The sequence below is a fragment of the Bombina bombina genome, chromosome 8, assembly GCF_027579735.1.
Source record: "Bombina bombina isolate aBomBom1 chromosome 8, aBomBom1.pri, whole genome shotgun sequence".
NCBI classification, from domain to species: domain Eukaryota; kingdom Metazoa; phylum Chordata; class Amphibia; order Anura; family Bombinatoridae; genus Bombina; species Bombina bombina.
This window is the reverse complement of record NC_069506.1, coordinates 290,226,918-290,299,006: the sequence shown is the minus strand read 5'-3', so window position 1 is coordinate 290,299,006 and position 72,089 is coordinate 290,226,918.

Below are 72,089 nucleotides of genomic sequence, written 5' to 3'. Positions count from 1 at the left end.
ACCTGGGCCAGCAATAAATATTACATATAACAATACAATTATAAAGTAAAACACTTGCATTGTTTGCAAACTTTAATATCTCTACATGAACTAAGCATCAAAAAGCTTATTTTTCCTTTTTTACATGTGCATGCCGTAAAGGTTTGATACTTTGACGTTTTTCAACACTTTGTTACGTGTTTGAGAGTTCAATGGATATTGGGTGTAATTTTGTGCTTTTTAGCTTCTATTATTTTCTATGGGGCTTGCATTTTTTTCTCTTGTAAGGTGTATCCAGTCCACGGGTTCAACCTTTACTTGTGGGATATTCTCCTTCCCTACAGGAAGTGGCAAAGAGAGCACACAGCAGAGCTGTCCATATAGCTCCCCCTCTAGCTCCACCCCCCAGTCATTCTCTTTGCCGGCTCTAAGCAATCAGAAGGGTAAAGTGAATGTGGTGTTAGAATTGTAGTTTTTATTTTCTACAAGCAAAATTTTGTTATTTTAAATGGTACCGGTGTGTACTATTTACTCTCTAGCAGAAAGGAGATGAAGATTTCTGCAGGGAGGAAGATGATTTTAGCATGTAGTAACTAAAATCCACTGCTGTTCCCACAAAGGACTGAGGAGTACAAGAAAACTTCAGTTGGGGGGAACGGTTTGCAGGTTAGGCTGCAATAAGGTATGTTCAGTCATTTATTTCTAGACAAGACTGTGATAATGCTAGAAAAGACTGATAAGATCCCCATGAGGGAAGGGTAAGCTGTATTCAGAGATTAAGGGCTAGATTTATGAAGCCACTACGGCAGCCTTACGGCAGCAAGTTCTCACTAGAACTTGCTCGCCGTGATTTATCAAGCAGCGGTCACAAGATCGCTGCTTCCCTAAGCTGTTCGCCACCTCTAAACTGGTGAAATTCAATCTCCTCGGTCAAGTCCGACCGAGGAGATTGACAGCTCCTGCCCACGCGTGATTGGCTGTGCGCGGGCAGGGGGCAGGATTGCACGCGAGCGCAAAATTGCGCTCGTGTGCAATGCCAAATACCTGCGGGTAATTTCCACAGGCGAGCTGAGGCATACAGGGGCGCGTATACATGCCCCCTGTACGCCTCAGCTATAATAAATCTAGCCCTAAGTATGGAATTGCTAGCTTTCATAACAGGGCTAATTTATGCTGGTTGACACTACTTAATGGCAAACGATTTTTATTGAAAAATATCGTTTTTTGAGACACTTTGAAGGTTCCTTTGGGTTTCTTTCAGGGGTTGTTAACCACATGGCTATTATTAAAACACTTAGGAGTGTTTCTTTAGGCCTCACAGCACTGGAGTAAGGTGGGAGGGGCCTAATTTTGCGCCTCAGATGCGCAGTTATATTAACTAGAACTTCAGGCTGTTTCACATGGAGGGTCCTGCTACAGTTTGAGGGCCTATAAGAAGCTTTTTTCCCACAAATCTGGCTCCTAAGGGAAGGTAGGGCCACAGCAGAGCTGTGGCAAGGTGCTGAAGTTGTTTTAACCGGTTGGCTTACTATCGATCCGGTTTGGGGTTAATCGTTTTTATTGCTAGTGGTGCAATCTTACTAATGCTTTAGGTACATACTGTAAAAATTTCGAAAAGTTTGCTGCATTTTTCACTGTTTTGGAAAATTGTGTGCCTTTTTATCTCTTAAAGGAACAGTAACGTTTTTTTGCAAAGTGTGTTTTTACTTGATTAAAGTGATTTCTAAGCCTGTTTGTCTTACTACTAGTCTGTTAAACATGTCTGACACCAAGGAAAATCCTTGTTCAATGTGTTTAGAAGCCATGGTGGAACCCCCTCTCAGAATGTGTCCCAATTGTACTGATATGTCTATACACTTTAAAGAACATATTGTTGCACTTAAAAATGTGGCCCAAGATGATTCTCAGACAGAAGGTAATGAGGTTAGCCCGTTAACCTCTCCCCAAGTGTCACAACCAGTTACGCCCGCTCAAGCGACGCCTAGCACCTCTAGTGCGTCTAACTCTTTTACCTTGCAAGACTTGGCGGCAGTTATGGATAATACCCTCTCAGTGTTTTTATCTAAACTGCCCGTGTTACCTGCAAAGTGTGATAGCTCTGTTTTAAGAACAGATTTTGAGCATTCTGACGCTTTAGTAGCCGTATCCGATATACACTCACAACACTCTGAAATGGGGGCGAGGGATGTGCTGTCTGAGGGAGAAATTTCCGATTCGGGAAAGGTTGCTCCTCAGACAGACTCAGATACGTTGGCTTTTAAATTTAAACTAGAACACCTCCGCTTATTGCTCAGGGAGGTATTAGTTACTCTGGATGACTGCGACCCTATGGTGATTCCAGAGAAATTGTGTAAAATGGATAAGTACCTAGAAGTTCTTGTTTACACTGATGTGTTCCCGGTCCCTAAGAGGATTGCGGATATCGTTACTAGGGAGTGGGATAAACCAGGTATTCCCTTCGTTCCCCCTCCTGTTTTTAAGAAAATGTTCCCCATATCTAACCCCATGCGGGACTCGTGGCAGACGGTCCCTACGGTGGAGGGGGCTGTTTCTTCACTTGCTAAACGCACAACTATACCAATCGAAGACAGTTGTGCTTTTAAAGACCCTATGGATAAAACATTAGAGGGTTTACTTAAGAAAATTTTTGTTCAACAAGGTTTTGTTCAACCTATTGCGTGCATTGTTCCTGTAACCACTGCAGCTGCTTTCTGGTTCGAGGCGCTGGAAGATGCGCTCCAGACGGAGACCTCATATGAGGACATTATGGACAGAATTAAGGCTCTTAAAATGGCTAATTCTTTTATCACAGATGCCGCTTTCCAACTAGCTAAGTTAGCGGCAAAAAATTCAGGTTTCGCCATTTTAGCGCGCAGGGCGTTATGGCTAAAGTCCTGGTCGGCCGATGTGTCGTCAAAATCCAAACTATTGAACATCCCTTTCAAAGGAAAGACCCTCTTCGGGCCTGAATTGAAAGAGATTATTTCAGAAATTACCGGGGGAAAAGGCCATGCTCTCCCCCAGGACAAGTCCTTCAAGACGAAGAACAAACAAAATCATTTTCGTTCCATTCAGAATTTCAGGAGTGGTCTCACTTCATCCTCCCCTGCCTGCTGCAAAGCAAGAGGGTAACACTTCACAACCCAGGACAGCCTGGAAACCTTACCAGGGCTGGAACAAGGGTAAACAGGCCAAGAAGCCTGCAGCTGCCTCCAAGACAGCATGATGGGGTAGCCCCAGATCCGGGACCGGATCTAGTAGGGGGCAGACTCTCTCTCTTCGCTCAGGCCTGGGCAAGAGACGTACACGATCCCTGGGCCTTAGAGTTTGTATCCCAGGGATATCTTCTAGAATTCAAGGACTCCCCTCCAAGGGGAAGGTTTCATATTTCTCGTCTGTCTACAGACATGACAAAGAAAGATGCGTTCTTACGCTGTGTAGAAGACCTACATACAATGGGAGTGATCCACCCAGTTCCAATTGCGGAACAAGGGCTGGGTTTTTACTCAAACCTGTTTGTGGTTCACAAAAAAGAAGGAACTTTCAGACCAATCCTGGATCTCAAAATTCTAAACAAGTTCCTCAGAGTCCCATCATTTAAGATGGAGACCATTCGGACAATCTTACCAATGATCCAGGAGGGTCAATATATGACTACCGTGGATCTAAAGGATGCGTATCTACACATTCCTATCCACAAAGATCATCACCAGTTTCTCAGGTTCACCTTTCTGGACAAGCATTATCAGTTTGTGGCTCTTCCTTTCGGGTTGGCCACTGCTCCCAGAATTTTCACAAAGGTGCTAGGGTCCCTCCTGGCGGTGCTAAGACCGCGGGGCATAGCAGTGGCGCCTTATCTAGACCGCATCTTAATTCAGGCGTCGACTTTCCAAAGAGCCAAGTCTCACATGGAAATTGTAGTGGCCTTTCTGAGGTCTCACGGGTGGAAGGTGAACATAAAAAAGAGTTCTCTCTCCCCCCTCACAAGAGTTCCCTTCCTAGGAACCCTAATAGACTCGGTAGAAATGAAAATATTTCTGACAGAGGTCAGAAAGGTAAAACTCTTAACTACATGCCCAGCTCTTCATTCCATTCCTCAGCCATCTGTAGCTCAGTGCATGGAGACAATCGGACTAATGGTAGCGGCAATGGACATAGTCCCTTTTGCACGTATACATCTCAGACCACTGCAACTGTGCATGCTCAAACAGTGGAATGGGGATTATGCAGATTTGTCTCCTCAAATACAGTTGGACCAGGGGACCAGAGATTCTCTTCTCTGGTGGTTGTCTCAGGATCACCTGTCTCAGGGAATGTGTTTCCGCAGACCAGAGTGGATCATCGTAACGACCGATGCCAGTCTGTTGGGCTGGGGTGCAGTCTGGGACTCCCTGAAAGCTCAGGGCTTATGGTCTCGGGAAGAAGCTCTTCTCCCGATAAACATTCTGGAACTGAGGGCGATATTCAACCCGCTTCAGGCAAGGCCTCAGCTAGCTGCGGCCAAATTCATGAGATTTCAGTCGGACAACATCACGACTGTAGCTTACGTCAATCATCAAGGGGGAACAAGGAGTTCCCTAGCAATGATGGAAGTATCGAAAATAATCAGGTGGGCGGAGGATCACTCTTGCCATCTCTCAGCAATTCACATCCCAGGAGTAGACAACTGGGAGGCGGATTTTCTAAGTCATCAGACTTTTCACCCGGGGGAGTGGGAACTCCACCCGGAGGTATTTGCCCAGCTGACTCAGCTATGGGGCACTCCAGAATTGGATCTGATGGCGTCCCGTCAGAACACCAAACTTCCTCTTTATGGGTCCAGGTCCCGGGATCCCCAGGCGGTGCTGATAGATGCTCTAGCAGCGCCTTGGTCCTTCAATCTGTCCTATGTTTTTCCACCGTTTCCTCTCCTCCCACGTCTGGTTGCCAGAATCAAGCAGGAGAGGGCTTTGGTGATTCTAATAGCGCCTGCGTGGCCACGCAGGACCTGGTATGCAGACCTAGTGGACATGTCATCTGTGCCACCATGGACACTACCAATGAGGCAGGACCTTCTAATACAAGGTCGTTTCAAACATCCAAATCTAATTTCTCTGCGTCTGACTGCTTGGAGATTGAACGCCTAATTCTATCAAAGCGTGGTTTCTCTGAGTCGGTTATTGATACCCTGATTCAGGCTAGAAAGCCGGTCACCAGGAAAATCTACTATAAGATTTGGCGAAAATATCTTTTTTGGTGCGAATCCAAGGGTTACTCATGGAGTACGGTTAGGATTCCCAGGATTTTGTCCTTTCTCCAAGATGGATTGGAGAAAGGATTATCAGCTAGTTCCTTAAAGGGACAGATATCTGCTTTGTCTATTCTTTTTCACAAACGTCTGGCAGAGGTACCAGACGTTCAAACATTTAGTCAGGCTTTAGTCAGAATCAAGCCTGTTTATAGACCTGTGGCTCTGCCATGGAGTCTGAATTTAGTTCTTTCAGTTCTGCAAGGGGTTCCATTTGAACCTTTACAATCCATAGATATTAAGCTTTTATCTTGGAAAGTTTTGTTTTTGGTAGCTATATCTTCTGCTCGAAGAGTTTCAGAGTTATCTGCTTTACAGTGTGATTCACCTTACCTGGTGTTCCATGCAGATAAGGTAGTTTTACGTACCAAACCCGGTTTTCTTCCTAAGGTTGTGTCTAATAAGAATATTAACCAGGAAATTGATGTTCCTTCTCTGTGTCCTAATCCTTCGTCGAAGAAGGAACGTCTGTTACACAATCTTGATGTGATTCGTGCTTTAAAGTTCTATTTACAAGCAACTAATGATTTCAGACAAACAACTTCTTTGTTTGTTGTCTGTTCTGGTAAGAGGAGAGATCAGAAGGTGACCGCTACCTCTCTTTCCTTTTGGCTGAAAAGCATCATCCGTTTGGCCTATGAGACTGCTGGCCAGCAGCCTCCTGAAACAATTACTGCTCATTCTACCAGAGCAGTGGCTTCCACATGGGCTTTTAAAAATGCGGCTTCTGTTGAACAGATTTGTAAGGCAGCGACTTGGTCTTCGCTGCATACTTTTTCCAAATTTTACAAATTCGATACTTTTGCTTCTTCGGAGGCTATTTTTGGGAGAAAGGTTTTACAAGCAGTGGTGCCTTCCGTTTAAGGTACCTGTCTTGTTCCCTCGCTTCATCTTTGTCCTAAAGCTTTGATATTGGTATCCCACAAGTAAAGGATGAACCCGTGGACTGGATGCACCTTACAAGAGAAATTAGAATTTATGCTTACCTGATAAATTTCTTTCTCTTGTGGTGTATCCAGTCCACGGCCCGCCCTGGCTATTAAGTCAGGTAGATTTTTTGTTTAAACTACAGTCACCACTGCACCCTATGGTTTCTCCTTTTTCTTCCTAACCTTCGGTTGAATGACTGGGGGGTGGAGCTAGAGGGGGAGCTATATGGACAGCTCTGCTGTGTGCTCTCTTTGCCACTTCCTGTAGGGATGGAGAATATCCCACAAGTAAAGGATGAACCCGTGAACTGGATACACCACAAGAGAAAGAAATTTATCAGGTAAGCATAAATTTTGTTTTTTCAGCAGCTGGTCATGATGGAAAACACGATATCGGAAATTGTTGATATGCATAATGGCTTCCAACAGCTGTTTTTTTTGTTTTGCAACCACAACAAAGCCATTTTACAGCTCAATGAAAACGTACCCTAACTGTGAAAACTAAAATCGTGGAAGTCAATTTTGTGCACTACAAAGTATATTGTTAAAGATGTAGAAAACCATATTTAATAAATAAAAATAAAAAAACTTTACTAATTTATGTCTCATGAGTTAGTATTTTGGTTAAAGGGACATGTTTTGCTTATCTTGAATCTAAAATAGAGTGTTTATTTATCATTTACATTTTGGATGCCGTTGTGATTACTAAACACAGCAGTTGTCCTTATCATACAGTAAGTATTCCTTAAAATCAGTTCTGCAGAAACATAAACTAACTGTTATTTTAAACAGATTGTAACTTTGTACTCAAACATATTTTAATATGTTCAATTTCTTTCATGTGCACTATAGAAAATGTTTAAAATGCCACTTTAAATTGGTGACAGAATTATTTATTATCCAAGCATAAATCTGTAAGGTAATAGAATATTTATAAAACTGATTTTTTTATGAGCAAAGACAATATAAAGGCTAATTGTACTATCAAGACCACAAGCGCAAGAATAGAACGGCAATTAACAAACCAGTTCTTTCTAGTTTTACAGCACATATAAACTGAATATTTGCTCAAGTAAAATTCTTTTTGAGCAATCTTAAAAATGCAGCAGATCTGTTTCAAAAGAAATTATTACGTTAATACAAATTAAATTAAATATGCATAGCATTCATTCTGTTACAATTCAAAGAAACCAGTTGGCTCTTAAGTAAATGTAAAATATGTGCAAATGTTAGCGAATTCACAGAGCCAGGAAATGATGCAAGATAAAGTATACCGAGAATATTAATGCTCACCTGAAATGAATTTGAAGAGATACTGGAAGATAAGACTTAAAAGACATTTATGCAGAATCATTGAATAAAAAGTATAGAGTTTGACAATTTTCATTAACCCCTTGGTTACTTTAAAAAGCTGCAACTCAGAGCATAATGAAGTGCTCCAGGCAACTATGACAACAAAAGTGTTTTTATGTTTTTTCTACTGTTTCAGCAATAATTGATTATATTACAAAACCAGAATCTTGTATTTTAATGTAACTTGGCTTTAATGACCATATAAAGCCCTGAAAACCATCAACGACAGAAAATATAACCATCATGAGAGGGCAGCTTGCAGACAGCTCATAAAGCTTTTGGCCTCTATTCATGAATGCTTACAAGGTTTCGTAGTTGTCCCTCTGTAAGACAAGCCCATACAGAACATTCTTTGCACCTCTCGTCACTCCACTATTTTCTACAGATTCGCTAGTGGGTGTTAACAGGTCTTGGTGTCTCGCTCATGAAACAATAACCGCTAACAATGCTGTAACAATACTGCGAAAAACTAGGGAAATACACTTGTACACACTGTTTATGTAAATATTAGTGTAAAATATGTGCGCATTTGCTTTGTTCTGCTGAAGCTATCTCATTGGATAGAAATATTATTAAGGAGACCTTACAGACCCTGGCGATGGGCTGACCATGGCATTCTGTGGTCGGGATTTTCTTTCTACACTAATGACAAGCATGTAGCATTCATAAGACTCTATAGCTCACCTCACTGTCGTGTCTCACTATTGTAAAGCAGGCATGGCTGTATCTTTTTTGTTTCTTTTTTCACCATATTAGAAGGTAGGGTTTTATCAAGGGAGTTTTTGTTCTGTCTTAAGCTTGTTCTATAATGTTTTATCCTTCCCAGATGAGCTGATTCTATGTGCTGCGAGTTATAACAGTTAAAATAGATTACAATGGTCCTTAACTCGCAATTCTTGGATGTAAAGAGAGGAGGGTACAAATATCTCTGAATTGCCTAATATTTCCATTGCGATGTTGCGGCCTCTTTTTGAACATGTGCTTTCTCTCTCCTATAGCATTTTACATTTCTTTCTAACTTAACCTAAATTAATATAAAAAAACAGACACTAAGGGGCATATTTATCAAAGTGCGAGCGGACATGATACAATTTAGCGCATCATGTCCGCAGCACATTGATAAATGCCGACAGCATATACTGTTGGCATTTATCATAGCACAAGCAGTTCACCAGAACTACTTGTGCAATACTGCCACAGCAGATTCACAGCCAATCGGCCTCTAAAAAGGGGTGTCAATCAACCCGATCATATTCGATCGGGTTTATTTCTGTTCACCGCCTCAGAGCAGGTCGGACAAGTTATGGAGCAGGGATCTTTAGACCGCTGCTTCAGATATTCTGTTTCCGGCGAGCCATTCAGAGCTTGATAATTCGGCCCCTAAGGCCTTAATCACAATCAATTTGCTCCTGAAAATGTATTTTGCTTTGCGACTGATGGCTCATCTCTATTGAGCCGCAAATGGGTTTGTGCGAGGTTGCAAAATGGAAAAAATACTGTTGAAACGCATTAAGTGTATCAACAGTTTCTGATTGCACGTTTTCCACTATAATGCCAAAATAAATTATGCATCCCACAGAAAATAATACAATCCAGAAAGCTCAAAATTACCCCCAGTTTACACTGACTGTGCCAACAGGTAAAACACTGTCAGAAACGGACGATTTAGGGCTCATTTCCATTGAGCCATTAAAAATGGAGCAGTGTTACCGAAGTTGCCGGCAGCTAAAAGTAATTTACGGCTCCATTTTAGTACAAGGTTTCCATAAAAATATTTAGCCCATTGTGTGCAGTCCCCCTTTTCGTGTAGGTGTAAGTAAGCGTTCTGTTACGTTTCCACCCGATGCCGGATTTCTTTAAAATTAATTGGTTACTATGGTAACTCGACCTTACACTACACTTACACACGATCACATATACGGCAGCTCATACAAGTGCGGCACATATATTTTACCCTTTGCTCGCTATTATGATAAAAGCAAACATCTAACGCATGGGCAAAATTTACCTCTCAACCGCCATCCCCCCTCCGCAATAATTAATAAATGATTAACCCCTAATCCTCCACCCCCCCATATTGCAAAGTATCTATTAAAGTCATTAACCCCTAAACTGCCACCCCCCCCACATTGCAACTAACAATAAAATGTATTAACCCCTAAACCGCCATCTCTCCACAATGCAAAGTACCTATTTAAACTATTAACCCCTAATCCGCCTTCCTCCCACAGCGCAAAGTACTTATTTAAACTATTAACCCCTAATCTGCCATCCCCTTACAACGCAATCTACCTATTTAAACTATGAACCCCTAAACCGCCATCCTCCCACCACACAAAGTACCTATTTAAACTAATAACATCTATTCCACCAGCCCCCCACATAGCGAAAAAATAAGTTAAACTATTAACCCCTAATCCTAACAACCCCTAACTTTATATTAAAATTACAATATCCCTATCTTAAAATAAATAAAAACTTACATGTGAAATTTAAACTAAGTTTAAACTAACATTTCACCTAACAATTCAAAAAACTAAATTACACATTAAAAAAAACCTAACACTACTAAAAAAATGTAAGTCTAAAATTACAAAAAATAACATACACTAAATTACGAAAAAATAACAAACAAAATTATCAAAAATAAAAACACCTAATCTAATAGTCCTATAAAAATAACCCCTCCCCCAAATAAAAAAACACTAACTTACAATAAACTACCAATAGCCCTTAAAAGGGCCTTTTGTAGGGCATTGCCCTAAAGAAATCAGCTCTTTTACCTGGAAAATAATACAAAGACCCCCCAACAGTAAAACCCACCACTCAACCAACCCCCCAAAATAAAAAACCTAACTCTAACAAAAACCTAAGCTACCCATTGCCCTGAAAAAGGCATTTGTATGGGCATTGCCCTTAAAAGGGCATAAAGCTCTTTTACATAAAGCCCAAACCCTAATTTAAAAAAAAAAAAACACCCAAAAAGATTTTTTTAAAAACTAACACTAACCCCGAAGATCCACTCACAGTTTCTGAAGTCCGGACATCCATCTTCATTCAGGCGGTGAGGTCTTCATCCTGGCGGCATCTTCTATCTTCATCCTGGCGGCGTCTTCTATCTTCATCCAGGCGGCATCTTCTATCTTCATCCCGGCGGTGTCTTCTATCTTCATCCCGGCTGATTTTTTAGATTAGAGTTGGGGCTTTAGGTAAAAGAGCTGAATGCCCTTTTCAGGGCAATGTAAAAGAGCTGAATGCCCTTTTAAGGGCAATGCCCATACAAATGTCCTTTTCAGGGCAATGGGTAGCTTATGTTTTTGTTACAGTTAGGTTATTTTATTGTATTTTATTCCAGGTAAAAGAGCAATGCCCTACAAAAGGCCATTTTAAGGGCTATTGGTAGTTTATTGTAGGCAAGTTTTTTTTTTGTTTTTTTTGGCGGGGCTTTTTATTTTATAGGGCTATTAGATTAGGTGTATTTGTTTTTATTTTGATCATTTCGTTTGTTATTTTTCATAATGTAGTGCTTGTTATTTATCAGAATTTAGTATTTTTTATTTTTTGTAATTTTAGACTTAATTTTTTTAGTAGTGTTAGTTTTTTTAAATGTGTAATTTAGTTTTTTTAATTGTTAGTTATTTTAATTTTAGTATAATAGTTTAGTATAATAGGTATGTTAGGTTAATTGTTAGTTTAAACAGCTTTTTTAATTTCACAGGTAAGTTTTTATTTATTTTAAGATAGTTATATAGTAATTTTAATTTAAAGTTAGGGGGTGATAGGTTTAGGGGTTAATAGTTTAATTTATTAGTGGCGATGTGGGGTCTGGCAGTTTAGGGATTAATAGGTTTATTTAGTAGTGACAATGTGGGGGGCTGGCGGTTTAGGGGATAATAGGTTTAGTTAGTGGTGGCGGTGGCGGTAAGCGGCGGAATAGGGGTTAATAACTTTATTATAGTGGCGGGGATGTGGGCGGGCAGTAGATTAGGGGTTAAGTTTAATATAGTGTTTGCGATGCGGAGGGTGGAGGTTTAGGGGTTAATAGGTAGTTTATGGGTGTTAGTGTACTTTGTAACAGTTTAGTTATGAGTTTTGTGAAACATTTTTGTTATACAAAATCCATAACTACTGGTCTCAGATGGCGGTATGGATTGTGTCGGTATAGGCTGTAACACAAGCATTTTAGCCTTACCGCACAACCTGTAATACCGGCGCCATGGAAATCCCACGCAAAAATTAAATTTTTTTTGAGTGCAGGATTGACGTTGCGTTACAGGCTAAAATGTTTATGGTATAGCTATACCGACACGACTCATAATGGCTGCGTTGCTGTTTTTACACTGAAATTGAAATTTTTTCAGCGTTAAAACCATAATGCACAGCTCGTAATTTAGCCGATTGTTAATTGCGATGTGGGGGGATGTCGGTTTGGAGGTTTATACATTTTTTTGTTAGTTGCGATGTGGGGGGATGGCGGTTTAGGGGTTAATAACTTTAATAGATACTTTGAGATATTGGTTTTGGCAGATTAGGGGTTAATATATTTATTAGTTTATTGCAGTGGGGGGATGGGGGTTAAGAGGTAGATATTGCGCATGCGTTAGGTGTTTGCTTTTACCATAACAGCGAGCGACGGGTAAAGTATACACGCCGCAGTTGTATGCCACACCATATATGTGATCTAGTGTAAGGTCGGGTTACCATAGTAACCAATTTATTTTCAAGAAATCCGGCATTGAGTGGAAGCGTTAACACAACGCTAACTTACATCTGCACGAAAAGGGCGACTGCAAGCAATGCGCTAAATATTTTATTGGAAAACTGGTACTAAAACGGAGTAGTAAATTACTTTTAGCTGCCGGCAACTTACAACTTAGCTTACAGCTCTATTTTGAACGGCTCAATGGAAACGAGCCCTTAGACGTTGCAATTTAAAATAGCCCAGCATGTCCCTGATATGTGCATACCCTTAAGTGGTTTTAGAAGGTGGAACATACCTGAAAACATGGTAACATCAGCCATATGCTGTATGAAGGGATATGTCACTGTCAGTTTGGCCAAATAATTACATTAAAATATGCATAAAAAGTTCTGATGAAACAAATTAATATGTTTTATTTAAACAACAAATATATTACATCTTTTTTTTTGTTAAAAAAACATACCTAGAGGCAGTCTCAGAAGCTGCTGTTATTGGCTGCACATACGTACCTCATGTGATTGGCTCACCCATGAGCTTTGCAATCAGGATAGCAAGAGAATGAATACAATTCTATCATATTATTAACTATTACATTTCTGTTAAATTGTAGTTTCTTTATAAATCATGATTGTTAAATTTTGGGTTTCATGTCCTTTTAAGCCATAAGATGATAATATATATTTGAATTGCAATAACATGTGGTGCTGTGTATGTGTTAGGAACATATACAGCATTCAAAGGCTGACTTAAACATACTAATATGGAGCAAGGGAAGAAGTAAAATATAACAATGACCTCACTCCCTACACAATATTATCTTGCTCTCAGATCTTGGATGCTGCATAAATATTTATTACATCCAATCCACTGATCTGACACATTGCAAAACCATTGACACAAGTGGAAAATACAATATTAAAATAATAATAATAATTTGTAATAATGATAACTTATTATGACATTATTACAATCATCCATGCATGTCTTTTCAAAATGAAATCATTTTTAAACTGAAAAAAAAAAACAACATCAAGACACATTAAAGTATTATCTATAATGGGAATAATAAATATTTAATGAATTAAGATTATTATTAGGGCTGCATTTTTAGCGATTCAATGGAAAAGAGCCCGGAATTAGGAGCCAAGTTTCTCGAGTGATCACAATGCTATAGTTGTGTTTTGTGACATTTCCTATGTTCCTTCCTAGGGGTCAATTTACTATTGTACGATGTAGCGTATCATGTCCGCCGCACACCGATAAATGCAGACAGCATACGCTGTCAGCATTTATCATTACACCAGCAGTTCTGGGGAACTGCTGGTGCAATACCGCCCCTGCAGATTGGCCGCTAGCAGGGGGTGTCAATCAACCCGATTGTATTTGGTTGAACTGATTGCTGTCCGCCAACTCAGAGGTGGCAGACGAGTTAAGGAGCAGCGGTTTTAGGACCGCTGCTTCTTAACTTCCGCTTCAGGCGCAACTGAAGCGGAGTGGGTCGGAGGCAGCATCGGCTGCTTCATAAATCGACCCCTTAAACTCCAATCCTTTCTATAAGAATTGATAGAAGGGTAAAACAGGATATGTCTTGAGCAGGGTAAACATAAACATTTCAGCCCCTCTCAGTACAAGGTACCGCTGCTATCAAATCCTTTTTTTAAAATCTCTATCCGTTCAGGAGAATGTAACAGCAGCAGATTAGTCCTCAGATTTAGATGTAATAGAATCTGTGTTTGTTTTTAAACTAACAAAAATGTTTGTCTCTGGTCTTGTAATGAAGTTGGGATTACACGTATAATAATATAATGGAATAATCTGGATCTTATTAAAAGGTAAAATGATGACTATTAATTCAGCCCTGATACATTTCTATCATAAGTTAAATTATCATCACATTTTCTGTATTCAATGAATGTTTTATTTTATTTTAGTCAGAAAGCAGAACTCTAAAAAAATTAATTGAATATAAAGTTCAACTTCCCTGTTCCACTAGTGGTTTGAAGTTGTTTCACCTTCAAATTTCTCATTTGACCTATGTATACAAGATGTCTACATAATTACTGTGAGCATGTTTTGGGCTTAATCTATTGGAGTGTATTATTTTAATTTTGTAACTTTCCTTTTTTTTGGTTATTTCTAGAAAAATGCTAAATTGTCAGAATTTTGCTTATTCCTTGGGGCCTATTTAAGAACGTGCGAGCAGACATGATCCGATATTGCTGATCATGTCCGCTGCACATCAATAAATGCAGACAGCATACGCTCTCTGCACTTATTGCACCGGTAGTTCTGGTGAACTGCTGGTGCAATACCACCCCCTGCAGATTTGCAGCCAATCGGTCGCTAGAAGAGGGTGTCAATCAACCTAATCGTTTTGGATCGGGTTGATTTTCGGCGATGTCTGCCGCCTCAGAGCAGGCAGACAGGTTATGGAGCAGCGGTCTGTAGACCACTGCTTCATAACTTGTGTTTCTGGCGAGCCCGAAGGCTCACCAGAAACACGGAGCATCAAGCTCCATATGGAGCTTGATAAATAGGCCCCCTTGTGTCTTCTGACACATGAACAGCTAAATACATTTTTTGGACGAAATTGATGAAAAATGATTGATTGATTAAATCTATTAGTTCATTAGTTTCTGATGTTTGGCACAAAAAACATTGCAGGAAGTGGGAGGAGTTATATTGATTGAGGTTAATCAGCTCCTTTGTAATGGTATACATGGGGTCTGGTCTTTCATGTGTTCTTCATCCCCTGTCCAATCCTGCAATAGTATTATTAATGACTGATGTTAGGAACAGCCAGTCAGGCACTAAATGTTGGATTTCACTTATCCAACCAATCCTTAACCTAGCATAGGGAGGTTGGAGACAAGAGGGTGCTCAGGCTTTTTAATCACTGTAACTAGAGCTATTGGAACATGCAGTTGTGTGACTGCTGTGCCTCTGTGAAGTAGTCATTGACTCAAATTCAATCAGAGAGTTGTATGTTCTGTTAACATTGAAAGATAGGTTCTTATAATAGTATAAATCCAAAAGTGTAGTATTTCTGTTAAAATTAGTTGTCTATATTTGCTGATACCAACGGTAAAAAAAATGTAAATCCAATATTCATGTGAAACGAATGCAGACATGGATGAAACTCCATTTGAATTGGAAGTTTGGAAAAAAATTTTTTTTTGCCTGTGCACATGTCTAGTTATTTGCATCAAAGAAGAAATTGAAATAATTGATGGATACTTGTCACTGTATGGTGACTATTAACAACCTAATTGGTCATTTCAATGAGTGTTTGATGGAAAACATGATTTGATTGGGCGTTATATTTTTGACACCAATGTTAATGTATCTTTGTTTGATGTATCTGTATGCTTAACATTTATTATGGTTATGTTTTTCAAATTCAAAGACATTCCAATCCATTTCTAAACCCCAATATAGTACATTTATTAAACAGTTTTTAAATATTTTGTACAGGTTTTTTCATTGTTAGAATTCTTACGGCTGCTGATCTCAGGGGTCACGATGCAGCTTGTTCTTTAGCGACAGTTGCTGTATGGGATGGACAATCTTTCCTGATTCCATACACAAATAATTAATCAATAGTCAATCTATTAACAGTTTATATCACAATATTGCTTATTAGAGAACATAGATTCACAGTACTCATACATATATTTATTATATGCACTTATATGTTGCATCTACTTTAAACACATACTGTATATCCCTTCAAGAACCTGCCTTTAAGAATTAAGTTAGGACACAAAGGGCAAGATTACAAGTGGCTTGCTAACTTTTATTTTTGTTTGTGTGCTAACTGTGCTAATAGTAATCATTTAATGCGAGCAGGCTAGCGTGCATATTAAAAGTTGAAGGTAATACAGACTTTTGCTCACTAACTTCAGGACTTTGGATATTGCAACCGCTTTAACATCTTCTCCCATACACTTCAAAGTGGCACGCTGTTAAAAAACAAAAAACTATCTCTTAGTTAGCAATATTTTACATTCCAGTGTCCTTCACATAGGAGAAAGTGTTCTTTTTATTTTATAAGATATATTTCTACATATGTATAATTTGGTTTAAATATATATACCTACATACCTATAAAAATATATAGATATACTTTGTATATATATATATATATATATATATATATATATATATATATATATATTTATATAAATATAAAATATATAAATAAAGCCAAGAAGGTGTGTGCACTCCCACCATCAAACATCAACCGCCAGGGTGCTATTGAAAATTGAATAAAAGTCCTTGAAAATAAGCACTCGCTGGTCTTTGGTTATCTGTGAAAACAAATCTTTTAATGAACAGTGACGTTTCGGGACCAACGGCGTCCTTTCTTCTGACAAACAACACATACAAAAAGCAAGCATATATAGGCCTGTAACCCCTCCCCATTTGAAAGCTGCCAATCGTGGAAAGCCGTGCGCAAAAATCATAAGAATGTGAGAATACATAATCAACTTATCGTCAACAATGTCATATCTATTGTGTAAACCTATAGAACATCTTGCGTGTGCCAAGCCGCATCAACGAACATAAGAACTGTGATCAATCGCCGCTAATAATAACCACAACTGGCGAAAAGATGTACCCCTAAACATATGTTAGCAACAACAACAAACACCGCCCCCGTTCATAATTGGCTGATGTAGGCAAACAACGTAATCAATCTACACCCCTCTCCTTGGATAGGGTAGTAAGGAGACGCCCAGATCATCAATAGGTTACTTACAAGCTGTCACCAAAGGATAACCCCGCCTGCTTGCATCGGAACATCCATATGCGGTATATATTGTCAAACACAGACCCACAGAGTGGAAATCGTGCCAATTGTGAAAACCTATTATAGCGCAATTAGTTTATTTAATCGACCACCATGCCGATCTGCCGACATATGCAACTAAGACCCCCCGGGACACCCCGCCCACAAGGAGATACATACCTGATATCATCCAATCAGTCCCATTTGTGTACATAGTGGGGACCCAGCTCACGTATCTCTATGTCACAATAAATGTCAAATAAATATTATCAGAGCCAGGTCATATCAACCTGAAAAAAGGGGATTCATACACAACTACTGCACTCAAAAATAATTTGGCCCCAATTCCCTAATCAATGAGGGATAAGCAAAAATAAAATTCAACAGTGAGAAATATCTGACACCACAATACCAGGGCAGCTCAGTAAGTTCCGTCCATATAAGAATTTATTGCGGGAATCATTAAATTACTACCCACCAGTGCACAACTCAACCACTTATATAATATGTGTATTTAAGGACCACCTTGACAAAATATCTATAGAAATAAAGTGACTAAAAAAATATAAAAACCCAATAATGTGTATAAAACTTATATAAAAACCTTATGTGAAAAAATTGTTATCACTATAAATTTAACGTTCAACAATGAGATTAGAAATAAGTGTCCATGATAGAACAGTATCCACAATAGGTATAGAGATATCGTTGTGAGTGTAGTTAATGTCTAACAAACACTACATGAAAACACCAAATCCGGCAAAGCACACGCAACATGTATCATAAAGTGAAAAAATAAATAATATGTATCCTAGGGTGAAAAAATATAATGATAAAAATACAATATACATTAAAAATAGAGATTAAAAACAATCTGTACCTCAGACTGGGTTCCCTAACAACTTAAATAACTAATTATGGTACTAAAGAACATGATAATCAATCGATCACATTTAAGCGATCCAGAAATCTTGTGTAACAAAAAGGTTGCAAAATTATACATCATAGCTAGCTTTATCACTACTAGCCAAAGATGTCAGAATATTTGTAATGATAATCTGTTATAAGTGTAGATCTAAAGAGGTCTTACACTCTTATTTAAATGAAGTGAAAATGGATGCATGGGCCCTCATTCAATATGTGTTATGTTAACCAATACAAGTGAGAAAATATCCCCCCTAAGTAGTTGGTGAATAGAAATATGGACTCTCACAGAAAACACTGCCAACCAGTGTGTACATTAAGGCTTCTAGGTGTTAAAGTTCCAAGTTCATATATCCACCTAGATTATTTCTGTAAGAGAATCTTGGCTCTATCTCTGCCTCTTTTTAAAGTTGGTACATGATCAATAATCCGGAATCTAAGATCAGTTACTGTGTGCCCAGCTTCCAAAAAATGGCGTGCCACTGGTTGGTCCGACTTTCTTTTTGAGATGGCTGACTGGATACTAGATCTGTGATTAGCCATCCTTGTCCGTGCATCATCGATAGTTTTACCTGTGTAAAATTTCAATAGATAGATGATGTATTAAGTCGTGCATGTCACAAAAAACTTGATTTCATATTTCCTTTTTCTATCCGGATGCTGAAAATGTGTCCGCATCAGGATGCTGTTGCAGGTCACACAGCGTGTACACCTAAAACACTCTTTCTTTTTCTTCAACCAAGTGTGTTGGAAAGTGTCAGGACAAATGTCAGTTTTCATTAGTAAGTCTCTTAAGCTCCTGCCTCTTCTGTATGCTACTCGTGGTGCTTGCCACCCTTCAAAAGGTAGGGTAGGATCGGTTTCAAGCAATTTCCATTCCTCCTTGATCCTTTTCATCAGTAAATGACTGTCTGGTGTGTAGGTCGTGACAAAAGTCAACTGTTGGGTTCTTTCATCGTCATTGTGTGCTCCTGGATTAATTGCTAATTCTCGCATCTCAGACAGATTCCTCTTTGTATATCCTCTTGCTAGAAATCTTTGTGTCATCTCATCCAGTTGTTGTTTACAGGTCTCAGTGTTAGTATTGTTCCTGATGACTCGGTGGAATTGTGCTTTTGGAATATTCTGAACTAGAGTAGGATGGTGGCAGCTCTTTGCGTGTAAAAGTGAGTTGCAATCCGTAACATTTTTAAACAGGGTAGTCCCTAGTCGGTCACCATCTTTAAAGATTCTTAGATCGAGATAATCCACAGAGTAAGTGTTAGATGTATGGGAAAACCGAATAGTACTCTCGATTGAGTTCAGATCATCAATCCAATTCTGCAGGGCTGCAGCACTGTTGCCTCCTAATAAGAAAAAGATCATAATTTTTATAGATTTTCATCTGTAGTGTTTCATATTCTGCCATGTATATATTAGTCAGAGATGGGGCCACATTGGACCCCATCACTGTCCCTGAGATCTGTAGATAAAAAGTTTTTTCGAATCTGAAAAAATTCTCTATGAGACACAACATAAGCAACATGATGAGTACCTCTTCTTGTGGTCCAATGTAAAGCCTGTCTTAGGCAATTAGTTACTGCTGCTATACCTGCTGCATTAGGGATAATGGTATACAAGCTCAATACATCCAAAGTTACTAATAAGTCAGAGGAATGGATGTTCTTAATTGTGGTAATTTTTGTGATGAAGTGAGAAGAATCTTGTATATATGATCTCATCGTTTTGACCATTGGTTGAAGGTAGAAATCAACAAATTGTGCTAGAGATTGTTGCAATGAATCTCTTGCAGAGACGATAGGTCTTCCCAGTGGTCTGTTCGCATCCTTATGAATCTTAGGCAAGGTATACAGAATTGGTGTGACAGGGTGGTTGCATTAGGAAATTGAAATCTTGTGTGGTGATTAGTCCACCTACTTTCCACTCCTCGAGTTTGTTATCAATCATTCTTTTTAGTCGGTGCGTGGTATCACCTGGAAGGGGTAAGTAGGTCTTGCAGTCTGAAAGCTGTTTGCACCACCCTTGTACGCTAGGTGAATGACGATAGATGGATCTATTCTCTCATCTTGTGTAAGATTATCCCGGATCTTCCTTGCTGGTTTCATAGATAATTGGTGGATGAGATAATTAGTAGTGGTGCTGATGGTGGAATTGTTGGATCCTGGGTCGAATGTACCCCTGGTCGTGAATCTGGTGGTGGACTCATTGTCCGTCTTGAAAAATTCTTTCAAATGCAAATTTCTGCCATATTTTTGAATGTCTATAAACATGTTAAATTCATTGAATCTGCTGTTGGTACAAATGTGAGGCCTTTGTTCAACAAGTGTATTTCAGAATTTGAAAGTTGGCGCGAGCTGATGTTAAACGCAATATCCTCTACCGTCTCCGATATGGGGGGCGATGGGCAGTGCCCCCCTCCTCGTGTGTGGCCTGTACCTTGGCCTAAAAACGGGAGGTGTTTGAATATGATGTTAGTGGAGGAAGAGCTGCAAGGGGTGTGTTGTTACAACATGTAGCACCCCAATGTCCCCTATTGCCTCTAGAGCGAGTCATAATACCACTTGACTGAGTTTCTTTGTCTCCTAAGGGGGCTTCGGGATCGGAACTGTCACCTGAGCTTGTGTCAACTGTGTTGATCGCTTTCTTGGTGAACCTCCTATCACGTCTTGGTCGAAACATTCTCCTCTCATCAGGAGTCATCATCCAACGGTAGATGCTCTTAAAAGAGTTTTTTATTTTTTATTTTTGCTTATCCCTCATTGATTAGGGAATGGGGGCCAAATTTTTTTTGGGTGCAGCAGTTGTGTATGAATCCCCTTTTTTCAGATTGATATGACCTGGCTCTGATAATATTTATTTGACATTTATTGTGACGTAGAGATACATGGGCTGGGTCCCCACTATGTACACAAATGGGACGGATTGGATGATATCAGGTATGTGTCTCCTTGTGGGCGGGGTGTCCCAGGTGTCTTATTTGCATATGTCGGCAGATAGGCATGGTGATTGATTAAAGAAACTGATTGCGCTATAATATGTTTTCACAATTGGCACGATTTCCACTCTGTGGGCCTGTGTTTGACAATATTGTGGCAAACCTCGCCACTTATGAACTATGCAGGAATTGTTATTTAGGCTAATGGTTAAAATGTATGTTAAACTGTATGTTACTGTATAAACTCCCTGCTGTTTCAGTTGGGAAACCCCTTGTAGGGGAGACTGTTTTTAAAAAGTGTTTTGTTGTTGACTCCCAAGCTATGTGTCGTCTAGTTCTTGGTGGAAAGGGGTGGTTATTACAATTACCAAGAGTAGTTACTTGCTTGTCTCTGCTTACCCAAAAGATATTACAGATCCTACTACCTCTCTGCTACAATTACCAAGAGTAGTTATTTGCTTGTCTCTGCTTACCAAAAAGATATTACAGATCCTACTGCCTCTCTGCTACAATTACCAAGAGTAGTTACTTGCTTGTCTCTGCCTACCCAAAATATATTACAGATCCTACTGCCTCTCTGCTACAATTGGTGGCAAGCGACGGGATTCAAACCGCACAGCAAGTCGTAGGACATATGATGTATATGAACAGACGGTGAATGGGGACAGATTATACCAGACTAAAGAGAACTGCATTGAAGGAATTACTGGAGGCGAGAGGAATTATTGCCAGCAATAAAACCAAAGCAAGGCTGATTGCAGAGCTCATGGAGGGAGACCGGGTAGCAGGTACGGCCGTACCCATGGCGAACAACAAAACTGAATTCCAAAAAGAGATGCGGACCCGGTTGGCTTTTTTTCCGCTACCCCATTCGGAGGAGCTCCTGACACACACATTAGCAGACGTACAGGAGTACTTGATGGTGACCCGACAAACCACCCCGAGACCCGGAGAGGGGCTACCAGTACACTCCAGTGCTGGTACAGGGAAAGCTAAGATTCCCTACCACGCATTCAAGGATCATACCGACACGGAGGATATCGATGGGTACCTACAGGACTTTGAGCGATTATGCCAACTGCATAATATTAGTACCGCTGACCAAGTTCCCCTACTGGCTGGCAAGTTATCCATGCGGGCCGCCGAAGCCTACCGCACCATACCAGATTAGGACAGCATGGACTACCAGAAGGTAAACCAGGCCATCCTGACTAGGTATGCTATTACCCCGGAGGCATACAGACAGCGGTTCCGAGACCTGAAGAAGCTGGAGAAAGATACCCACACTGAGTGGGCGCATCGGCTAACCAGGGCCGCTAAAGGCTGGTTGCAGGCAGCCCAAGTCACCCAGTTGGAAGACCTTTTACAACTCCTGTTGATGGAGCAATTCTTCCAAGGGATGTCCACTGAATTGCAAAACTGGCTGAGATATCGAAAACCGTGCATGGTACATACCACAGCGACCTTGGCCGATGAATACCAAGATGCTCGGAGAGCTCAACGAACACAGCAACGCTCCAGTATTGGGGTCACCCCAACCCCCACTGCAGCTCCCACACCTCTGCTACCCCATCCTGGAGGGGGAATCTACCCACGCCCTCCCCGATACCAGACTCGATCAGCTATTCGTTGCCATCTTTGTAACCAACAAGGGCACATTCAGAGAGACTGTCCCAGGAACAAGAACCAATCCACCTGGAACAACCAGAACAACTTGTCAAACAACCAGGCAGCTGTACACTGCTACCAGAACGAGCCCCGACTACAGACCCAACCCGCAGTCTTCCACGAGGATCCCTTGGGCATCTTACATGAGGTAAACCCAGTACAGGCTGCTTCGGACAACCTACAAAGCCACCGTCAGGTGGTCTATATAGAGGTCCAAGGGCTGCGTGACTCTGGGGCCACCATAACCTTGCTCCGGCAACATTTAGTTTACACCAATCAACTCACCGGAGACTGTGTAGCTGTCCGGGTGGCCGGGGGAGCCATTTACAAGATTCCCACGGCCAAAGTACACTTGGATTGGGGAGCAGGGTCGGGGAACGTAGAAGTGGGCCTTATGCAAAATTTGCCCACAGACTAAGGGGAGCTGACTTCAGTGTTTGCACCCCGAACCTCCCCACAAGCAGCACTGCCCGTGGTTACCCGACAACAGGCCCACACCAACACACTGGCTGATCACTCTGAGGCTCAGGTAAGCAATCACACCCCTAATGTCTCTTGGGCCCCCCCACTGACCCCTCGTTGCAAGTATATAGGGATAATATAGACCAGAATCAGGCGGGGTTGGAAGGAGAGAGGTACGGTTGGGAGAAGGGGTTACTGTACAGGTATGCAGAGAAGATAGTGGCTGGATCTATTCCCCTGTCCATTCAGCAGTTAATACTACCTCAGAGGTATAGACGAGAACTGCTATGGGTTGCCCACGATATTCCGCTGTCAGGCCACCTAGGAGTTACAATATAAACAGTAGGAAGGAAACAGTCAGGTGGTCCACACTGAGTGAATCGCACTATGAGCAAAGATATTGCACTTGGCGACTGTACCCTAATTCCCCAACAGTTCAAATAAACAAAGTCACTAGGCGTACACCCCTGTGAATACGGGTGAGGTTCAGCACAAACACAAATGTACAAGTCGTGGGAGGCAATGGGAACACTGGCCGTCAGTAGCTAGACGCCAGACTCACCTAAATCCGGTGGTTCCACAGCTCACTGTAAACGATCATCTGTCGGCAGGTTTAGTGCTGGACGGTTAGTGACACAGCCGCTGTACGGCGTGTTGCTGGTTCCAAATCTGTGCGTGTAGGCGAGAACAGCGTCTCGGTCGGCATCCACCTCTGTAACGCCTTAGGTTTGTTACGTCAGAGGGATCCAGGAAATCCAGGTGATCCAAAGTGCAGCAGCGGTAGCGTAGGGAATAGGGCAGTCGCGAAGTGGGACGAGTGGTGCTCTAGTCGGCAGCAAACCAGAAGTCTGGAAATAAGTACGGCAAAGAAGGAGTAGTACTGGATGCTCCGATAAAATTAGCAAAATTTATTATTCATCATTAAAAACGATACATGGAGAGACATGAAGACACAAGAGCAGGCGCAGCACTGGGCTTACGCGTTTCGGCTATAGAGCCTTAGTCATAGCATACAGGTGCTGGGCCTGACAGGTGCATTTAACACCTTAGGTTGATTCTTATTGGTTAAAAAGAAAATTTAAAAGAAAAACAACCCGCCCGCTTTCGGAAGTGTCATATGTGTTACATATAAAAAAGGAAATGCCTAAACAGAGAAATACACATTAAATTACAAAAGAGAAACATAATAACCAAAAAACCAAAAAACGCAAGTGTAAACAAATGGTATTAAATTTGAGAGAGTCAAATAGAGCTGGACATTGATCCATCAAGGCTAGCAGTTAGACAAAGGGAGCACAATTGTATCCTCAGGTGCCGATGCTAGTAATTTGAATATAATAAATGACACAATATGCGTATCCAAAGCTATGTGATAAAATTACTTGAAACATAATTAATAAATTGTCTTGACAGAAAAAAAATGCAGTTATTTTACATATAATAATGACCACAGTAGAGTGTGTGTACACAATAAGTCCTATGTAAACAGTAATTATTAGGTTATAAGTTGTAAGACTGAATGAAATGGGAAAAATTGTAATAACAATAAAAATAATAAAAATAGGGAACACGTTTATATTGCGTATAGAAAATGATCTACAAGTACATAATAGATAGATAAAGAGATTCCAAGGGACTGGTTACCAAATAAACTATCTGTGGGACTACGTCTCACTGTTGAGTGGATATATATGTAGGTGATAAGGCGCCCTGTGTTATGGGAAAAATATATACAGGTCAAGAGGTTAGATTCAGGAGAGATAACAAAAGACTGGTGGTTATTCCCAGTAATTTATTAAATCATACCTGGAGTTAAGTCCTTTAGGTATTCTGGTGTCTAATTTGAACATCCAGAATGCCTCTCTTTTGGCAAGTAGTTGACTAATATTGCCACCTCTGCTAGGCAGGACTACTTTTTCGATGATACACCACCTGAATGAACTAAGATCATTGTCATGTTTGCCATTGAAATGGAGTACCAATGGCGTGGTTGCTTTACCTATATTAAAGGATGATAGGTGTTCTCTGAGTCTTGAGTTCATATCTCTAGAGGTGAGTCCTACATATTGCAGATGGCATTGGGTGCAAGAAATAAGATATATAACATTGCTGGCTGTACAGTTGAGGCAAGACTTAATGTCAAAAGTTTGACCAGTAGTGTAGGACGTAAAATCTTTAGTCACCTGAACAAAGTCACAGGGTTTACAACGTCTACTGCCACACTTGTACATCCCGCAGTGCCTTAACCACGAGCTTTGGTTGTTCTCAGTCTTTTTAAGTTCAGTGGGTGCTAAAATGCCTCCTAGTGTACTACTTTTCCTATAGGAGCATCTCAGACCTTGATCTACTGTAGTTATCAATTTGTCATCGGCAGCCAGTAGAGCAAAGTGTTTTTTTACTATATTGCATATTTTATTGTACTGGGCGCTGAATTGCGTGACAAAGTACACGCCTTGGGAGGACTTGGAGGGGATGCTGATTTGTTTGTCTTGTAATAGAATCTTTCTGTCAGTATGTTCAAGGGACTTTTTGGCCCTTGTAACATCATATAAAGGATAGCCTCTCTCACGCAGTCTTTCTGACAGCATGTCTGCTTCCTTGTTGTAAGTAGATGTATCTGAGCAGTTTCTCTTTAATCTAGTGAATTGTCCTTTTGCGACAGCGAATCTCATTTGTTTAGGATGGCTGCTGTTGCCATGCAACAAGGTGTTCCCTGAGATGGGCTTACGATAGACACTCATGGAGACGCCGTTGTCGTGTGTGCCTGTCAGGGTTAGATCTAAATAGTTAATACATGTGCTGTGTGACTCAAAGGTAAACTTTAAATTTAAATCATTAGAATTTAAAAATTCTAAAAAGGATGGCACATCTGTCTGTTTACCTGACCATACCAGGAGGAGGTCATCAATGTATCTCCTATAAAATTTGATGTCATTTCTGTAAGGATTGTCATCTCCAAAGATGCGGCACAGCTCCCACCAACCTAAATATAGGTTGGCGTACGAGGGAGCAAACTTGGCTCCCATGGCCGTGCCGCATCTCTGGAGATAGAAATCCCCATCAAATTTAAAAAAATTATGAGTCAAGAGAAACTCAATTACTGTGATGACATAGGTCTGGAACTCAGAAGAATAGTTACTGTGGCTCTGAAGGAAATAAGAAATTGCTTGCAGGCCCTTCCTGTGGGGTATGGAAGAGTATAGGGCAACTGCATCTATAGTTAACCACATGTATTTCTCTTTCCATTCAAAAGACTCCAAAATATTAATTATATGCTTGGTGTCACGAACATATGACACCAAGGACAGGACCATGGGCTGTAAAATGGAATCCACCCACTGTGAGAGGTGCTCCAAAAGAGAGTCTATCCCACTCACAATGGGTCGGCCCTGGACATTGTCAATACTTTTGTGAACTTTCGGAAAATGGTGGAAACAGGGAGTTCTGGGATATTGTACATCTAGGTATTGGACGGTCTTGTCATCCAGAAATCCCTGTTCCCTACCATCATCCAAAATGTGTTTCAATTGTGACTTATACAAATTGGTGGGATCTCTGCGTAGTTTTTCATAATCGTTTGTGTTATGTAGTTGGCGTTTGGCCTCTGTAATGTAATCGTTCCTGTTCATTACAACTACTGCCCCGCCTTTATCGGCGGGGCGTATCACTATCTGATTATTGCCCTTAAGTTGGGCTAGTGCATCTTTCTGTTTGAGTGTAAGATTTTGTTTAACTTTTTTGGTTTCTTTTTGAAGCTTAATTAGATCTGTTTCGATCCTGTGCTGGTAAGTCTCCAATATTTGTCCTCTAGACATTATAGGGTAGAATTTGGATTTTTCTATGAGTGTGGTACCCATATTAATTGAACCCATGTCTGTGGATGACTCTATAGCTAGGGACTGTAGAGTGACTATGTCACACATTTCTGAGAAATCACTAATATTATTAGGAGTAGAGGTTATGGGTATAGGTTGTTCGTTTTGCACAGTGTTTGTACTACTGAAATGTTTTTTCAAGGTCAGGCTTCTAATTAGGCGATTTACATCAATGAGTGTTTGAAAAAGGTTAAAGTTGCTCGTGGGTGAGAAGCCTAAGCCTAGGGCTAAAACTGAAACCTGTTGTGATGTTAAATTAACAGATGACAGATTAATAACATTGGTATTCATTTGTATTTGCTCAATGGTTTGTTCCCCCTGCGTGGATATCTGCCCTGACCTACTTTGGTCTGCCCTCCACTGTGTGTTTGATCCAGGGCCTGTGGAAAAACCTGTTCTAGATCATTGGAGGTCAGGCTTGTATTGGTTATGGTCACGGTGGGGGGAGCAGTGGGCATGTGTAAAGTAGTGTGTTGACTAGTCGGATGTTCCTGTGAATGTGACTCCTTTTGTCTTACTATTTGTAAATTCTCTGGGACAGGAGTATATGTATACTTATTCTTTAATATGCCTGTAGGGAGGGATGGTACATTCTGAGCAATAGGAGTAGCAGTAGGCATAGGTTGGGCAGTAGTGGACACAGAGAGTTTGTTGCCTTCATCTGAGGAACATTCATTATCACTGCTTGAGAAAGAAACATTTCTCGAATTTGATCTGTGTCTTCTGCGTCCCCTGCTGCCCCTCCGTGTGCCTGAGGGGAATTGATTTCGTCTATATTCCCCTCTCTGTTTACGATTCCAGATGTATACAGAATTGCTCTGATAGTCAGAGCGATCTCTTAGAAATTTGGAGTGTTTATTCTCCATTATTAAGCTCTTTCCTCTTGCTACCATGCCCCTGAGAATAGAATCAAATTTAGTAAATTGGGGATCAGAGATACGTTTGTCCATTTCTATTTGTAAATCTGTAATGTCTTTTTTAATAGTGTCCAATTGTTTAGATTTGTAACTCCTCAGCATGATCATTAGTCTGGAAGAGCATTCGGAAAGGACCTCATTCCATTCTGTAACAAACTCTTTGTCAGTTGCGTCCACGTCGAAGGAGGGAAATTTGTAAAGTCTCAGGCCTCTAGGTATCATGCCTTCTTGCATATATTTGTCGAAGGCCCACACGTCCCATTGTACCTTACACTCTTTTAGCAGTAAGGTTTCCATTAGTTCGAAAAGGGAACTGAGTGAAAGGACCTCTTTACTGTCAGAAAAGATATGTTCATAATCAGACATATCGTTACTCCTGGCCGTGGCAGGCATAAGTGAGAAAAAGTCTCTGTTGGCATGAGCTGGATTAGTTTTAGACAAACTGTCCTCCATGTTAAAAGGTAATAAGAAATAGAGCCCACAAACTGTCCCAATGTTGTGAGAGATCACCTACTGTATCCTAAAGGTACCTCCAGTAGTACCTGAGAGAGCACAATATAAACAGTAGGAAGGAAACAGTCAGGTGGTCCACACTGAGTGAATCGCACTATGAGCAAAGATATTGCACTTGGCGACTGTACCCTAATTCCCCAACAGTTCAAATAAACAAAGTCACTAAGGTGTTAAATGCACCTGTCAGGCCCAGCACCTGTATGCTATGACTAAGGCTCTATAGCCGAAACGCGTAAGCCCAGTGCTGCGCCTGCTCTTGTGTCTTCATGTCTCTCCATGTATCGTTTTTAATGATGAATAATAAATTTTGCTAATTTTATCGGAGCATCCAGTACTACTCCTTCTTTGCCGTACTTATTTCCAGACTTCTGGTTTGCTGCCGACTAGAGCACCACTCGTCCCACTTCGCGACTGCCCTATTCCCTACGCTACCGCTGCTGCACTTTGGATCACCTGGATTTCCTGGATCCCTCTGACGTAACAAACCTAAGGCGTTACAGAGGTGGATGCCGACCGAGACGCTGTTCTCGCCTACACGCACAGATTTGGAACCAGCAACACGCCGTACAGCGGCTGTGTCACTAACCGTCCAGCACTAAACCTGCCGACAGATGATCGTTTACAGTGAGCTGTGGAACCACCGGATTTAGGTGAGTCTGGCGTCTAGCTACTGACGGCCAGTGTTCCCATTGCCTCCCACGACTTGTACATTTGTGTTTGTGCTGAACCTCACCCGTATTCACAGGGGTGTACGCCTAGTGACTTTGTTTATTTGAACTGTTGGGGAATTAGGGTACAGTCGCCAAGTGCAATATCTTTGCTCATAGTGCGATTCACTCAGTGTGGACCACCTGACTGTTTCCTTCCTACTGTTTATATTGTGCTCTCTCAGGTACTACTGGAGGTACCTTTAGGATACAGTAGGTGATCTCTCACAACATTGGGACAGTTTGTGGGCTCTATTTCTTATTACCTTTTAACATGGAGGACAGTTTGTCTAAAACTAATCCAGCTCATGCCAACAGAGACTTTTTCTCACTTATGCCTGCCACGGCCAGGAGTAACGATATGTCTGATTATGAACATATCTTTTCTGACAGTAAAGAGGTCCTTTCACTCAGTTCCCTTTTCGAACTAATGGAAACCTTACTGCTAAAAGAGTGTAAGGTACAATGGGACGTGTGGGCCTTCGACAAATATATGCAAGAAGGCATGATACCTAGAGGCCTGAGACTTTACAAATTTCCCTCCTTCGACGTGGACGCAACTGACAAAGAGTTTGTTACAGAATGGAATGAGGTCCTTTCCGAATGCTCTTCCAGACTAATGATCATGCTGAGGAGTTACAAATCTAAACAATTGGACACTATTAAAAAAGACATTACAGATTTACAAATAGAAATGGACAAACGTATCTCTGATCCCCAATTTACTAAATTTGATTCTATTCTCAGGGGCATGGTAGCAAGAGGAAAGAGCTTAATAATGGAGAATAAACACTCCAAATTTCTAAGAGATCGCTCTGACTATCAGAGCAATTCTGTATACATCTGGAATCGTAAACAGAGAGGGGAATATAGACGAAATCAATTCCCCTCAGGCACACGGAGGGGCAGCAGGGGACGCAGAAGACACAGATCAAATTCGAGAAATGTTTCTTTCTCAAGCAGTGATAATGAATGTTCCTCAGATGAAGGCAACAAACTCTCTGTGTCCACTACTGCCCAACCTATGCCTACTGCTACTCCTATTGCTCAGAATGTACCATCCCTCCCTACAGGCATATTAAAGAATAAGTATACATATACTCCTGTCCCAGAGAATTTACAAATAGTAAGACAAAAGGAGTCACATTCACAGGAACATCCGACTAGTCAACACACTACTTTACACATGCCCACTGCTCCCCCCACCGTGACCATAACCAATACAAGCCTGACCTCCAATGATCTAGAACAGGTTTTTCCACAGGCCCTGGATCAAACACACAGTGGAGGGCAGACCAAAGTAGGTCAGGGCAGATATCCACGCAGGGGGAACAAACCATTGAGCAAATACAAATGAATACCAATGTTATTAATCTGTCATCTGTTAATTTAACATCACAACAGGTTTCAGTTTTAGCCCTAGGCTTAGGCTTCTCACCCACGAGCAACTTTAACCTTTTTCAAACACTCATTGATGTAAATCGCCTAATTAGAAGCCTGACCTTGAAAAAACATTTCAGTAGTACAAACACTGTGCAAAACGAACAACCTATACCCATAACCTCTACTCCTAATAATATTAGTGATTTCTCAGAAATGTGTGACATAGTCACTCTACAGTCCCTAGCTATAGAGTCATCCACAGACATGGGTTCAATTAATATGGGTACCACACTCATAGAAAAATCCAAATTCTACCCTATAATGTCTAGAGGACAAATATTGGAGACTTACCAGCACAGGATCGAAACAGATCTAATTAAGCTTCAAAAAGAAACCAAAAAAGTTAAACAAAATCTTACACTCAAACAGAAAGATGCACTAGCCCAACTTAAGGGCAATAATCAGATAGTGATACGCCCCGCCGATAAAGGCGGGGCAGTAGTTGTAATGAACAGGAACGATTACATTACAGAGGCCAAACGCCAACTACATAACACAAACGATTATGAAAAACTACGCAGAGATCCCACCAATTTGTATAAGTCACAATTGAAACACATTTTGGATGATGGTAGGGAACAGGGATTTCTGGATGACAAGACCGTCCAATACCTAGATGTACAATATCCCAGAACTCCCTGTTTCCACCATTTTCCGAAAGTTCACAAAAGTATTGACAATGTCCAGGGCCGACCCATTGTGAGTGGGATAGACTCTCTTTTGGAGCACCTCTCACAGTGGGTGGATTCCATTTTACAGCCCATGGTCCTGTCCTTGGTGTCATATGTTCGTGACACCAAGCATATAATTAATATTTTGGAGTCTTTTGAATGGAAAGAGAAATACATGTGGTTAACTATAGATGCAGTTGCCCTATACTCTTCCATACCCCACAGGAAGGGCCTGCAAGCAATTTCTTATTTCCTTCAGAGCCACAGTAACTATTCTTCTGAGTTCCAGACCTATGTCATCACAGTAATTGAGTTTCTCTTGACTCATAATTTTTTTAAATTTGATGGGGATTTCTATCTCCAGAGATGCGGCACGGCCATGGGAGCCAAGTTTGCTCCCTCGTACGCCAACCTATATTTAGGTTGGTGGGAGCTGTGCCGCATCTTTGGAGATGACAATCCTTACAGAAATGACATCAAATTTTATAGGAGATACATTGATGACCTCCTCCTGGTATGGTCAGGTAAACAGACAGATGTGCCATCCTTTTTAGAATTTTTAAATTCTAATGATTTAAATTTAAAGTTTACCTTTGAGTCACACAGCACATGTATTAACTATTTAGATCTAACCCTGACAGGCACACACGACAACGGCGTCTCCATGAGTGTCTATCGTAAGCCCATCTCAGGGAACACCTTGTTGCATGGCAACAGCAGCCATCCTAAACAAATGAGATTCGCTGTCGCAAAAGGACAATTCACTAGATTAAAGAGAAACTGCTCAGATACATCTACTTACAACAAGGAAGCAGACATGCTGTCAGAAAGACTGCGTGAGAGAGGCTATCCTTTATATGATGTTACAAGGGCCAAAAAGTCCCTTGAACATACTGACAGAAAGATTCTATTACAAGACAAACAAATCAGCATCCCCTCCAAGTCCTCCCAAGGCGTGTACTTTGTCACGCAATTCAGCGCCCAGTACAATAAAATATGCAATATAGTAAAAAAACACTTTGCTCTACTGGCTGCCGATGACAAATTGATAACTACAGTAGATCAAGGTCTGAGATGCTCCTATAGGAAAAGTAGTACACTAGGAGGCATTTTAGCACCCACTGAACTTAAAAAGACTGAGAACAACCAAAGCTCGTGGTTAAGGCACTGCGGGATGTACAAGTGTGGCAGTAGACGTTGTAAACCCTGTGACTTTGTTCAGGTGACTAAAGATTTTACGTCCTACACTACTGGTCAAACTTTTGACATTAAGTCTTGCCTCAACTGTACAGCCAGCAATGTTATATATCTTATTTCTTGCACCCAATGCCATCTGCAATATGTAGGACTCACCTCTAGAGATATGAACTCAAGACTCAGAGAACACCTATCATCCTTTAATATAGGTAAAGCAACCACGCCATTGGTACTCCATTTCAATGGCAAACATGACAATGATCTTAGTTCATTCAGGTGGTGTATCATCGAAAAAGTAGTCCTGCCTAGCAGAGGTGGCAATATTAGTCAACTACTTGCCAAAAGAGAGGCATTCTGGATGTTCAAATTAGACACCAGAATACCTAAAGGACTTAACTCCAGGTATGATTTAATAAATTACTGGGAATAACCACCAGTCTTTTGTTATCTCTCCTGAATCTAACCTCTTGACCTGTATATATTTTTCCCATAACACAGGGCGCCTTATCACCTACATATATATCCACTCAACAGTGAGACGTAGTCCCACAGATAGTTTATTTGGTAACCAGTCCCTTGGAATCTCTTTATCTATCTATTATGTACTTGTAGATCATTTTCTATACGCAATATAAACGTGTTCCCTATTTTTATTATTTTTATTGTTATTACAATTTTTCCCATTTCATTCAGTCTTACAACTTATAACCTAATAATTACTGTTTACATAGGACTTATTGTGTACACACACTCTACTGTGGTCATTATTATATGTAAAATAACTGCATTTTTTTTTCTGTCAAGACAATTTATTAATTATGTTTCAAGTAATTTTATCACATAGCTTTGGATACGCATATTGTGTCATTTATTATATTCAAATTACTAGCATCGGCACCTGAGGATACAATTGTGCTCCCTTTGTCTAACTGCTAGCCTTGATGGATCAATGTCCAGCTCTATTTGACTCTCTCAAATTTAATACCATTTGTTTACACTTGCGTTTTTTGGTTTTTTGGTTATTATGTTTCTCTTTTGTAATTTAATGTGTATTTCTCTGTTTAGGCATTTCCTTTTTTATATGTAACACATATGACACTTCCGAAAGCGGGCGGGTTGTTTTTCTTTTAAATTTTCTTTTTAACCAATAAGAATCAACCTAAGGTGTTAAATGCACCTGTCAGGCCCAGCACCTGTATGCTATGACTAAGGCTCTATAGCCGAAACGCGTAAGCCCAGTGCTGCGCCTGCTCTTGTGTCTTCATGTCTCTCCATGTATCGTTTTTAATGATGAATAATAAATTTTGCTAATTTTATCGGAGCATCCAGTACTACTCCTTCTTTGCCGCACCTAGGAGTTAGTCAGACGAAGCACTGCCTAATTTAGAATTTCTGTTGGCCAGGGATCACCAAAGATATTAGGCAGTATTGCCAGACGTGTGACACCTGCCAACGAGTAGGGAAAAGAGGAGACCGATATAAGGCGAAGCTACACTCCTTCCCCATAATAGAGGAGCCTTTTAGTCGAGTGGCGGGGGACCTCATTGGCCCCCTAGCCAAGTCTAGCCCCTCGGGGAAGAGGTATATACTCACGGTCGTGGATTATGCCACCCGATATCCCGAGGCAGTGGCTCTGGCTAATATTCATGCCGAGACCATGGCGGATGCCCTCATCAGAATCTTCTCCCGCATGGGATTTCCCCGGGAGATTATTTCGGACCGGGGCACCCAGTTTACGGCCAAGATTACCCACCAGTTGTGGAGAGCATGTGGGGTGAAACCCATTGTAAATTCCGCTTATCACCCCCAGTCTAATGGGCTCTGTGAACGGATTAATGGAACACTAAAACAAATGCTCCGCACATTCATGGATACCCAGAAGAACTGGGAGCGGTTTCTACCCCATTTGCTTTTCGCCTACCGGGAGGTACCTCAGGAGTCCATGGGGTTCTCTCCCTTTGAATTATTATTCGGAAGGAGGGTACGGGGTCCCCTAGACTTAATCCGAGAGCATTGGGAGGGGGAAGTCACTAGTGACGGTACTCCTATCATACCATACGTGCTGGAGTTTAGGGAGTGCCTGGAGGCCCTGACTCGGACCGTCCGCTCCAACCTTCAGGCGGCTCAAACCCGTCAGCACCGTTGGTATGATAGGGGCGCCAGGGACCGCAGTTTTCAGACTGGGCAGAAGGTGCTAATCTTAAAACCGGTCAAAAATGATAAACTGCAGGCCTCCTGGCAGGGCCCATACAAGGTAGTGGAACAAATCTGTGACACCACCTATGTGATCGGCCCATGTACTGGAGCAGGCGGTAGACGCATGCTCCATGTAAATATGTTGAAGCCGTACCATGAATGCACAGAGGAGGTGAATGCTAAATGCGCCCCTGTCGCAGACGACACAGACAGTTTACCTCTTCCCGACCTCCTAGGAATGAAGAACCGGAACGAAGGTCTGGGAGAGGTACAATTGGGTGAGCGGTTAAGTCCTCGGGAACGAGCTCAAATAGCAGAGCTACTGCAGGAAAAGAAAGACACGTTCTCCAACATGCCTGGATATACCCGACTGGCCACCCATAGGGTAGAAACCCCAGGTCACCTCCCCATGCGTCAACCTCCTTACCGCATACCAGAATCGGTGAGAGAACATATGCGGAAGGAGATTGACGAGATGCTACAGTTAGGAGTGATTGAGCACTCGGTCAGCCCCTGGGCCTCGCCGGTAGTTCTAGTGCCGAAGCGGGACGCCACGACCGCTTCTGCGTAGACTACCGGAATCGATAAAACCGTCTCTGACGCCTACCCTATGCCCCGGATAGATGAGCTCCTAGATAAAATGGCTCGAGGCCAGTACCTCACCACCATAGATCTGTGTAAAGGGTACTGGCAGATCCCACTAGCCGAGGATGGCATTCCCAAATCATCGTTCGTCACCCCGTTTGGCTTGTACCAATTCAAGGTCATGCCATTCGGGATGAAGAACGCTCCGGCTACTTTCCAGCGAATGGTAGATCGGCTACTGGATGGGTCCCAAGAGTACGCATGCGCCTATTTAGACGACATAGCTATATTTAGCAGCTCCTGGGACGAGCATTTGAACCATATAGGGGCGATCCTAGATCGCATTTGGGAGGCAGGATTAACCCTTAAGCCTAGCAAATGTCATATAGGGATGGCAGAGGTGCAGTACCTAGGGCACCGAGTAGGTAGCGGGCAGCAGAAGCCTGAACCGGCCAAGGTAGAGGCCATAGCTAGCCTTTCTAGGTATCACAGGCTATTATAGGAAGTTTGTACCTAATTATAGTAGCCAAACCCCTCACCGACCTCACCCGTAAAAACCTTCCTAAGATTGTTACCTGGAGCCCAGAGTGTGAACAAGCATTCCAAGAACTGAAAAACGCTCTCGTAAATGCCCCTATCCTTGCTGCCCTGGATCCAACTAAATGTTTTCTCATCCATACAGACGCTTCTATGTTTGGATTGGGAGCCGTGCTGAGCCAAGTCGGGGCTGATGGCAGCGAGCATCCTGTGGCCTACCTAAGCAGGAAACTGTTACCCCGAGAAGTTAGCTACGCCACCATCGAAAAGGAATGCCTGGCTGCGGTGTGGGTCCGCAAGAAACTTCAGCCATATCTATATGGACAACAATTTTCCCTGCTCACAGATCACAACCCATTGGTGTGGCTGAACAGGGTATCCGGAGACAATGCCCGGCTGTTGCGCTGGAGTTTGGCGCTGCAGCCGTTTGACTTAACAATCCATTACCGACCTGGGAAGCAAAACGGCAATGCCGATGGGTTGTCCAGACAAACTGAATTTGAACCTTGATCTGTGAACACTCCTCCGGTCCTCCCCAAGCCAATCCGTTGGGATCAGACTGGGTATGCCGGTTTGGTTCTGGGGGAGCATTGTGGCAAACCTCACCACTTATGAACTATGCAGGAATTGTTATTTAGGCTAATGGTTAAGATGTATGTTAAACTGTATGTTACTGTTTAAACTCCCTGCTGTTTCAGTTGGGAAACCCCTTGTAGGGGAGACTGTTTTTAAAAAGTGTTTGGTTTTTTTTTCTGTTGAAGAAAAAGTTGTTGTTGACTCCCAAGCTATGTGTCGTCTAGTTCTTGGTGGAAAGGGGTGGTTATTACAATTACCAAGAGTACTTACTTGCTTGTCTCTGCTTACCCAAAAGATATTACAGATCCTACTACCTCTCTGCTACAATTACCAAGAGTAGTTATTTGCTTGTCTCTGCTTACCAAAAAGATATTACAGATCCTACTGCCTCTCTGCTACAATTAAAAAGAGTAGTTACTTGCTTGTGTCTGCCTACCCAAAATATATTACAGATCCTACTGCCTCTCTGCTACAAATATATACCGATGCAAGCGGGCAGGGTTGTCCTTTGGTGACAGCTTGTAAGTAACCTATTGATGATCTGGGCGTCTCCTTACTACCCTATCCAAGGAGAGGGGTGTAGCTTGATTACGTTGTTTGCCTACATCAGCCAATTATGAACAGGGGTGGTGTTTGTTGTTGTTGCTAACATATGTTTAGGGGTACATCTTTTCGCCAATTGTAGTTATTATTAGCGGCGATTGATCACAGTTCTTATGTTCATTGATGCGGCTTGGCACACGCAAGATGTTCTATAGGTTTACACAATAGATATGACATTGTTGACAATAAGTTGATTATGTATTCTCACATACTTATGATTTTTGCACATGGCTTTCCACGATTGGCAGCTTTCGAATGGGGAGGGGTTACAGGCCTATATATGTTTGCTTTTTGTATGTGTTGTTGCATTTTTGTATATATAAAACCCGCTAGTGAGAATATGGGTGGCAAGGGACAGGGCACCACTTGTATAATTAACTGTGGGGATCCTGGTGCAGGAAGTTTAAATAATTAAATTGATCAAAGAGAGCACTAACAGTAAACCTAATCCTGCAACCTACTATTAAGCCAATCAAATACAAAAGTACAGACACCGTCCCTTTAAGAACAAATCAGAGTATACATCAAACTCAAATTGAGATAAATCAAATTAATATTTATTAGGGCAATAAAAAACAAACAAATTCAAATGAGCCTAATTTAGGGATCCCTGAATAAATGTTACCGGTATAAATGTTGCAACTTAAAATATATCATAATCATATATTGTAGCACAACGTAATCAGCAATCTGTTAAAAGTTCCACCTTGAATAGTGGACAATGTATCCACAACATGTTGCAGTTCATATAAGTGTAACAATACAGGGCTAAGTAAGCCTCTCTTCTTAGTGACAGGGAATTCACAGTATAAATCACTGCAGCATGTACTGTATGTACGTATGCTGTCGGCATTTATTGATGTGCGGCGGACATGATACACTACTTTGTATCATGTCCACTCACACATTGATAAAAATGCCCCTATGTGTAGAACTTTCTAAAAAAATTTATAATAATTTTCTGAAAAGCTCAGTGTATTTAACAACTTCTCAGCACAATATATCATCTCCCTTTAACAAAGTGATCTTTAAAACTTCATTTTGACATTAGTTGGTTTGTAATTTAAGATCTGTACAAATATGCAAGAAAAAAATACTTTCCAGTGGAAAAGACAAATGTCCTTACTTTAATATCGTTGTGTTCAGTTGTAGATTTATATCATACATCTTAGCAGTCAAGCCTCATTGCCTGATAACATCTCCCATAAGACGGCACATAGGGATAATTCAAGAATTTTATAAAGAGCTCAGCATGGAGGTGCTACTGTGAGACCAGAGAAAATCTATATGTACATAAAAATCATTTTTCATTTGTGATAAGATACCTTATTTTCTGCTGCACTCTGCTTGGTTGTGCTGTTTCAGCAAATGAGAACAGATTTTCATAAATTCAGTCATGTACAGGTATATGTAAAAGTTTTGTATTGAATCATTTTAACAAACACTGAAATAATGGCGTTACGGTGGAAACACACTCATATCATTTTAGCATTAAATTACAATACAGCATAACAATAATGTGATTTATGTCTGCAGGCCAGAGACCAGAAAATGGTGTGAGCAAGTTATATTTTTATATTTCCATGTTTCAGTTTAACAGTATTATATGCAAAGTAATCTTACAACTGAGAGAATATATCCATATTAATGGATTCAATTTAGGAATCCTGCAGATCCCACAATTAACCCAATATAGGGCTCAGGATAGATTCCAAGACTTTCATCAATACAAAATATATTTGGAGGAATTTCCTGAGTAGATGAAAATAGCACCATAGTTCTTGGATAGAGGCTGAAAATCAATGTATAATAGAGGGTCAAAAGTACAGCGCAATATTAGCGTTCAGTAGCAAGTGATCAGTTGGTACACAGCTGAGTAGCAAGTGCGCAAGACATAAAGATGTACGGTCAGATTACAAGTGGAGCACAAATGTTTGCGCCCGAGCGATAAGGGGTTTATCAGGGGGGTTTGCGCTCGTCAGCCTTATGGCTGGTATTATGAGTTAAACGTAAATGCGATCCATTTAGTGCAATCAAGATCTACTCTAGAATGATTACAGTGAATTCAGAGCTCTAGTTAACTGTTTCACAAAACATAAAATTTGCACAAAACACATCATAAACAAATTACAAAGTACAGTTACACTCACAATAACAACATCTTAATAAAATTATTCAAAAAATATATATTACACAAAAAAAGTTATAAGGGATCAAAGGTATGAGGTCTCATGTGTTAGATAAATAAGGCTGCAAAGGGATTTAACATAGAGTATGTGTATATCTGTGTACTGTATAAATATTGTATATATACAGTATATATATATATATATATATATATACAGTATATATATATATATATATATATATATATACAGTGTGGTCGGTAGCGCACTCCCACTTGCCTTAAAGAGTAGTACCAGGGTGCAAAATAATGCATATAAAAGATTCAATGATTGCACTCTCTGGATTTAAAACACAGCAACGTTTAATGTGTGACGTTTCAAGGCATTCACCCTGTCTGAGGTAGGTGTGAATGCCCCGAAACGTCACACATTAAAGGTTGCTTTGTCTTAGCCCCTAACGACTGAGGACGTACCAGGTACGTCCTGCAAAAATTGTCAGTTAGTGACAATGGACGTACCTGGTACGTCCTTGGTCTAACTGAGCGCTGGAAGCAATTGCGTTTGCTTCCAGCTGCTCTCAGGGTATTGCAATGATGCCTTAATATTGAGGCATCCTGCAATACCATTTTTAAGCATTTGATGCAGAGAGAGCCACTCTGTGACCCTCTCTGCATCGGCCAGCGATGGTGCCGATCGTTGGTGGGTGGAAGTCATAGCAGGGAGGCGGGTGGGCGGTTCATTGGAGGGACTTTCAGATCCTGTCCCACAGAGCACGCAAGTGATCAGGAGTGCGTGGGGTGTGCTGTGCTCCATTGAGTCCGGGGAGGGAGAGGGTATGAGAAAGTGGGAAATACATTTTTCTAAAGGGATCTGGGGGGGGGGGGGAGAGGAGGGGAGGGGGAGGGAGGGCAGCAGAAAATTGGGTTTTGAGAAAACCGGGCAATAGTTTATGAGCAAACTGGGTACTGGCAGACAGCCTTTCTGCCAGTACTTAAGATGGTGGTGACAATTGTGAGGTGGGGGACGGAACAGAGCTGTTTGAGGGTGGTCAGGAAGGGATCAGGGGGTGGGATATGTCAGGTGGGAGGCTGATCTCAACACTAAAGCTAAAATTAACCCTACAAGATACCTAATTAACCCCTTCACTGATGGGCATAATACAAGTGTGGTTCTCAGCGGCATTTAGCGGCCTTCTAATTACCAAAAAGCAATGCCAAGCCATATATGTCTGCTATTTCTGAACAAAGGGGATCCCAGAGAAGCATTTACAACCTTATGTGCCATTATTGCACTAACTGTTTGTAAATAATTTCAGTGAGAAACCTAAAATTGTGAAAACGTTAACAATTTTTTTTTATTTGATTGCATTTGACGGTGAAATTGAGGCATGAAATATACCAAAATGGGCCTAGATCAATACTTTGGGTTGTCTATTACACTACACTAAAGCTAAAATTAACCATTTTCATGGGTGTCTGAAAAGGGGGCTTTACCCACCCCGGAAACATGTTTGCTTCCTTCTCATGTCCATTTGACTGCTCCTTGCAGTTTCTGATATTGCTCTTAAATCTACATGCAGGAAATGTATCATGGTCTGTGACAAATAGGGGGTCGATCCGATAAAAATCGTCGCCCGCAAAAGTCGGCGACGCCAATATTTGCGTGGGTTTGGTATCCTATATACGGCGTAACCTAGAAGTTACGCGCGTATATTTCTGCCGTCGCCCGTAGTTTTTTGGGCCATAGGCAGGTATACCAAACCTGCGCAGTTTGGTATCCAATATACAGCGTAAGGACTTACGTGGCGAAAATGGAGAAATCTTACTCCATTTTCACCTTGCCACAAAAAGCAGCCATCAGAAGCCTTACGCTGACTATTGGAGCCCCGTAACTCCCTAAACTGGCTGCTAAAATAAACCTAACACCTAACGCATGCGCAATGTCTATCTCCCTGTCAACCGCGATCTGCTAAAATAAACCTAACACCTAACGCATGCGCAATGTCTATCTCCCTGTCAACCGCGATCTGCTAAAATAAACCTAACACCTAATGCATGCGCAATGTCTATCTCCCTGTCAACTGCGATCCCCTGCCGTAATCCATAATAAAGTATTTAACCCCTAAACCGTCGCCATCTACATAAACTAACCCCCTACTGTGAGCCCCTAAAACCGCCACCATCTAACTGATTTATCCCCTAATGTGAACCCCTTACACCGCCGCCATCTATATTAAAAATATTAACCCCTAATTTAATCTACCTACCCCGCCGCCAGCTATATTATCTATATTAACCCTAAGTATATTATAGTTAATATAGGCCTAGATTTGGAATTTGGCGTTAGCCGTGAAAACCAGCGTTAGAGGCTCCTAACGCTGGTTTTAGGCTACCGCCGGTATTTGCAGTCACTCAAAATAGGGTCTAACGCTCACTTTTCATCCGCGACTTTTCCATACCGCAGATCCCCTTACGTAAATTGCGTATCCTATCTTTTCAATGGGATCTTTCTAACTCCGGTATTTAGAGTCGTTTCTGAAGTGAGCGTTAGACATCTAACGACAAAACTCCAGCCGCAGGAAAAAAGTCAGTAGTTAAGAGCTTTCTGGGCTAACGCCGGTTTATAAAGCTCTTAACTACTGTACTCTAAAGTACACTAACACCCATAAACTACCTATGTACCCCTAAACCGAGGTCCCCCCACATCGCCGACACTCTAATAAATTTTTTTAACCCCTAATCTGCCGACCGCCACCTACGTTATCCTTATGTACCCCTAATCTGCTGCCCCTAACACCGCCGACCCCTATATTATATTTATTAACCCCTAATCTGCCCCCCTAAACGTCACCTCCACCTGCCTACACTTATTAACCCCTAATCTGCCGACCGCAAAGCGCCGCCACCTACGTTATCCTTATGTACCCCTAATCTGCTGCCCCTAACACCGCCGACCCCTATATTATATTTATTAACCCCTAATCTGCCCCCTCAACGTCGCCTCCACCTGCCTACACTTATTTACCCCTAATCTGCCGACCGGACCTGAGCGCTACTATAATAAAGTTATTAACCCCTAATCCGCCTCACTAACCCTATAATAAATAGTATTAACCCCTAATCTGCCCTCCCTAACATCGCCGACACCTAACTTCAATTATTAACCCCTAATCTGCCGACTGGAGCTCACCGCTATTCTAATAAATGTATTAACCCCTAAAGCTAAGTCTAACCCTAACCCTAACACCCCCCTAAATTAAATATAATTTACATCTAACGAAATTAATTATCTCTTATTAAATAAATTATTCCTATTTAAAGCTAAATACTTACCTGTAAAATAAATCCTAATATAGCTACAATATAAATTATAATTATATTGTAGCTATTTTAGGATTAATATTTATTTGACAGGCAACTTTGTAATTATTTTAACCAGGTACAATAGCTATTAAATAGTTAAGAACTATTTAATAGCTACCTAGTTAAAATAATTACAAAATTACCTGTAAAATAAATCCTAACCTAAGTTACAATTAAACCTAACACTATACTATCATTAAATTAATTAAATACAATACCTACAATTACCTACGATCAGCCAATCGGATTGAACTTGAATCTGATTGGCAGATTCAATCAGCCAATCAGATTTTTCTACCTTAATTCCGATTGGCTGATAGAATCCTATCAGCCAATCGGAATTCGGCGGACGCCATCTTGGATGACGTCATTTAAAGGAACCTCATTCGTCGGGAAGTCGTAGTGCCGGAAGGATGCTCCGCGGTGGAGGAGCGAAGTAAGAAGATTGAAGATGGCTATTTGCTTGAAGACATCGCCGATGGAAGAAGACTCTCTGCCGCTTGCTTCAAGACATCGCCCGGATGGAAGAAGACTCTCTGCCGCTTGCTGGTGCACATCGCCTGGATCGGTTCGGCCCGGCTGGGTGAATACAAGGTAGGGAGATCTTCAAGGGGGTAGTGTTAGGTTTATTTAAGGTGGGTTTGGGTTAGATTAGGGGTATGTGGGTGGTGGGTTGTAATGTTGGGGGGTAGTATTGTGGGTTTTTTTGCAGGCAAAAGAGCAGTTTTCTTTGGGGCATGCCCCCACAAAAGGCCCTTTTAAGGGCTGGTAAGGTAAAAGAGCTTTGGACTTTTTTTAATTTAGAATAGGGTAGGGAATTTTTTTATTTTGGGGGGCTTTATTATTTTATTAGGGGGCTTAGAATAGGTGTAATTAGCTTAAAAATCTTGTAATCTTTTTTTTTATTTTTTGTAATTTAGTGGGGTTTTTTTTTGTAATTTAGTTTAGTTTATTTAATTGTATTTTTAGATAGATATTTGTAGTTTATTTAATTTATTGATAGTGTAGGTGTATTTGTAACTTAGGTTAGGATTTATTTTACAGGTAATTGGGTAATTATTTTAACTAGGTAGCTATTAAATAGGTAATAACTATTTAATAGCTATTATACCTAGTTAAAATAATTAACTATTTACCTGTAAAATAAATATAAACCCTAACATAGCTATAATGTAATTATTAATTATATTGTAGCTATCTTAGGGTTTATATTATAGGTAAGTATTTAGATTTAAATAGGAATATTTTAATTAATAATATTAATATTAGATTTATTTTAATAAGAGTTTAGTTAGGATGTTAGAGTTAGATAGGGTTATTATACTTAATATATATATAATTATAATAACGATATTAACTATATGAACCCTAATATAATTAGGGTTAATATAGTTAATATATATAATATAATAACTATATTAACTATATTAACCCTAATATAATTAGGGTTAATATAGTTAATATAGCTGGCGGCGGTGTAGGGGGATTAGATTAGGGGTTAATACATTTATTATAGGTGGCCGCGGTGTAGGGGGATGTAGATTGTAGGCAAAAGAGCAGTTTACTTTGTGACAAAGCCCCGCCAAAAGCCCTTTTAAGGGCTGGCAAAAGAGCTGTTACTTTGGGGCAATGCCACGCAAAAAGCCCTTTTCAGGGCTATTTGTAGGGTTAGACTTAGGTTTAGTGGTAGGGATAGTTTAGTATTTCAGGGGTTAAATAATTTAATATAGCTGGCGGCGGGGTAGGGGGATTAGATTAGGGGTTAATAATTTTAAAATAGCGGCGGGGTAGGGGCTCACTTTAGGGGGTAGGTAAGGTAGATGGCGGCGGTGTTAGGGGCTCACTTTAGGGGGTAGGTAAGGTAGATGGCGGCGGTGTTAGGGGCTCACTTTAGGGGGTAGGTAAGGTAGATGGCGGCGGTGTTAGGGGCTCACTTTAGGGGGTTATAGATTTAATATAGCTGGCGGCGGTTTAGGGGTTAATAACTTTATTAGGTAGCGGCGGGCTCCGGGAGTGGCGGTTTAGGGGTTAATACATATTTTATTGTTAGGCTAGTGAGGGGGGATAGCGGATAGAGGGTTAGACGTGTCGGGCTATGTTAGGGAGGCGTGTTAGACTTGTCGGGCTATGTTAGGGAGGCGTGTTAGACAGTGCGGGTGATTTAGACTTTAGTCAGGTTTTGTAGGCGCCGGCAGTTTCTAACGTGTCGCAAGTCACTGGCGACGCCAGAAATTTGTACTTGCGCAGATTTCTGGACATCGCTGGTTTGTCAGACTTACGGCACGTTAGCATCTGACGGCGACATATATGGGATAGCTCGAGTTGCGAGCTGAAACTGCGGGCGACGCCGGTTCCCTCGCTTGTGCCGCAAACTACGATCTATATCGGATCGCGCCCCAGGTTCTTAAACAAATATTACTACCTTATCCTTATTTCTTGCACCTGTGTGTAGTGATATAAAAGTGCTTATATCTCAGGCTCAGTGTGCAGCTAAAGGAAGATGATGCTCATTCTCTGAATTTGAAAGCAGATCTACAAAAGAAACTTTTATTTTCCATTAAACTTCCTTGCTGTCTCTATGGCTGATGTATGAATATGTTCCTTATCTAACACAGTTAAATAGGTCTCATAATCTTTATGTTTGCACAAGCCACCTGCTCTGTATCATTTTAATCTTGTTTCTTACTGCTTTGAGCTTTGATGTAACTTGCAGTTGTACAGAGCTGTGAGTCCCTTTTGAGTATAAATTATTATTTTTTGAGTTTATGGTTATTTGTCAGCTTCCAGTCTTGTGGTTTCCCTGTATGCCTGATAACTTATGGTCTTACTATGACTTAGGGCTCTGCTGTCTTTAGACTCCACTGCTCAGTGTCTCCCAAAACATTTCATACATAATTATATCTGCCCAGGGACAGTGATAAATAGAAGGTTATGGAGAGAGCTCAAACACACAGCCCTTCATATCACAGACAACAGATATCATTGAAATCTTCACGTTTGTCCTTCACTAAAACAAAGTGAGAAACTCAATGACACAGGTGTAATAGGGATTAGGGGGAGCTATATATACAGCAAGGGAAGGCGTTTACCCACAGTGAAGGAGGTATCACATAGACACAAATTGCTCAGCCTTGTATGTGCAGTGTATAGCTGTATGTGCAGTGTATAGCTGTATGTGCAGTGTATAGCTGTGTGTGCAGTGTATAGCTGTATGTGCAGTACATATCTGTATGTTCAGTGTATAGCTGTATGTGCAGTACATATCTGTATGTTCAGTGTATAGCTGTATGTGCAGTACATATCTGTATGTGCAGTGTATAGCTGTATATGCAGTACATATCTGTATGTTCAGTGTATAGCTGTATGTGCAGTACATATCTGTATGTGCAGTATATAGCTGTATGTGCAGTGTATAGCTGTATGTGCAGTGTATAGCTGTATGTGCAGTACATATCTGTATGTGCAGTGTATAGCTGTATGTGCAGTGTATAGCTGTATGTGCAGTGTATAGCTGTATGTGCAGTACATATCTGTATGTGCAGTGTATAGCTGTATATGCAGTACATATCTGTATGTTCAGTGTATAGCTGTATGTGCAGTACATATCTGTATGTGCAGTATATAGCTGTATGTGTAGTGTATAGCTGTATGTGCAGTGTATAGCTGTATGTGCAGTGTATAGCTGTATATGCAGTACATATCTGTATGTGCAGTATATAGCTGTATGCGCAGTGTATAGCTGTATGTGCAGTGTATAGCTGTATGTTTAGTGTATAGCTGTATATGCAGTACATATCTGTATGTGCAGTGTATAGCTGTATGTGCAGTACATATCTGTATGTGCAGTGTATAGCTGTATGTGCAGTACATATCTGTATGTGCAGTGTATAGCTGTATGTGTAATGTATAGCTGTATGTGCAGTAGATATTTGTATGTGCATTGCATAGCTATATGTGCAGTGTATAGCTGTATGTGCAGTGTATAGTTGTGTGTGCAGTGTATATCTGTAATGTATGTGCAGTGTACAACTGTATGTGCAGTGTATAGTTGTATGTGCAGTGTATAGCTGTATGTGCAGTGTATAGTTGTGTGTGCAGTGTATATCTGTAATGTATGTGCAGTGTACAACTGTATGTGCAGTGTATAGTTGTATGTGCAGTGTATAGCTATATGTGCAGTGTACAGCTGTATGTGCAGTGTATAGTTGTGTGTGCAGTGTATATCTGTAATGTATGTGCAGTGTACAACTGTATGTGCAGTGTATAGTTGTATGTGCAGTGTATAGCTATATGTGCAGTGTATAGCTGTATGTGCAGTGTATATCTGTATGTGCATTGCATAGCTGTATGTGAAGTGTACACCTGTATGTGCAGTGTACACCTGTATGTGCATGGTATAGTTGTGTGTGCAGTGTATGTGCAGTGTACAGCTGTATGTGCAGTGTATAGTTGTATGTGCAGTGTATAGCTGTATGTGCAGTGTATAGCTGTATGTGCATTGCATAGCTGTATGTGCAGTGTATAGCTGTATGCCTAGTGTATAGCTGTATGTGTAGTGTACAGCTGTATGTGCTTTGTATATGTGTGTGTGCAGTGCATAGCTGTATGTGCAGTGTACAGCTGTATGCGCAGTGTATAGTTGTATGTGCAGTGTATAGCTGTATGTGCAGTGTATAGCTGTATGTGCAGTAGATATCTGTATGTGCAATGTATAGCTGTATGTGCAGTAGATATTTGTATGTGCATTGCATAGCTGTATGTGCAGTGTATAGCTGTATGTGCAGTGTATAGCTGTATGTCTAGTGTATAGCTGTATGTGCAGTGTATAGCTGTATTTTTATTGTATAGCTGTATGTGCAATGCATAGCTGTATGTGCAGTATATTGTTGTATGTGCAGTGTATAGCTGTATGTTTAGTGTATAGCTGTATGTGCAGTGTATAGCTGTATGTACAGTGCATAGCTGTATGTGCAGTACATATCTGTATGTGCAGTGTATAGTTATATGTCTAATATATAGCTGTATGTGCAGTACATAGCTGTATGTGCAGTGTATAGCTATATCTCTAATATATAGCTATATGTGCAGTGTATAGCTTAAGGGACTAAATGCCCTATTGTTCTTGAGTGTCTGACCACAACATAAAAATAAGTAATAGCTCAATAACTTAGCTTAACAGCTATACATAAATAACTTCTGGTCAATAAAGACTCAACACAGTACGTGGGTGAAAGACCCGTGGGTCATATTTATTATTGCCCAGTAATGGGAACTGATAAACGACAGGCAAACACGGGTGGCGGCAATCGGGGCCTAGATAACTAATTATATAACCCCTTCTATAAAATGGACAGGGGCCACTGCTGCAGACCAAAGTCGGAGATAACTCAATGCAACTTAACTTAGGGAGTTCTCGGCCCGTCGCCAACCAGTCAGAGCACCCCAAGCTACCGAGCCTGGGAACATCACCCTGACTGCAATGGCCATCACTCAAACCTCCTTAGAGTCTGAAGCTGTGATTCTGACCCCCAGCCAGACTAGGGTGCCATTAATGGAAACTCCAAACCAGTAGGTCCAGCATCAACTAGGCGAACAGCATGTCAATCACTGGGGAGCTTAAGTTACCGTCCTTGGACTTAAGTAAGTAGTTTGAGTAACCCTCTCCCTGCCTCAGACACCTACTAAGTCACATAAAGAGATACTAAATGTATTGATTGCCATCTATACAATAAAACATTACATTGTTCAACAGGGAAGGGAGGGTTGGGAAAGAACTTCCAGGGATCCACAGGAACAAAGAGGAAGTGAATTCCCTGCAAATCCCATATTAAGGGTAAGTAAACCCTTCCCAACACAATGCAACATTGTAACAATACACACACAGCATCAACACTCACTAAACCAGGCCTTAATCCTTAGCTATGCTCCAGGCTAGGCACCCTGCTTTTCTATATGTCTAGTTTATAGCTGTATGTGCAGTGTATAGCTATTTGTGCAGTGTATAGCTGTATGCGCAGTACATATCTATATGTGCAGTGTATAGCTGTATGTCTAGTGTATAGTTGTATGTGCAGTACATATCTGTATGTGAGAGTGTATAGCTGTATGTGCAGTGTATAGCTGTATGTCTAGTTTATAGCTGTATGTGCAGTGTATAGCTGTATGTGCAGTACATATCTGTATGTGAGAGTGTATAGCTGTATGTGCAGTGTATAGCTGTATGTCTAGTGTATAGTTGTATGTGCAGTACATATCTGTATGTGAGAGTGTATAGCTGTATGTGCAGTGTATAGCTGTATGTCTAGTGTATAGTTGTATGTGCAGTACATATCTGTATGTGAGAGTGTATAGCTGTATGTGCAGTGTATAGCTGTATGTCTAGTGTATAGTTGTATGTGCAGTACATATCTGTATGTGAGAGTGTATAGCTGTATGTCTAGTATATAGCTGTATGTCTAATGTATAGTTGTATGCACAGTACATATATGTATGTGCAGTGTATAGCTGTATGTCTAGTGTATAGTTGTATGTGCAGTACATATCTGTATGTGAGAGTGTATAGCTGTATGTCTAGTATATAGCTGTATGTCTAATGTATAGTTGTATGCACAGTACATATATGTATGTGCAGTGTATAGCTGTATGTCTAGTGTATAGTTGTATGTGCAGTACATATCTGTATGTGAGAGTGTATAGCTGTATGTCTAGTATATAGCTGTATGTCTAATGTATAGTTGTATGCACAGTACATATATGTATGTGCAGTGTATAGCTGTATGTCTAGTGTATAGTTGTATGTGCAGTACATATATGTGTGTGCAGTGTATAGTTATAAGTGCAGTACATATCTGTATGTGCAGTGTATAGCTGTATGTGCAGTACATATCTGTATGTGCAGTGTATAGCTGTATGTCTAGTGTATAGTTGTATGTGCAGTACATATCTGTATGTGAGAGTGTATAGCTGTATGTGCAGTGTATAGCTGTATGTCTAGTGTATAGTTGTATGCACAGTACATATATGTATGTGCAGTTTATATCTGTATGTCTAGTGTATAGCTGTATGCACAGTACATATATGTATGTGCAATGTATAGTTATAAGTGCAGTACATATCTGTATGTGCAGTGTATAGCTGTATGTCTATTGTATAGTTATAAGTGCAGTACATATATGTATGTGCAGTGTATAGCTGTATGTCTAGTGTATAGTTGTATGCGCAGTACATATATGTATGTGCAGTGTATAGTTATAAGTGCAGTACATATCTGTATGTGCAGTGTATAGCTGTATGTCTAGTGCATAGTTGTATGTGCAGTACATATATGTATGTGCAGTGTATAGCTGTATGTCTAGTGTATAGTTGTATGTGCAGTACATATCTGTATGTGCAGTGTATAGCTGTCTGCGCAGTGTATAGTTATAAGTGCAGTACATATCTGTATGTGCAGTGTATAGATGTATGTCTTGTGTATAGTTGAATGTGCAGTACATATATGTATGTGAAGTACACAGCTGTATGTGCATTATATATCTGTATGTGCAATCTATAGCTATATGTGCAGTAGATATATGTATGTGCCATGCATAGTTGTATGTGCAGAGTACAGCTGTATGTGCAGTGTATAGCTGTATGTGCAGTAGATATATGTATGTACAGTGTATAGCTGTATGTGCAATATATACTGTAGCTGTATGTGCAGTGCATAGCTGTATGTGCAGTGCATAACTGTATGTGCAGTGCATAGCTGTATGTGCAGTAAACATCTGTATGTGCAGTGTATAGCTATATGCATAGTGTAGAGCTATATGTGCAGTGTATAGCTATATGTGCAGTGCATAGCTGTATGTTCAGTGCATAGCTGTATGTGCAGTGCATAGTTGTATGTGCAGTGCATATCTGTATATGCAGTGTATAGCTGTGTGTGCAGTACATATCTGTATGTGTGGTGTATAGCTGTATGTGCAGTACATATCTGTATGTGCAGTGTATAGCTATATGCAGTACATAATTGTATGTGCACTTTATAGCTGTATGTGCAGTACATATCTGTATGTGCAGTGAATAGCTGTATGTGCAGTACATAGCTGTTTGTGGAGTGTATAGCTGTATGTGCAGTGTATAGTTGTATGTGCAGTGTAAAGCTGTATGTGTATTGTATAGTTGTATGTGCAGTACATAGCTGTATGTGCAGTGTATAGCTGTATGTGGAGTACATATATGTATGTGCAGTTTATAGCTGTATACTTAGTGTATAGCTGTTTGTGCTGTACATATCGTTATGTCTAGTGTATAGTTGTATGTGCAGTGTATAGCTGTATGCACAGTGTATAGCTGTATGTGCAGTACATAATTGTATGTGCAGTGTATTGCTCTATGTGCAGTACATAGCTGTTTGTGGCGTGTATAGCTGTATGTGTAGTGTATAGCTGTATGTGCAGTGTATAGTTGTATGTGCAGTACATAGCTGTTTGTGCAGTGTATAGCTGTATGTGCAGTACACAGCTGTATATGCAGTGTATAGTTGTATGTGCAGTGTATAGCTGTATGTAGAGTACATATCTGTATGTGCAGTGTATAGCTGTATGTGCAGTCTATAGCTGTATGGTCAGTACATAGCTGTATGTGCAGTGTATAGCTGTATGTGCAGTACATAGCTGTATGTGCAGTGTAGCGGTATGTGCAGTACATAGCTGTATGTGCAGTGTATAGCTGTATGTGCAGTGTATAGCTGTATGTGCAGTCTATAGCTGTATGGTCAGTACATAGCTGTATGTGCAGTGTATAGCTGTATGTGCAGTACATAGCTGTATGTGCAGTGTAGCGGTATGTGCAGTGTATAGCAGTATGTGCAGTGTATAGCTGTATGTGCAGTACATAATTGTATGTGCAGTGTATTGCTCTATGTGCAGTACATAGCTGTTTGTGGAGTGTATAGCTGTATGTGTAGTGTATAGCTGTATGTGCAGTACATATCTAGATGTGCTGTGTATAGCTGTATGTGCAGTGTATAGTTGTATGTGCAGTACATAGCTGTTTGTGCAGTGTATAGCTGTATGTGCAGTACACAGCTGTATATGCAGTGTATAGTTGTATGTGCAGTGTATAGCTGTATGTAGAGTACATATCTGTATGTGCAGTGTATAGCTGTATGTGCAGTCTATAGCTGTATGGTCAGTACATAGCTGTATGTGCAGTGTATAGCTGTATGTGCAGTACATAGCTGTATGTGCAGTGTAGCGGTATGTGCAGTACATAGCTGTATGTGCAGTGTAGCGGTATGTGCAGTACATAGCTGTATGTGCAGTGTATAGCAATATGTGCAGTGTATAGCTGTATGTGCAGTCTATAGCTGTATGGTCAGTACATAGCTGTATGTGCAGTGTATAGCTGTATGTGCAGTGTATAGCTGTATGTGCAGTGTATAGCTGTATGTGCAGTGTATAGCTGTATGTGCAGTGTAGCGGTATGTGCAGTGTATAGCAGTATGTGCAGTGTATAGCTGTATAGCTGTATGTAGATGTAATTACGCTTTAAGCTGAGATTTTTGTATATATCTCCCCTTATGCAACAAAGTAACAACACCCTCTCATGCTACTCATTCATTATCTGCATTACAATTGGCACATTCTGTCCTCTTTAGAACATCCAGTGTGTATAGATCTGGCTCTATAGCTAAACTGTATGTCATGTATTTCATGCTTATTTAAAATGTGTTTTTTTTATAAGTAGATGCAAGTCACGTTATATGATGGTTTCGCTAAAATGTATCGGAAAATATCTGTGAATGGTAGAACATATTGGGGTGTTTATTTAGTGCTCCCACTTGCACATTAGCTCGTAGCTCAGGTAGCGCTTGTATTACAAATTGAAAGTAAAAAAAAATTGCTTGCACAAAACTCTACGTTTTCAAAAAGTTAACCATGGGATATTGCATTTGCTTATCATATTTACTGGGCCTATTGACTTCAATGGAGAAGAGAAGTTAAAAAAAAAGAACACTATACGCACACGCTAACCCTTACTCTAATAACTCCTAAACTGACACATCCCCTACTCTTTTAACCCTGTACAGTATTAACCCCTAATCCACCCCCCCAATAAACACCCTACACTTTTTAACCCCTAAACAGCCATTACCCCTGCAAAATAACCCCATACACTACTTAACCACCTAACAACTAACCCCCAAGAACCCAGACCAAAGACCCCCTAAGTTACAAAAAACTTCTATCAAAAAAGAAAAATACAAAAATAGAAAATCCCTAATAGTAAAAAAAAAATAGGTTAGCAGGTGTTCAATGAGTAGCTATGATTACGACATAACAATCGAGACATGTTAGCAGTTTTTGATGCTAGTGAGTGCCGAATGTGACCCAGGGATGTCGTGGTTTTTATCATGAATATACAATAAAACTAAACATTTTTAACAGTTATCCACCACTCCTTTACTTTTTTGACTGCATATACCTGGCAGCTGTAACGGTTCATGCTCTTTAATCCCAATGTGGGCTGGTTCTTGTCATCCTTCCTGACCTGGCTACAACCACGGATGAGTTGATTGGACCGGAGAATGACGTGTTTCAGTTTACGCCCCCTCTTGCATAGTAGGACGCCGGATCTTTTGCTATAAGTTAAGGGTGCCTTGAGACACGGATTGATTGACTGCATGTGGGACGCTAAATAAACCCGAGCTGGTTGCGGTGAGTGTAAGTCTTAAGGACTATTATATGTCACTCTATGCTGTTATTGCTACTCACCACAGCTATATATACCACCAGTTATTCAGTATGGCTTGTTGATATTTTGTCCTTTACATAATGCAACACTGCAGTTTGTCTTCCGAGCGTATATAGGGGTGTTCTAACCATACATGTGTGTACTTTGTGTTACTGTCTCAGCTGGCCTATTGATGACAGGGTACTGAGTAACTTGATTCTACTCTCCAGGATTCTAAGTGGAAACCCTACCTTTGATTTATAGGATGTTCCTGCACATACTTGCATTTTAATATATGTCTTTTTTTGGTGAGGGGCAGTGAACTCTTTTTCTCTGTTTATATATATATATATATATATATATATATATATATATATATATATATATATATATATATATATATATATATATATATATATATATAAATATAATATTATATAAAGTATATGTGCATATATGTAGTATATCTGTACATATAGCATATCTGTATATCTGTATATAAAGAGTATATATGAACATGAATAAGGGTGTTTGACCCGAAACGTTGTTCTGTTTTATTACTTAGTATTGCTGCTGTGGTTTGGTTATTTGATATTATTCCTGGGGTTTTGGCAGTTAACCCCACACAGTGTGTGCACAGACCTTGGGATATTTGTGCTGGATATTACCCCTATATCTGTATATATAGAGGCCAAATTATCATACATCGCTGAATGCGGAGAGCAATACGCTCTCCGTATTCAGCATTGCACCAGCAGCTCACAAGCAGACTCGGCCAATCGGCCACCAGCAGAGAGGTGTCAATCAACCCGATCGTACTCGATCGGGTTGAATTGTGGCGATTCCTGTCCACCTCATCAGAGCAGGCGGACAGGGTTATGGAGCAGCGGTCTTTAGACCGCTGCTCCATAACTTGCGTTTCTGGCGAGTCTGAAGACTCGCCAGAAACACTGGCCCTCAAGCTCCGTTAGGAGCTTGATAAATGCGCCTCATAGAGTATATCTGTATATCCTTATATGCCTTGCTTCATTCTAATGTCTTCAGTCATTTGCTAAATATATACAGATATAGAAAAAGCAACACTGTAGCTGTGAAACTGCTTATATAAAGATTCAACAACAAGGAACAAGTTTAATCAATATTACTTTGTTTTTAAGGTTTCATAAATAATAAATATGTTGTTTGAATGTTGCACAATATTGATTGTATTCTTCCTTGCTGTCTTTGGACTTTTTTTTATTTGCCTCTCTACTATCATCTATCTATCTATCTATCTATCTATCTATCTATCTATCTTTCTTTCTATCTCTCTAATATCCTTTATATATTTATTTCTATTTCTCTTGTTAAGTGTATCCAGTCCACGGATCATCCATTACTTATGGGATATTAACTCCTCCCCATCAGGAAGTGCAAGAGGATTCACCCAGCAGAGCTGCTATATAGCTCCTCCCCTAACTGCCATTACCAGTCATTCTCTTGCACCCAACGAATAGATAGGATGTGTGAGAGGACTGTGGTGATTATACTTAGTTTCATACCTTCAATCAAAAGTTTGTTATTTTATAATAGCACCGGAGTGTGTTATTCCTTCTCTGGTAGAATTTGAAGAAGAATCTACCTGAGTTTTTCTATGATTTTAGCCGGAGTAGTTAAGATCATATTGCTGTTTCTCGGCCATCTGAGGAGAGGTAAACTTCAGATCAGGGGACAGCGGGCAGATTAATCTGCAAAGAGGTATGTAGCAGCTTATTATTTTCTGACAATGGAATTGATGAGAAAATTCTGCCATACCGATATAATGTAAACTCAGCCTTAAATGCAGTAGCAGCAACTGGTATCAGGCTGTCATGTATGTATATTTTACACTTCAGTATTCTGGGGAATGGCACTTCACTGGAATTATACTGTATGCATAAAACTTTAGCCTAATTTGCAGGGACTAGCAACAGGCTTTTTAATAACACTCAATTTATTAATGTTAAACGTTTTTTGCTGGCATGTAAAATCGTTTAATTTTCTGAGGTACTGGGTGAAAAAATGTTTTGGGCACTATTTTTTTCCACTTGGCAGTCGTTTTATTTAATTTATGACAGTTTACTGATCTCTCTCACTGTTATGTGTGAGGGGGAGGGGCCTTTTTTGGCGCTTTTGCTACGCATCAAAAAATTCAGTCAGAAGTTTATTGTCTTCCCTGCATGATCCGGTTCATCTCTACAGAACTCAGGGGTCTTCAAAACTTGTTTTGAGGGAGGTAATCACTCACAGCAGAGCTGTGAGATTGTAGTTGACTGTGATAAAAAAACGTTTATTTCTGTATTTTTTTTTTCTTCTGCTATCAGGGTTAGTTATCCTTTGCTAATGGGAGCAATCCTTTGCTAAAATTGTGTTTTTTACAAAGATTTGATGCTATAACTTTTCAGTTTATTAATTTTCAACTGTCATAACTTTTTCTGTGCTTCTTATAGGCACAGTACGTTTTCATATTATAGTAAATTACTTGAAAAGTATTTCCAAGTTGCTAGTTTATTTGCTAGTGTGTTAAACATGTCTGATTCAGAGGAAGATATCTGTGCTATATGTGCTAAAGCCAAAGTGGAGCCCAATAGAAATTTATGTACTAACTGTATTGATGCTACTTTAAATAAAAGTCAATCTGTACAAATTGAACATATTTCACCAAACAACGAGGGGAGAGTTATGCCGACTAACTCGCCTCACGTGTCAGTACCTGCATCTCCCGCTCCGGAGGTGCGTGATATTGTAGCGCCGAGTACATCTGGGCGGCCATTACAAATCACATTACAGGATATGGCTACTGTTATGACTGAAGTTTTGGCTAAATTACCAGAACTAAGAGGTAAGCGTGATCACTCTGGGGTGAGAACAGAGTGCGCTGATAATATTAGGGCCATGTCAGACACTGCGTCACAATTTGCAGAACATGAGGATGGAGAGCTTCATTCTGCGGGTGACGGTTCTGATCCAAACAAACTGGATTCAGATATTTCAAATTTTAAATTTAAGCTGGAAAACCTCTGTGTATTACTAGGGGAGGTGTTAGCGGCTCTGAATGATTGTAACACAGTTGCAATACCAGAGAAAATGTGTAGGTTGGATAAATATTTTGCGGTACCGGCGAGTACTGACGTTTTTCCTATACCTAAGAGACTTACTGAAATTGTTACTAAGGAGTGGGATAGACCCGGTGTGCCGTTCTCACCCCCTCTGATATTTAGAAAGATGTTTCCAATAGACGCCACCACACGGGACTTATGGCAAACGGTCCCTAAGGTGGAGGGAGCAGTTTCTACTTTAGCTAAGCGTACCACTATCCCGGTGGAGGATAGCTGTGCCTTTTCAGATCCAATGGATAAAAAGTTAGAGGGTTACCTTAAGAAAATGTTTGTTCAACAAGGTTTTATATTGCAACCTCTTGCATGCATTGCGCCTGTCACGGCTGCAGCAGCATTTTGGTTTGAGTCTCTGGAAGAGACACTTGAATCAGCTCCATTAGATGAGATTACACACAAGCTTAAAGCCCTTAAGTTAGCTAACTCATTTATTTCAGATGCCGTAGTACATTTAACTAAACTTACGGCTAAGAATTCCGGATTCGCCATTCAGGCACGCAGAGCACTGTGGCTAAAATCCTGGTCAGCTGACGTTACTTATAAATCTAAATTGCTTAATATACCTTTCAAAGGGCAGACCTTATTCGGGCCCGGGTTGAAAGAAATTATCGCTGACATTACAGGAGGTAAAGGCCATGCCCTGCCTCAAGACAGAGCCAAACCTAAGGCTAGACAGTCTAATTTTCGTTCCTTTCGTAATTTCAAAGCAGGAGCAGCATCAACTTCCTCTGCACCAAAACAGGAAGGAGCTGTTGCTCGCTACAGACAAGGCTGGAGACCTAACCAGTCCTGGAACAAGGGCAAGCAGGCCAGGAAACCTGCTGCTGCCCCTAAGACAGCATGAATCGAGGGCCCCCGATCCGGGAACGGATCTAGTGGGGGGCAGACTTTCTCTCTTCGCCCAGGCTTGGGCAAGAGATGTCCAGGATCCCTGGGCGTTAGAGATCATATCTCAGGGATACCTTCTAGACTTCAAATTCTCTCCCCCAAGAGGGAGATTTCATCTGTCAAGGTTGTCAACAAACCAAATAAAGAAAGAGGCGTTTCTACTCTGCGTACAAGATCTTTTATTAATGGGAGTGATCCATCCGGTTCCGCGGTCGGAACAAGGACAAGGGTTTTACTCAAATCTGTTTGTGGTTCCCAAAAAAGAGGGAACTTTCAGGCCAATCTTGGATTTAAAGATCCTAAACAAATTCCTAAGAGTTCCATCGTTCAAAATGGAAACTATTCGGACAATTTTACCCATGATCCAAAGGGTCAGTACATGACCACAGTGGATTTAAAGGATGCTTACCTTCACATACCGATTCACAAAGATCATTACCGGTATCTAAGGTTTGCCTTTCTAGACAGGCATTACCAGTTTGTAGCTCTTCCATTCGGATTGGCTACGGCTCCGAGAATCTTCACAAAGGTTCTGGGTGCTCTTCTGGCGGTACTAAGACCGCGAGGAATTGCGGTAGCTCCGTACCTAGACGACATTCTGATACAAGCTTCAAGCTTTCAAACTGCCAAGTCTCATACAGAGTTAGTACTGGCATTTCTAAGGTCGCATGGATGGAAGGTGAACGAAAAGAAGAGTTCTCTCTTTCCACTCACAAGAGTTCCCTTCTTGGGGACTCTTATAGATTCTGTAGAAATGAAGATTTACCTGACAGAAGACAGGTTAACAAAGCTTCAAAATGCATGCCGTGTCCTTCATTCCATTCAACACCCGTCAGTAGCTCAATGCATGGAGGTGATCGGCTTAATGGTAGCAGCAATGGACATAGTACCCTTTGCACGCCTACATCTCAGACCGCTGCAATTGTGCATGCTAAGTCAGTGGAATGGGGATTACTCAGACTTGTCCCCTACTCTGAATCTGGATCAAGAGACCAGAAATTCTCTTCTATGGTGGCTTTCTCGGCCACATCTGTCCAGGGGGATGCCATTCAGCAGGCCGGACTGGACAATTGTAACAACAGACGCCAGCCTACTAGGTTGGGGCGCTGTCTGGAATTCTCTGAAGGCTCAGGGACAATGGAATCAGGAGGAGAGTCTCCTACCAATAAACATTCTGGAATTGAGAGCAGTTCTCAATGCCCTTCTGGCTTGGCCCCAGTTAACAACTCGGGGGTTCATCAGGTTTCAGTCGGACAACATCACGACTGTAGCTTACATCAACCATCAGGGAGGGACAAGAAGCTCCCTAGCAATGATGGAAGTATCAAAGATAATTCGCTGGGCAGAGTCTCACTCTTGCCACCTGTCAGCAATCCACATCCCGGGAGTGGAGAACTGGGAGGCGGATTTCTTAAGTCGTCAGACTTTTCATCCGGGGGAGTGGGAACTTCATCCGGAGGTCTTTGCCCAAATACTTCGACGTTGGGGCAAACCAGAGATAGATCTCATGGCGTCTCGACAGAACGCCAAGCTTCCTCGTTACGGGTCCAGATCCAGGGATCCGGGAGCGGTTCTGATAGATGCTTTGACAGCACATTGGACCTTCGGGATGGCTTATGTGTTTCCACCCTTCCCGATGCTTCCTCGATTGATTGCCAGAATCAAACAGGAGAGAACATCAGTGATTCTAATAGCGCCTGCATGGCCACGCAGGACTTGGTATGCAGATCTAGTGGACATGTCATCCTGTCCACCTTGGTCGCTACCTCTGAAACAGGACCTTCTGATCCAGGGTCCCTTCAAACATCAAAATCTAATTTCTCTGAAGCTGACTGCTTGGAAATTGAACGCTTGATTTTATCAAAACGTGGTTTTTCTGAGTCAGTTATTGATACCTTAATACAGGCTAGGAAGCCTGTTACCAGAAAGATTTACCATAAGATATGGCGCAAATACTTATATTGGTGCGAATCCAAGAGTTACTCATGGAGTAAGGTTAGGATTCCGAGGATATTGTCTTTTCTACAAGAAGGTTTAGAAAAGGGTTTATCCGCTAGTTCCTTAAAGGGACAGATTTCAGCTCTGTCCATTCTTTTACACAAACGTCTGTCAGAAGTTCCGGACGTTCAAGCTTTTTGTCAGGCTTTAGCTAGGATCAAGCCTGTGTTTAAAACTGTTGCTCCACCATGGAGTTTGAACTTAGTTCTTAATGTTTTACAGGGGGTTCCGTTTGAACCCCTTCATTCCATTGATATCAAGTTGTTATCTTGGAAAGTTCTGTTTTTAATGGCGATTTCCTCGGCTCGAAGAGTCTCTGAGTTATCTGCCTTACATTGTGATTCTCCTTATCTGATTTTTCATTCAGACAAGGTAGTTCTGCGTACTAAACCTGGGTTCCTACCTAAGGTGGTCACTAACAGGAATATCAATCAAGAGATTGTGGTTCCATCTTTGTGTCCTAATCCTTCTTCGAAAAAGGAACGTCTGCTACACAATCTAGATGTAGTCCGTGCCCTGAAATTTTATCTACAGGCAACTAAGGATTTTCGACAAACGTCTTCCCTGTTTGTCGTTTATTCTGGTCAGAGGAGAGGTCAAAAAGCTTCGGCTACCTCTCTCTCCTTTTGGCTTCGTAGCATAATACGGTTAGCCTATGAGACTGCTGGACAGCAGCCTCCTGAAAGAATTACAGCACATTCTACTAGAGCTGTGGCTTCCACTTGGGCCTTTAAGAATGAGGCTTCTGTTGAACAGATTTGCAAGGCTGCAACTTGGTCTTCTCTTCATACTTTTTCCAAATTTTACAAATTTGACACTTTTGCTTCTTCGGAGGCTGTTTTTGGGAGAAAGGTTCTTCAGGCAGTGGTTCCTTCCGTATAAAGAGCCTGCCTGTCCCTCCCGTCATCCGTGTACTTTAGCTTTGGTATTGGTATCCCATAAGTAATGGATGATCCGTGGACTGGATACACTTAACAAGAGAAAACATAATTTATGCTTACCTGATAAATTTATTTCTCTTGTAGTGTATCCAGTCCACGGCCCGCCCTGTCACTTTAAGGCAGGTAATTTTTCCATTAAACTACAGTCACCACTGCACCCTATGGTTTTCCTTTCTCTGCATGTTTTCGGTCGAATGACTGGTAATGGCAGTTAGGGGAGGAGCTATATAGCAGCTCTGCTGGGTGAATCCTCTTGCACTTCCTGTTGGGGAGGAGTTAATATCCCATAAGTAATGGATGATCCGTGGACTGGATACACTACAAGAGAAATAAATTTATCAGGTAAGCATAAATTATGTTTTCTCTCTCTATCTCTCTAACTACCTCTCTAACTATCTCTCTGTCTATCTCTCTGTCTATCTCTCTGTCTATCTCTCTGTCTATCTGTCTGTCTATCTCTCTGTCTATCTCTCTGTCTATCTCTCTGTCTATCTGTCTGTCTATCTGTCTGTCTATCTGTCTGTCTATCTCTCTGTCTATCTGTCTGTCTATCTGTCTGTCTATCTGTCTGTCTAATCTGTCTGTCTAATCTGTCTGTCTAATCTGTCTGTCTAATCTGTCTGTCTGTGATGGTTCCCAAGTCACATACATGGAAAATGTGTGACACAGTGCCATCTATTAGTTGAACTTTCCCAAAAACATCATAACACAGCGCCCTCTATTGGTTGCAAGTTCACCACCAAAATGGATACAGGAGAAGGAGTGACTAATTTGCATATATTTGCATAGGCGAAAATGCAAACAGATGATACCGGAATCCTCCATCCTGTTGGCAAAGTTATATTCTCTTAGAATATTATTTTCTTTTTTTATTTAAAGATTTTTATTGAGGATTTTGCAGAAAACAAAATAATTCAAATATAGGGGCATATTTATCAAGCTCCGTATGGAGCTTGATGCCCCGTGTTTCTGGCAAGCCTGTAGGTTCGCCAGAAACAGCAGTTATGAAGCAGCGGTCACAAAGACCGCTGCTCCATAACCTGTCCGCCTGCTCTGAGCAGGCGGACAGACATCGCCGGAAATCAACCAGATTGAGTACGATCGGGTTGATTGACACCCCCCTGCTGGCAGCCGATTGGCCGCGAGTTTGCAGGGGGCGGCGTTGCACCAGCAGCTCTTGTGAGCTGCTGGTGCAATGCTGAATACGGCGAGCGTATTGCTCTCCGTATTCAGCGAGGTCTGGCAAACCTGATCCGCACTGTCGGATCAAGTCCGCCAGACCTTGATAACTTGGGGCCATAGAGAGCACATGCTCTCATGGAATATAGAGATGTAGTTCAATAAAAATATATCAAACATATTTATATATTCTTAGATGTCTATCCTCTTTTTTTTTAAAATCCCAAATAATATTTGTTTGGACCTCTCTTGGCTCATAATAAACAAATGGGGTGTGGGAAAAGTGAAATATCCTGGTACAATTTTAATAAAATGCAAACTGCAGATTTCCTGTGGGCGGGCGTAGAGAGTGGAAGCAAGGGAAAGAGCACCAGAGATAAAAGCTCCTAAACTTGCGTGAAACTCTGAAAAATACCTCCAAATTGTTCAGAAATCCTTGGCAGGAGAGAGGATTACCTGTCTGGACCTGCAACAGCAAGGAATCTGACACCTGATTCCCCCGCCACAAATGAAAAAAGACAGAAGAAGCAGTGAGCGGTTGCGGCTGCAACCGCAGAGTAACCTGCTGGAAAAGAACCCAGAGATTAAGAGAGAGGAGAATGATAGGCATCCACCTACCTGATAAAGGTCCACACTTCTGAACTCATTAAAGACTGAGATCAGCGGGTGAGTTACCTCACTGATGGGAAACCACCATCTTGTCATCATCGGCACAGGTGTCACTCACACGCAACATAACGAATACTGCACGGCAGTTGCCCTCTGTGTGTACATGACACCCGAGATAGCAAATCCACTAGTGAGGGCCCTAAATTAATTTACAGTCATCAAGCCCATGAGAGCACTGTGAGAAAACGCTCCAACATAGAGGACAGTGGCAAAACAAAATAAACAAAAAAACAAGTTGCAATACAGCCCCAAAACAGACCACACAGTACAGAGACACAGGACATAATAGGGCCTGTACTCTCACCAGGAATAGACTTACAGGAAGGCTCGAAATATAACTAAAACTCAGACACACATCCAAGCTAATGTCAGCTGGGCCTTGACAGGCAAAACAGATAACTTAACTATTGCTAGCCCAACTTAACAGCACATACAGGAAAGAAGATTGAGCTGACAAGAACAGACTCCTTGATAGGGAGACACTCTTCCCCCCCTCGAGACTCCCACAGCTCTAGAGAGAGTGCAGCATCTAAAACAACTACCCTGCCTGATTCCCACATAAAAGATCCAGATTGTGACTTGACAGATTCACCTCTCTGTTGGATATCAACACCTTCTGATAGAAGTATGCAGGGCTAGTTAACACGGGTCCACACCCCCCACTCACCCACCGCTTAGTAAAATCTCCTATGAGACTTACTTGATTTATCATTCTGTGGCCTAACAGACGTTATAACAAAACCTTTGAATCAGTAACGGGACGGGCAATAACATTAAATGGTTGGAAATTGCAACTGTAGGATTCCCACCTCTGTATGCAAAAATATTACGACTCATACATTAAAAAAACAGCCACCATGGCGAACAGGTTAAAGAATGAAGACAAGAAAAAAAATCAGGTGGAAACACAGCAGGTCCCATTGACTGCTGAAGACACGTCAATCACTAACTCCATAGACACACATCCAATTGTCTCCCAGATATCAGCTTTGTTCCTGCCAAAGATAGATTAACTTCAAACTGGAATGGACTCGCTCACAGCAGAAGTAAAGTCTTTCAATGTCAGGTTGACACAGGTAGAAAAGAAGGTGGCAGATGGGGAAATCTGGCACAGAGAGACTGAATCTAATGTCCATACGCTACAACAGCAGACTAGCCAGCTGTGGGCAAAGATTGATGACTTGGAGAACAGGTCGAGAAGAAACAACCTGCGCATAGTAGGAATCCCAGAGTTGCTGCTGATCACACAGCTGGTGGAGTTTGCAGAAAACACCCTGCCAAATCTGTTGAATGTCCCACAATCGTGCTTACCATGTACTGTGGAAAGAGCCCACAGAGTTGGAAATCCAAGGCGGCAAGGAGAGAATAGCCAGCAGTCACGCCAGGTTATGGTAAAATACCTCAACTTCAAAGATAAAATAACCATTTTACAGGCATACAGAAAGATTTACTCCCTAGAATATGAAGGCAAGAAAGTATATTTGTTTCAAGATTATTCTGCAGCAGTGGCAGCTAGGAGGAAGGAATTCTCACCCTATTGCAAGCAGCTAATGGAACAAGGCAGAACGGCAGCCCTACTATACCCGGCAAGATTAAGATTACAAACAGCAAATGGACCGCTGTTCTTTGAGTCGTAACTCAAATTACACCTACAGAGAGAGAGCAAACACCAACCAGATAAAGATGAAGAGAGCATAACATCGCCATCCTGAAGATTAGAATCAAGGCTATGGAAGAAACAAAAGCAACTTACAGACTTAGTCATGTAGACTATATCCTTTATAAGTGAGGGGGGGGACTTTTTTGGAAGAGTTTTGTTTGTTGTTAAACAGTTGGGAGATTGAGGGGAGGGAATGTTATTGTTTTACTGTGCTGTTCGTTGTCTGTTTTATCTGCTCATTAGAGAAATAGAGTTAGTGCGTTGTTGGGCAGTCATCGCGAAAGTAAGTACGGAAAACCCTGACAAACCTAGACGGTCACCTACAAAACACTGCACATACGTGTAGTTTTGAACAGTGACTTGTACACGGGATAGCCACTCATATTGTCGCAGAATGAAGCTGACCACATGGAATGTAGGGGGGATTATGTCCCCAATCAAAAGGAAGGCGATCCTAAGACAGTTAAACATTAAGAAAGTAGACATAGCGATACTAGAAGTAACACACCTCTCAAAGACAGAACAACAGAAACTCAGGCAGAGCTGGGTAGGGGAGGTAATATACACTCCATACGAGGGTAGAAGGGTGAGAGGAGTGGCAATACTGTTTCGTAAAGGTCTAAACTATACTATATCACAAACTGTAACTGACACAGAGGGAAGGTAGCTGATTGCTAAATTACAGATAGACGCACTTCCCTTGGTGCTGTGTTGGGTCTATGGTCCTCATGTTAGAAAGAAGGAATTTCTAGTTCAGCTGCAGAGTCAGCTTATACAGTTCCCGGAAATTCCTATAATTGTAGGAGGTGACTACAATATCGCACTGCATACACCGGCGGATAGATTTTGCAACCCAAACCATATTACACAACAACCTCACCCATGGGCAGGCTCAAAAAGAGAAACACTAATCTTAAAGAATTTTAGAAATACTCTGTCCCTTACAGATGTCTGGAGGGAGAGGAATCCGGAAGCAAGAGACTACACATGCTTACACCCATCTAAAACTACACTATCTCGTATAGACTACTTTTGATCTCCACATCTTTTTGCCACCAAATCAAAGATGCAAAAATTGACCCCATCACCATTTCAGATCATGCCCCAGTCTCACTGCAGATAGACACTAACACACCCCATAGACAAGCTCACAGGTGGAAATTCCCTACTCACCTTTATCATGACCCAAACTTGCGCAAATACTTGATAGGGGAATGGCTTGTATATAAAGAGCTAAACATTCAACATTTAAGAGACATCTCACTGTTCTAGGAGTCAGCGAAGGCAGTGCTGAGAGGGGTAGGGACAGCATATGCAGCTAAACTAACAAAAACACGGAAAATAAGAGGAGAATTACTCTTGCACCAGCTCTTGAATGCTAGAAATCGATATTTACAAAATCCTACACAACAGAATGGAATAAAATATAGAGATACTAAAGCCCTTAGAGACACACATCTTATACATACCTCAGTCAGTGCCCAGAATAGACTACAGGCCAAATTCTACCGTTACGGGAATCGTACAGGAAAACTACTCACAATAATCACCAAACTAGATAGAAAACCTAACACTATAGTGGCCATCAGAGAGAAAGACAAGATTCTCACACAAGAGACAGACATACACAAAGCATTAATTGATTACTATTTCAATTTATACAGCTCCCAAGAAATAAATGCAGGAAAAACTACATTTCTGGAAAGACTTACACCTCCGACAGCTAGACGAAGAACAGATACACATATTGAATGCTCCAATCCATCCCCTGGAGGTGACCCAGTCAATTGATACATTACCCCTAGAGAAAACCCCGAGACCTGACAGACTACCAGGGGAATTCTATAAAATGGTTAAAAAACAGACTTCGGACATCACTGCACTTCTATATAACGCAATTTTGGAGGGGTGGGTGAAATTATCTAACAGGTTCGCGGAAGCAAATGTGACAGTCATCCCCAAGCCGGACAGAGACCCATTATTTACATCATCTTACCGACCAATTTCCCTACTAAATTCGGACTATAAATTATTTACAAAAATACTGGCCAACAGACTAGCAGTGGTACTTCCCCTTTTAATACATGACGACCAGACAGGGTTTGTGAAAGGTAGATCTTCAGCCAAAAATATGAGAAAGTTACAGCTAGTACTTACACATTACTGGAAAAAAAGTAACCATGAGCAGCAAGATTATTCTGAAGATGCTTGCTTGATTCTTGTGATTGCTGAAAAAGCATTCAACAAGATATTGTGTCATCACTTATTCACTACCCTAGGGAAATTTGGTATACAGGGGTCCTTTATAAGAGCCATACATGCCATTTACAGTGAGCCTCAGGCATCAATCCTGATTAATAGAATGCCGTCCAAGCCGTTCTCCCTTCTGAGAGGCACGAGACAGGGATGTCCCCTTTCCCCACTTCTCTTTGACCTCTCGTTAGAGCCCCTAGTGAACAAAATTAGAAAGGACACAGAGGGTTTATGTATAGGCAAAGAGACTATCCATCTATCTCTTTTTTTGGATGACATGGTTCTGTATACACGAGAACCAAGGAGAAACATCCCCAACATAATGGGGATTATCGCTGAGTTTAGTGAAATCTCTTGATACCAGATAAATAAAGATAAATCGGAGCTTCTATGGTTGCAGAACCAAAACCCCTCTATCCCTCTTCAGGACAACTTTAAAATAGTTAACAATACAGGGAGTGCAGAATTATTAGGCAAATGAGTATTTTGACCACATCATCCTCTTTATGCATGTTGTCTTACTCCAAGCTGTATAGGCTCGAAAGCCTACTACCAATTAAGCATATTAGGTGATGTTCATCTCTGTAATGAGAAGGGGTGTGGTCTAATGACATCAACACCCTATATCAGGTGTGCATAATTTTTAGGCAACTTCCTTTCCTTTGGCAAAATGGGTCAAAAGAAGGACTTGACAGGCTCAGAAAAGTAAAAAATAGTGAGATATCTTGCAGAGTGATGCAGCACTCTTAAAATTGCAAAGCTTCTGAAGCGTGATCATCGAACAATCAAGTGTTTCATTCAAAATAGTCAACAGGGTCGCAAGAAGCGTGTGGAAAAACCAAGGCACAAAATAACTGCCCATGAACTGAGAAAAGTCAAGCGTGCAGCTGCCAAGATGTCACTTGCCACCAGTTTGGCCATATTTCAGAGCTGCAACATCACTGGAGTGCCCAAAAGCACAAGGTGTGCAATACTCAGAGACATGGCCAAGGTAAGAAAGGCTGAAAGACGACCACAACTGAACAAGACACACAAGCTGAAACGTCAAGACTGGGCCAAGAAATATCTCAAGACTGATTTTTCTAAAGTTTTATGGACTGATGAAATGAGAGTGAGTCTTGATGGGCCAGATGGATGGGCCCGTGGCTGGATTGGTAAAGGGCAGAGAGCTCCAGTCCGACTCAGACGCCAGCAAGGTGGAGGTGGAGTACTGGTTTGGGCTGGTATCATCAAAGATGAGCTTGTGGGGCCTTTTCGGGTTGAGGATGGAGTCAAGCTCAACTCCCAGTCCTACTGCCAGTTTCTGGAAGACACCTTCTTCAAGCAGTGGTACAGGAAGAAGTCTGCATCCTTCAAGAAAAACATGATTTTCATGCAGGACAATGCTCCATCACACGCGTCCAAGTACTCCACAATGTGGCTGGCAAGAAAGGGTATAAAAGAAGAAAATCTAATGACATGGCCTCCTTGTTCACCTGATCTGAACCCATTGAGATCCTGTGGTCCATCATCAAATGTGAGATTTACAAGGAGGGAAAACAGTACACCTCTCTGAACAGTGTCTGGGAGGCTGTGGTTGCTGCTGCACGCAATGTTGATGGTGAACAGATCAAAACACAAAATCCATGGATGGCAGGCTTTTGAGTGTCCTTGCAAAGAAAGGTGACTATATTGGTCACTGATTTGTTTTTAAATGTCAGAAATTTATATTTGTGAATGTTGAGATGTTATATTGGTTTCACTGGTAAAAATAAATAATTGAAATGGGTATATATTTGTTTTTTGTTAAGTTTCCTAATAATTATGCACAGTAATAGTCACCTGCACACACAGCTATCCCCCTAAAATAGCTAAAACTAAAAACAAACTAAAAACTACTTCCAAAACTATTCAGCTTTGATATTAATGAGTTTTTTGGGTTCATTGAGAACATGGTTGTTGTTCAATAATAAAATTAATCCTCAAAAATACAACTTGCCTAATAATTCTGCACTCCCTGTACATTTAAGTATCTAAGTATTACCCTGACAAAGAACCCCACCCAATGGTAAAAGGCCAATCTCCGACCACTACTAAAGGACTTAAGACAAACACTGCTGAACTGGTCCACCTTACCACTGACTCTATTGGGAAGGGTAGGGTTAGTCAAAATGATATTGTTCCCTAAACTTCTATACACAATGAAAATGCTTCCAGAGTTAATACACAAGCAAGATCTCAAAACATTAAATAGAGATATCTCAAATTTCCTGTGGAACGGGAAAAAACATAGAATAAGCTACTCAAAAATGATGTGCCTGACTACGACTGGAGGCTTTGGACTCCCAAATATTGAATACTATAATTAGGCAGCTCTAGCCAAATACGTTATGGACTGGTTATTAGATAGAGGTCACTTCACAAATTGTGCACTTGAAACAGAGTTCATCAAGCCATGGTCTTTGAAGATGCTCCCACACATAATGCGTACACAAGCCGAGGCTATTGTCGGGGATTCAACCTTTATTCACCATCCTATAAAGGCATGGTGGAAGATCTGTAAAGCTCTGAAAGTCTCACACCGACATACCATATACCTACCTCTACAGGTATCCCAGACCTCCCGGCAGGATTCACCACAAAATCTTTTGACAATGGGAGGGATGGGGGGTGACGACTCTCCAATAAGTGCTGTCAGAGGATGGGAAAACGATCCGGCCCTTTAGAGACCTACAAAAGGATTTTAACATACCTAACACTCATCACTTTGCCTTCCTTCAGATGAGGCATTATGTGCAGGACCTCCAGAGAACCGGAGACATGCCGAGCACTAACTGTGACATCTATAGACTACTGACCCTATTTCACACACTTATAGCGCCCTTCAAACGACACCTAATAATGCCACCAAAACCCACCTCCAAAAAATATGGAACACAATGACTGGACAGATGACTCTAGATCCATGTATTGGGCAAAGCTTTACAAAGGTGAAGAAGGCCACCTTGTCAAATGAAATACTTGAGTCACACACACAATTAGTACACAATGCATACATAACACCCAGGCTGTTTCACAAATGGAACCCGGATACTTCTGGCCTATGCCTAAAGTGCTCACATTCCAACCCAAACATCATACACATGATATGAGAGTGTCCGCAGATGACAAAATTCTGGGGCATGACACAGAAATGGATTGAGACTAATACTGGAAAAAAAAATCAGACTAACAATGGAGATGGTGATATTCCTACACCCACAGTCAGAGATAAGGAAACATACAAAGTTTATACACAATGTAATATTGCAAGCTAGAAAGCTCATTCTCAAACAATGGATGACAACCACACCGCCAAGTTTGTCACAGCTCAAAGAAACGTTAATGAAACAAATGGTATATGAAAAAATAGACACACAGGGAGACATAACACAGAGGATAAAACATTTCTTAACTAAGTGGTAGCCCCTTATCTGTAGCCTAGACCTAACACATCAGAAGCAGATAATCAACCCCTTCAAAGACTCTGAGTATGTACTGAACGCTCGATTGCATGGAAAATTGAATATTTTCTCCTAAGAGACTGAATAAATCATTTGAATCCTAGATATAACAGGAAGGGGAGTGAAAGAGAGGTCCTGGGGGTGAAGCCTCGAGGTGGGAAATGGGAAGTACAGAGTTTTTATAGATGGAGAGGATTGGGTATGGACGGAGAAGAAATTGTTGCTACAGGTTCTTATTTGAACAACCAGAGACTCACCTCTTGACAGAGGATACTGCCCCTCTTACGTAAAAGATATGATACACTACCAGAGACTCATGGGGATATGTCAGAAAGGTTCAAAAAGAGACAATGGAATGTCTAGCTTTATTCAGAGGGGGGGGGGGAGAGACAACCTGGCAATGAGCATTTCAATGTCAACAGATCAATACCAAAAAGCACAACTATGTGGATCTGGGGTAGCTATGAGTGGAGAGAAGAGAATAGAGAGAGCAAGGAGAGAGCAGGAGATCTAAGGAGGAACAACAAAGATAAAACCCAGTACTGTTGTAGTGATAATGTTTGTTATTGTATTTTACAAGGATTTTCTGTAATCTATACTGTTTGTTGCTTTATCAGTGCTGGAGATAAATAAAATATTTAAAAAAAAATGCAAACTGCATTCTTTGAAAAGTAAAGTACATATTAAGGTAAGATGTAATACGATAAAGCCATATCTGGGCAGTCCATATACATTTATGATGTCTGCACCTGATAGACATTGGTTTTATAAGTAGGCTTGATATTGCATAAAGTGATTATGGGGCCGATTTTTCAAGAGTCGAATGGCCCCTGATGCCCCTGTTTTGGTGCGAGCCTTCAGGCTCGCCGGAAACAGCAGTTATGAAGCAGCGGTCTTAAGACCGCTGCTCCTTAACTGGTCTGCTGCCTCAGAAGCTGCGGACATCAATCTGCCCCCTATACGATTGGGTTGATTGACACCCCCTGCTAACAGCCGATTGGCAGCAAATCTGCAGGGGGCGGCATTGCACAAGCAGTTCACCAGAACTGCTTGTGCAATGATAAATGCAGACAGCGTATACTGTCGGCATTCAGCGTTGTCTGTCTGACATGATACGCTACAGCGTATCATGTCGGACAGACATTGATAAATCGGCCACTGTATATCTAATAATAGAGAAGGATTTGCTATATAGAAACTCCCTGTTTAAATAAAAAAAAAAAAATGTGCTACAACGGTAACATGATCTTATTTACCACACTAAAAGAATATGCAATAGGTTTATTATCTGCATGATGTTCATTAAGATATGTGATCCCTTGTTAGGGTGTAGGTTTATCTTTTTTAATTTTATCCCGTGACCACGACCGCTAGCCGAAAGGAGTAATTTGGCATCAAGTTAGAATTATAGATGAGGATGTTGGCAACGTGTCATTAGTGCATATACTGTAGATATAACATTATCTTGTTTAGTGTCCACCCAGACGTCCCCGAACAAAACCCCCAAGAAAAAACACATTCATAAAGAAATAAACAATGCCTGACAATAAAATTGCCTACTCTAGGGAGCTTAGGGATCTTATGATAATGTAGACTAGATGGATCCTATGTTATGATCATAATCACATGTGGTATCAAGCGGTGTGATACATTTGGTACATTTTCTAAAAGCGCTTAAAACATTTTTCATTTTAACATTAAAGAGACAGTAAAGTCATAATTAGACATTCATGATTTAGACAGAGCATATCATTTTAAACAACGTTCCAATTTACTTCTATTATTTAATTTGTTTCCATCTCTTGTTATCCTTTGCTGAAAGGTTTATCTAGGTAAGCTCAGGAGCAGCAAAGAACCGAGGTTCTAGCTGCTGATTGGTGGATGCATAAATATACAGATTGTCATTGGTTCACTCATGTGTTCAGTTAGAAAACAATAGTGCACAGCTGCTCCTTCAACAAAAGATACCAAAAAATGAAACAAATTTGATAATAGAAGTAAACTAGAAAGTTGTTTAAAATTGTATGTTCTATCTAAATAATGAAAGAAAAATGTTGTGTTTCATGTCCCTTTAAGAGTGCACTCCTTAAACTAATTTAATCAAAATAAAATGCTGACTATATTCATGCAGACACTGCTAATAGAAGCTTTGAAATCGCTACCCCCATCGTCTCTTCAGGAAAGTCCTCCTGGGGCCTATTGCCATGTGGCTTGCATGGGATCTGCAGTTGGGGACTGGTTAACGTACCAAGTGTCGTTCCGATTATATTTACTGCTGAGAGGCTTGACCGGATTGTAAATTTACTCTTTCGGGAATCTACCCTAACCCCCAAGTCATTGTTACTGGTGCCGGTGGTTTCCACTTCCACAACATTCTGTTCCATGTGTCCTCCATGGCTTGACTTAGTGATCAGGAAGTTAGGTTCTCCTATGGCTGGTGTCTTAGCTGTGTCCGGTAGCCCCAGGATTGTCTTGCTGTGTGGAGGTTCTGCATTGCGTGTGTCTCTAAAAGTGTTTGAGACCGGGTGAGTATGCCCTGAGCTGTGTGGCTCCCTTGGTGTAGGTAGGTGATTGGCAACAATGGTGCTGGTGTATTGTTTTGTTTCCGGCGGTTCCACTGGGTATATTGTGACCTCTCTCTCCATAGTTAAGCATTTCAGCAGGTGGTCGTATGGAGCATTCTCTATTAGTCTATGCATGATGGATGTAAGTTTTGCCAGAAAATCTTCATAACACATCAGGCAGCTCTCTTTCATCATGTCTGTTATAATTAGAGTTGTTTCTTCTTTATTCCAGAGATCTCGTTGCAGTTAAATAATGTCAGTCG